Below are 72,089 nucleotides of genomic sequence, written 5' to 3'. Positions count from 1 at the left end.
TGATTCTTATTTGCATGATCATCATAGCTTCTTAATTTATCCGATCTATTGAATTTCCTTGGCCAAGTAGTATGATCTTTCTTCAGTGGTAGATGTGTGTTGTAGTGGGTTCAACCTGGCGAATTTATATATCCCACTGATATAAGGGGACATTATGTGTCTTTGTGTTGCTGCCACTAAGGATAAAATGATGGGGTTTACTCATATCGATTGAGTTTACTTTGTCTACATCATGTCATCGTTCCCCAAGCATTACTCTATTTTACTTAATACTCTAGATGCATGCTCGATAGCAGGCGATGGGTGGAGTAATAGTAGTAAGCGCACGCTGGAGTCAGTCTATTTGCTTATGGACGTGTTGCCTATATATACATGATCATTGTTGTGAAAATCGCATAACTATTCGCTCTTCTATCAATTTCCCAAGAGTAATTTGTTTACCCACCATATGTTGCTTTCATGAGAGATGCCACTAGAGAACACTATGGGCCCCAGGTCTATTCACCTATATATTTAGAAAACTTATAATTTCCTCGTTGTTACTATTTGTCTTTTATTTTATTTTAAAATTCACAACTATACACAATTATCTACACACCTCATTCGCTTGCAAATACCGAGATCAAGGGATTGACAACCCTCTTGCCCGCGTTGGGTACAAGTTGTTTTCTCTTTTTTGTGCAGTCGCTGAAGACGGTTGAGGATTAATATTCCTATTGGTTCGATAAACCTTGGTTTATTGATCAAGATAAATACTTACCCACATTGTGATGCGATAACCCATTCCTCTTCACAGAAAACTCAATGCGGATCACAAGCATCAAGGATCAATTCCAGAAGAGCAAATGCACACACGTGCAGCACGGCGCAGTAAAGGACATCAAGCCATTCGCAAAAGACCTTATGAAAACCTTTCCTCTATAAATTTATTTTTATCGTATGAATAATAGTTGCTTCGGCTAATTAGATTGTACGGCTAAATGCCACGAGTTCATAAGGAAATAAAGACCAAATCATACGGTCCTATGGCATTCATTTATATTGTACAACCTTTTTCCCTCCTTTTTCTATCCTTTCTGCTTTTCAATACAAATACAAGCTAACTCGATACATATTTTAGACGTGGTAAGCTAATCGGCCGGGGGCTCGATTATAAAGCTCGCCCTAAGCATCACCCCGACACCATCTTTTACCCTATGTGTTCAACGTCTTGGATACTGAATTATATGCATTGGTTTTGAATTATGTATTGGGTAGTTGGGTTTCCCTTCTCCTATGCTTACCCTTTTACATTCCGCATGTTCGGTTAAAGGGGTAAAGGGAGAACCACTACGATTGTACTTCTAGCTCGCGTGGTTAAGTACCTTAGTGGAGAAAGCTGAAAACTGACTGTCATGATAAGCGATAACAGATCTGTGATCCGATGACAAGTGTTAAACTAAGAATCGATGGAGGTTCACCGTGTTATACAGAGGGTTTGAAGTTAAACAAATCAAGTGATAATGGGTTTTTTACCTTCGGTATATCCGAACAACAGAAAATGCAAGCGGGGCAGTAACTAGTCCCCGCACTCAAGCTCCTATGCTTAAGTGAAAGCGCTAAAGCCGCATAGTCAGATCGTCTGGTTACCTTCTGCACTACCCCCTCCGGGTACCAACACGTTGGCTAAGGGTAAAAGTGTGGAAGCCGAAAACACCCTTGATAGCATCTACCAAGGGGTTGGAGCCGGCGACTATAAACTTTCAAGTTAAAACGACCAGAGAGGAGTCAAAATTAAGAAAAGCAAGGCATAACATATCATGCAAAGTAAAACCAATGTTCCACAAAAAAGGTTAAACATCAAATATAGGATGGTATCTTCATTCAAGAATTACATCCTTTGAGCATTTGGTTTCTATCGCCCGAGCACCCTCCATGACGTTGGGAAAATACTACTCCGGAAGCCTATGCTCCTTTCTGGTTAGTGGAGGTCTCATGACCATCTTGGTGGCCTTCAGCTTCTGTAAATGCACCATAGTCTTCATGAATGTCATCCGAGCTCGATCAATGCAGACGGAGCACTTCAGGACATCAAGATGGGGCAAAGCAGCGATCAGTTTCTGCACCAGGCCGAAGTAGCTACTCAGTAGCGGCTTTGTAGGTCATAGCCTAATACAAAGATCCTTCATGGCTGGCTCCGCCATCGAATGTAGATCCATCAGTTATTTTAGATGATTGGAGACAATGAGAGGTTGCTCAAGGGCTTGCAATTTCTCCCTACATAGCCTCAGTTGGTCATCCCCTTACTAGGACGCGTAGTGCCTTGAAGCATCTATTGCATTCCTCGGGAGATCCGGAAAAACACATGGAGAATGCCATACTCGGGTAAGCAACGCGAACTTTTTCCCGCCAGAGCGGAATCGCAGTAAATATCGCTTACCATCTGCAATGCATTTGATTTGATGCATCTCCTTCTCATGGCGCATCTCCTTCTCAAGACCTTGCACCGCCATTCGTTCCTCCTTGAGTGCGGCCGCAAAAGAGGATGGCTCGGAAGCTTGCTCCTAGTTTTTCTGCTCATGGGATTCACATTTCGTGAAGGAGTCCTTGAGATCGTGCTGCACCTCGGCAACCGTATCCTCGTGCTTGTCACCGACCGACCTCGTTGTTAACAGTTCGGCAGCTGGTTGTTCGGTTGCCACCTTTTATTTGGCAGCCTCTTGCCGCGCCTTGTTTAGCTCGGCCTTGAGCTTCTTGACCTGCGTGGTGGCGACTACATGTGGGGACCCCGACTGATAACTCGTAATCACCAAATGCGCATGTACAGTCATCCCAGAGATCAATGCTCATTGAACACACAGAAGTTGAATAACAAGAGTCTTACATCCATGCATAACATCTCATACAAATAAAGACCACTGAGATCAAGTCTTACATAGATAGGGCCTTGAAGGAAAACACTAACATAACTACCGGCGGAAGTCTTGAACGAAAGCGTGAAGCCATGTCATCTGCCTTAACCCTACAGGCATTCTGAATCGGAAGCATCCTAGTTCATATGTTCGTCACCAACGAACTCTTCATCATACTCTTGTTCTTCCATGCCTGGCCAATTAAATAACCAGTGGAAAGCCAATGGGTACTTTAAATGTACTCGCAAGCAACCCATGTTCTGGAACAAGGTAATAACAATGCATGATATAGCACTAATAGCTAAGTTGTAGAAGGCTAATTTTAAGTGCGATGACATGGTCAATATCTTATGAAGGTAAGCATCATGAGGTGAGTGATATCCGTATGAACAGGTGACAGATATGAATATAAACAGGGGTAGAACATCTCATGTTCCGTCATCATGTCAAGTCATTTGACTTAGCTCAAATCTCATCTTTCTCACATCCACACACATAGTTTTGTAACAATGGATGTAGCCCAAGAGCGGTCATCCAACTGTCCTTGACCGTGGACACGGATATTTTCGAATAATTTTACACTCTGCACAGGTTGCACACTTTACCCACAAGATTCAGAAAACTTCACTGTTAATCCATGACTCGTGGTACTTTCCATACCCGAGGTAAGTACCCGAGCAATGCCTTTCCCATGACAATACTAACCAAGAGTTCTCACAGCCCTAGCTTAGTCATTGCTTGTCATTGCATTATGCATCATGTTAATTTTCCTTGAATTTGAAATGGAGATGATCAAACCGTAGCACTTCATTTGATTAAAACAATTCCAATAATTGTGATTTTCAATGAACCAAAAGTGGCCTTCAAAAATGTTCATCCTCTTTGATAAATTTTGGTACCAACATACCATGGGTGATCTACTCTTTATCAACCCATTTGGAATTTTAGTTAAACCAGCAAAGTTGCTGAAAATGACAAATAACACACTATAAATATTTTAGTTGTTCCAAAAATGCTGAAATTTTCCGTGGGACTTTAAAATATTCAGCTTATACCCACATAAATTATTTTAGGGTTTTTGGCTTTAGGATTTTGCCTAAACAAAATTTAAAACAGAGGCATAAATTAGAAAACAAAAACAGGCAGGAAATAAATAAATAAAAAAGCTTACCTAACTTACCTGGCCCAACTCCCCTAGCCGACCCACCAGCCGATACGAGTCGTCCTCCTCCTCGCGCCACGAGGACGAGGGTGTGTGCCCGCGGCGTGCACGCATGCGCCCGGCCACCTCCAGCCTACCCGCTCGCCCTGGACATCGCCTAAGAGCGCCACGCGACCCCCGTACACATCTCGCTCTCCTCCCTATGCTCATCCCCTTCCATGTCTCTCTCTCTCTCTCATGCGCACTACGGAAAGCGTTCGTCACCGCCGCTCGCAGCCACCGCGTCCACCGGCCATATTCAGCCCTGCTAGCGAGTCCAGCAGATACGTCGTCGATCCCAACACCCCCATGACAAGGGAATCAAGCACGGATAGCTGGAATCGCCGCCTTCGAGCTCATCTTCCCCCTCTGCACCTGCCGGTCGCCAGCCCCGATTCGCCTCCCTCCGGTCATGCCTCAGCTCGCCGACCACCTCCTCGAGCTCGATGTGATCCCCCGGTTTTCTTCCGCCTACCACTGTGCTTGTTTTCTCTCGGTAGCCGCTAGCACCGTCGTGCCCGACAGCTCCATGCTGCTAGCCATGACGCCGATGTGGCCAGAGCCCCGCACAATGCGCACAAGCACCCCCACCGTGTTCCTTGCGTCCACACGAGGCTATAGAACGCATCAACGCTCCGAGCCATGCACCATAGCCTTGCGACGGCTGAGTCCGAGCTCCGACCGCTGCTGGCTCAGTCGCGATCGTCGACTACGCCGACCCCCCCCCCCCCCCCCCCCCCCGCGCTCCAACCAAGGCCAGCAATGGACGTGACATGCTCCCCTCGTACAAATGAGCCGTCCCACACGTCGAACGGTGAACTGTCGGGAAATCCCGACGTGGACACCACCGTGATGTGAGGTCACCGGGGGCTAAACACCAATGGCTAATGTGGCGCGGTTAGTTTGGGTGCTAATCAGGCTTAGTTAGTGTCATGTGTCGATGACATGTGGGCCCAGTAACTGACAGAATTACTTTAGTGTTAAAATAATGCTAATTAACTATGTTAACTAGATGGGTCACTAACCACACGGCCCCACTGGTCAGATTTGACTTGGACCGGTCGTGTTGACGAGCTAACATCACTATGACATAATGTTGATGCAATAATGCTTTTGTTGTTTTAAAAATAAATAGGAATGATTTAATAAATCTAGAAAATGTTTCAAATTTCTGAAAATCATAGAAAATAAACTATAACTTGGATGGAAATATATTATGTATGAAAAATAGTCAGAAAAATCCAATGAATCTATTTAAGGCATTTTCATGCATGTTAGAACAACTTATGTCCTTTGTTTAGGACAAATAGTTTAAATGACATTTAAATAACCACATATGGACTTTGCATTTGAACCTTGGTTCAAACCAACTTCATTTAATCTTGTTGCTAGATGCATTAGCGCAAACAACATCATATTGCCATGCCATGCTCATGCATCATATGTTGCATTTCCATGAATTAAGTGTTGTTCCTTTTCTGTTGTCAGTGTTTGTTCTCCCTCGGTAGATGTTGTTTTGATGTTGAGATTGATGTCACCAATGAAGACTCATTGTTATCTTCAGAAGTGTCAAGCAAGTTACCCTCCTTGAGCATACTCCTACAAACCCAATATCTCGCTCCTGCTCTCTTTTATTGCATTAGGACAATCACGATTCAATGGTTATATGTTCTCGATAGTAGAAACCATTCCTTTGCATGACCTATCTTTCTCACATTAAATAGTTGAAACCACTTAGCATGAGTAGCAACTGCTTGAGCCTTGTTGTTCTTACTCATACATGCTTGCTTACTGTGCGTGCTATGCCTAGAGTCGTCTTGGGTCTGATCCATCTGGGCGATGAATCGGAATGGTTGTGTTCATGTCCTACTATGTGAGAAACAAGTGTGTGAATCCGATTTGGTAAAGGTAGCGATGGCAGGCCATGTAGGAGTACATGGCGGGTTGTCTCATTTGGATCGTCCTTAAGAACTAAGTTATGTGTATGTTATCCAAGACAAGATACTACCATGCATTGGGTTCCGTAACTCGACCCCTCTCGGCTTATTAATCGCCTAGATCTTTGTCCACGAGTTGCAACTAGTTTCTGGTGTCCGTAGGAAAAGTGTTGGCAGTCGTGTTTAGCTCTGCTCGAGGGGTGGGCTTCAGTGCGGTATGTACACAGTGGCACGGTGTACCAAGTGGCATCCGGATGGTGGGCTTGTGGAACCCTGTGCACATCCATTGACGTCGTATAGGAAACTTCAGCCGGACTTCCTTGCGGGTTAGTCTCAAATAGGCGATAAACCTGGACTAGGGGCTTGTGTGGTTAACGGTCCTGGCCGACGCCCACGCGAGTGCTTCCGCTTGAAGGTTGCTGAGATGCATGACGTGCATATGGTGATAAGTGGTGAGAGTGTGTGTGAATAAGTATACCCCTGCAGGGTGAATTAATCTATTCGAATAGCCGCGTCCTCGGATATGGACTACTTGGAAACATTATGTGGTACATAGACAACTTGAAATGAATACTCTAAAATGTGCAAGTTGAGTGTGAGTGCTATGGATAGCCTTCTCGTAAGGAGACGGGACTGGATCCATAGTGGTGTATTGATGTGATGAATATGTGGACTCGTGTGTGCTACCAAATCTCAAATAAAGTACTTGTAGTCGTAGTACACATTAACCAAGAGTCAAAGTTGGCTTGCTGCAATAAACTGCACAACCCCCTTTGTTGATAATGATGCATATGTAGATAGTTTTGATGTAAGTCTTGCTGAGTACCTTTGTACTCACGGTTTCTTAATTATGTTTTTGCAAAGGAGACTTTAGTCTCACTATTGGTTTTCTACGTGAAGTTCGATGTTGACCGGATTAGCTTGGGAATCACAGACAGAGGTATGGCCCCTTTGCGAGGGTCCTTGTAGATTTTCAGGCTCCTCGAGCCACTTTTAGTACGTGTATGTACCCAGACATGTTGTGCTTCCGCTTGATGCTTGTATGACTTGAGTGTTGGGTCATGTGACCCGTGTTTGTAATATCACACTATGTTGACTCTTATGAGCCTTTAATATATACTTGAGTCATAGAGTTGTGTTGTTATGCCATGTTGTATCTACACATATCATGCATATTGTGTGTATGTTTTGAAATGCATTGTCTGTGTGGGATTCGACACCTAGTTGGGTGCCTTTAGTAGCCCTCTTTACAGGGAAATGCCTCTTTGTGCTTCCACCGAGCCATGATAGCTTTCTACTGCTCCGGACACATTGATTGATCGGCATGTATCCTTCTTTGCAGTTGTGTCTGTCCCTATGGGGAAATGTCGCACGGTGTAATGGAGTCCATGTAGCTTGCTATGACTCGTCTAAACGCAGTTGATGACCGACACCTGCATTGTTGGGTTACGTATGCATGTTCCTGTATGGATGTGCCACTTGGGTTTATAACTAGTCATGTCGACCCGGGTTCTGTGACATTTGAATGCTAGTGATATATTCATATACGTGATCCAAAATATGCAAACTGTCCCGGCCAAGGTAAGTTGGCAGCCGTGGGGATTACCGTGCGTGAGGCCATAAAGTGGTGAGATATGTTACATGCTAGATTCTTATGGCTTAGGATCGAGGTCCCGACAGCATTGGTATCAGAGCTTGATAGCCTGTAGGATTACCAAGCCAAACTGGTCGATGTTGAGTCTAGAAATTCTATAGTTATATAAGGGAATTAATTGTGGAAGGGAACGAAAGATTTTTTTTTTACTCCTTTCCTTCTGTCCTTCTTATTCCGATTCATCCTCTTCTTTATTCTATTGGGTTCAAGAACTAGGTTTTCCCATCTATCTATTAGGATGACGAGTTACTATGCTGGAGACTTATAGGAAAATTGTTGTCTTCAAGGATCTGTGTCTCCATAAGAATTCAGTGTTTTGTTGTCAGATTTCATGCAGGTTGCCTCATATTTCATGCCCGTACAGCCGTTATGTCGTCCGAGTTATCCAAGGTTTCTAAATAGTCTGATGTGTTTGCAAATCCTTTCATTCTGAGTTAATGTCTTTTGGGCCAAACAAAGCACACCAAATATTGTGTTGAGGTACTCCATTACCTTGACGTATGTGTTGAAGGTGTTAGGAAACCAGGCTATTCCAGTGAACCACCCAATAGTCTAGATGTGTTTTGTGTTCCCAATGTGATAATTCTGGCCATCTTTATCGAAAGCATCTTGTGATGCTACTTAGTCAGTAGGTATTCTACTACTGGGTTCTTGAACCTGAGAATCATTCTGCTCACTCATGTTGATAGTGTATGCTCGTTCCTTTAGGATGATTAGTAACCTTGTTATAGTCTTCAAGGTTCATGGTATCTCATCCTTCCAATACCACAAACCAGCTATGGTAGAAGTTCTTCGTGAACTAAAGATCACAACAAGATTGCTCTTGATGAATTCTCCATTCTATAGTTGTGACTCTGCTAATCCTACCTTTCTGCATGGGTTATCCACAAGAATTATGTTGAACTCGTTCGACATGCTAACCTATGCATCTACAACTCAAAAAAATCATGTGCTCTTGAGTTGCCCCTTCTCAATTGTATTCCGACCTTTATCTGTGAGTGGATAGTCAAGAGTAGTGGTGCATTTGTGTTCATCGATGCCTATTATTCTTATGGTATGTCTAGTCATTCTATTTTAGAATGCCTAGGGGAAACAAACTCGAGTACCTCATCCATCTCTTGGATTGGGTCAAAGTAGTTGTATTCCGCAGATCAAAATGCCAATCCAAATTTTGCTCTGTTCTACCTTAAAGTATTACCCTATTTATGTCAGGAACATCGTGAGAATTGCACAACCTCTTATGAACTCTTGATATAGTGATACTTCTCGTCATCATTGTTCATTCATCGGCCTCTGCGTTGGTTGTAACTGGAACGTAGACAAGTGAACGTGATGTGTGAAATCATAGCAACCCTGTTGCATGGAAGTTAATGGACAATAATTCCATTCTTAGTGTGTTGGTTATTGAATCACCGTTCTAGGATTGATCGTGCTATCTAGTCCATCTTTCATGGTGCACCCTTCGATCAATGAGTTAGGATAGCGTCAATTGTTCGCTCTTTTGATCATTTCGTCTTGCCCTGTAAAGCAAGATTGTTCTCAAGCTCAATAACATATTGATGGTTCATGATTTTCCAATATCTTCTTGGAAGTCACCAGGGGTTTCCCCTAACTGTTATGTTGAGTTCGTGATCAAGTTGGTTTACCATAAACTATCCCTTCTCTAAGAATATGTGTTGGATACCCTGAACTAGTTGTTTAACCTAAACAACAACTTGGAGAGTTGGAAGGTAAAAGCTTGCCCGACTTAGTTCATTCCAAAGGGATATCTCTATGGGGAGGTGGGTAAAGAAAGCTAATACCTTGTTCGGTTGATCCTTGTGATCAGTTGTTGAATCTATTGTCTTGTTCAATGTTTGACTTGAATATGGGTTATCATCAAATCAAAATTAGAACCAACGATGGTTTTAATGGTGTCTTACTCGTGGATGTTCCCTCGACCATACACCATTATATCTTTTGGTCTAACCAATGTTATCACCTTGCTCACCTAAGTTGTGGAATTCTAGCTAGATGGTTATCTCGATAAAATGTTGTTGAGTCCATTGGCAACATTCTCATTTCTTCCATGATTCATGTTGGACATTAAGCTAGTGTTGGAAACTTTTGTAGGTATTACCTTCGTGTTGACCATGAAGTGTATGCCTTGATGAAAGAAGTGACTTCCTCTAATTCATGTGCATTTAATGCAAGTTGCTATCATGAATTCGAGAAAAGTTGTTTTGCTTCCTCTGGAATCATCCCAGGTCAGTCATGCACGTGCAAAGTATTCTACGGTTTGATAGACTGGTCATATCCATTCCATATGTCTCTCCTAGAACACCAAGATACCGATTGATTTGTTCAAGTAAAAGAAGTTAAGTGTTAATCCTGAAGGGCCCAGACCGACTTGCACATGGCTTCATTCTCTGTAATGATGGTTCCTAACCCGACCTCGGTAGTATTTTGTTGTAAGACTTCTATGTGGTCAGACTTGTCTTGGACAGTGTGATCATGTGCATCTTGAAATTCAGCTCATGTTTTGGAGTTGGCTTCCGTAGTTCATATCCCAAGAATCTCACAATCTTATCTCGTCGATTTGTGTTGCAACCATTCTTTTCACACACGCTGAGTCTGGAATATTCTGGCACGAACTAGATCTGAATCCCGGGCAGATATGATGGTTGGAACGTTTCACGAGAGTTATAATATTGGTCTTTATGTAACCCGGTAAGGTGATGTTGTGGCTAACACGCCTAGCCGGAAGACCTATTGTTGTAATATGTTGTGTCAGCAGCATTACCACTTCCCCGTGAGGACTCTGTAGGACTTATTCTAGAAGTTGTTCCTTGTGGACTCTTTAAGATCCCGAAGTCTGACCTTTATTTGATGTTCTAGATACCATACGTTAACTATAATTGGGTTACACTATTACATCAAGGAGAACATAATAAGGAGAGTGCTAAATGTATATCGGTCGATCATCGAGATTTTGCTCCCTTGGCACAGCTAAGGTGAAATCTATGAAAGTGGTGTCTTCCTTTGCATCTGCAACCTCCATCATTATCCATCATGGTAGTATGATGTGTTGCCAGGATCCTTGGCATGGATGTTGGTAAAACTGTGAAGATTATGGAAATGCTCAAGTTCTTGAGAGCATATCATCAGTATGGATTGGAATGTGGCTTCCGTTGCCGAGTTGTTCTGTAACTCTAATTTCCTTTCCAATATGAGAATGCCATTCGTTCAGATTCCTTCATACGATTGTTGTGAATTGCCTTAGCCTCGTATGAAGAGTTTCAATGATATCTGGATCAAAAGTAATTCTTGTTGCCACTTAAGGGAATAACTTTGTGGGTCATCTCTCCTAAGATGTCTCGTTATGGTATGAAGGGCAACTTAACTCCTGCTACTTTGAAACCTCGTCGCCATCTATTTAACGTGGTATTGTTGCCTACCTATTGAACCTTTGTCCTCTGTTTCTTTCATTTTCCTGATATGTGTCTTGAGTCTCAGCTTGAGAGATGTTTTTATGTCTGAGTCCATGAGTTGTTCGATCTTCGAGAAGATTGATTCTTGTAGAGTTTTCCATTCCTTATTATTGTGTTGGGTGAAGCTTCGAAAGCAAAGATGTCAAGATCAACATGAAGCGATGAATCAACACCACCCTCACCCCTTCTTTAGGCGTGGGGATGACCTCGACCTTCTCCGGAGCACGATGAATGGTGTTTGCCGACAAGTAGTCGGTGCTCTTCAACTCCAAGATGTCGCTTTCGATGACACAGGAGGCCTCCCACTTGCCTTTCGAGCCCGAGCCGGCCATACCCGAATTGGAGAAGAGGTTCCACGGGATTGGGGGGAGGAGGAAGCTTGGAAACTGAAGCTCTGGGGATTGGGAGAGGTGACAGCGATTTGAGATCTGGGAAGCATGCGGAGGCTATGGTGGCTGTTTCCTTTCTATAAGCCGATGTAATACTAAGAGCCCCTTTACCGCGCCTCAAACCTCGCCATTTCCCGATAAAGCATGCAGTTATGCACGCGTGGGATAACCCAAATCATAAACCATATCCCGTCAGAAGCGGGACACGATGTTCGTATTGACAAAACGTGCCAATGAGAAAATTGTCTCGAACTGCGTTTTTGCAATTGGTCAGTGGTCGTGCCTGTAGCGACCTTTCACTAAAAAGTTGTCATGCAAAAATGCTATTCACAATCAAACGATTGGCCTTCAAGGCTGAGTCACATATACTATTCGGAAACAGGGAAGTCGTCGCTTATCGGATTATTATCGAGAGGTACAAGTGGAGGAAGGAAGTCGCCCCGCAAGCCGAAGACTATGGGCATGAGAAGCAACTTGAAATCAAGACTACGACATTGGAGGCCAGTTCGGGGGCTACTCACGGAGTTCGGGACTAAGGGCTCCTTGAGTCGCCGACCTATTTTTATGGGCCAAACTCATGGTCCGCCCTGTGGTTATCATTAAAGACCCAATTATCAGACAGTGATGTACCCAGAACGGATGCTTCCCAAGACTTGGTGTGCGCGGCAAGATGATGGTCGGCATGATTTCTCCTTGGTGTAACCGACATCACGTAACCCTAGTGCCCCTGGAATCTATATAAACCAGAGGGATTTTAGTCCGTAGGGCAAGTTAAGATCATTATTCCTAGGGTTTTAGACCACAACATACGATCTCGAGATAGATCAACTTTGTACTTGATACTCCATCATCAATATAAACAAGAGGAGGGCATAGGGTTTTACCTCCATCAAGAGGGCCCGAACCTGGGTAAACATTATCTCCTTCGTCTCTTGTTACCATCAATCCAACATCCACAGTTCGGGACCCCCTACCCGAAATCTACCGGTTTTGACACCGATATTGTCCCAACAAACACACCATCGATTACATCAAATAATCTCAAACAAGAATGACAACATGGTATTAAAGATCACAACTTACTATATAGGAGAGAGGGGCAAGGATCGGTTACGCACGGCTCATTATGTTGCATGAAGCAAACATGTGAGGCTCGATCTATACGCATGGGAAAAGAACAAGGTAGACAAGGGCTCCTATTAGTCATTAGAGTGACGTATCATTTAACTTTTTCTGTACTAGTGATGTGTGCCAAAGAGTATTTTTCTAAATAAATGGTTTAGCATTTCGAACGGATACGTGCAGGAAATTTTCATTTACTGAAACAAATTGTGCGGAGCTCGCCGATGATGGATCTAACCGAAGGCATCTACATCCATGGTAGTAGCGGTCATGTGTTTGAGGATGTGTCATCTTCCTTGTAAGTTATAACTATCTAATATTCCGTGTGTAAAGAAATATATGACTTTTTAGATCACTACAATACTATGTAGCAGCAACGCACTAGTGCTAGAATAGTGAAAGTCCAAGGAAGGTGTGGACATAAATCAGTTGTCCTACAGGCTACAATGGAATAATTTTCCTTAAAAGAAAATATAGTTTAATGGTTGGAGAGATTGTTATTTGTAGCTACAAGAAAACCCATGTGTTCGTTAAAACAACCACCAAAGACGCACCAAACAATATTGACACGACACGTGGCCAACAATCAGGTTCAACATAGGCGCTTGCACTGTTGAATGGACTAGAGCTTGCTGATGCACCAATATGACATTCCAATCAAATTCACTTTGATACATGCATGCAAAGGAGAGTTACCAAATTTTCGCATATAGACAATTATACTCAGGGGAGAGGCGTTTTGGCTCCCGGGCTCAGATGAGGCGCAACAAAAAAATTGTTAAAATACTAAATAAAATTTAAAACCCTGATTTTTTGTGGAGAAAGATACCTGAGTGTGTGATGTTCGGGCCAAATTTCAGAACATTTGAATGTGTAAGTAGGTCTCGGCAAAAAAGACAAATTTGGAGTCTAAAAAGTTTATTGTTTGTGCGTTATTCGGACCCAGGTTTTTTTTGGCTGACAACTACTCATATGTCAAAATGCTTTCAAATGTGGTACGCACCTCACGCACTCAAAACATATTCCATGCAATAAAAAAAGCAGAGTTGTTTGACTGGTATTGTTTACTAGATGTAGATAAGTCCAGGCTTAGAAATGGATATTCTTTGCTCGAGCTGAGATGATCATTGGAGTTTATTTTGTTCACTGCCCGAGGGAAGGCAATAGGCTAGCGCACCATCTTGCAAAATTTGTGTATGAGGCAAATACATAGCTTTTTGGGATGATGATCTCCTTAGTTTTAGTATGCTTTTTGTAATAACGGATGTAACTTTGTTGGCTAAGAAATAAATACCAAGGCTTTCCCTTGAAAAAAGAAGTTTCAAAATCAGATTAAATGAACTAAATTGTGGAACAAAGTCATCCAACCCGTCAGCAAATAATTTAACTAAGGTGTGCCAAAGAAATGAATCTTAGAAATCAAAGCTAAATAACTCACTTGGAAGGAGATTTCAAAGTCTTTCACTCTCGAAGAATTAGGTTGAATTGAGCATACACACAAAGACTACAATCCCCAAAAAAACAGAGTAGGAGCACCTTGGAAAATCTTAGCTCCACGAACATGTCAGAGCACATGGCAGCAGCCACTAGTAGTGGTAAGCTTGTGCAATGTTTGGGTACAATCACAACTCTGATTTTTGGGCCCAATCACCACTAATCTAAGAATATACAAGCACACCATCCAGATTACCAATAAAATCACAAGTGACTAAGAAAATTCATGATAGTTCACTTCGTCACATCAGCATGTGGATTGAATGTTGGTTCATGAAACTTCACAATTTAAGAATATACTCCCTCCGTTCCGAAATAGTTGTCGCTGGGCTCAAATTCCGACCAGGTGAAAACATGTAAAAGTACCAAACTACCCCCGATTTAAAAATCATGGGATCGTCGTCTTCCTCCCGTCCACCACGCCCCACCTGTCCGCCAAGCCCCTCCCTCCGCCAGGCCCCTCTCTCCGTTAGGCCCCTCCCTTTGTCAGGCTCCTCCCCTCTATCGGGCCCCTCCAGTCCCCAGCTCCCTCTGCCACGCTCCTCCCTTCCGTCGGGCCCCACCAGTCCCCAGCTCCCTCTACCAGGCTCCTCCCCTCCGTCAGGACCCTCCAGTGTGTAGCTCCCTCATCTCCCTCCGTCTTCCTCCGCTCCAATCGAGAGCCTGAGGTCCATCCCGCCGGCCACAGCTCCCCCGCCGCCCCCACCGGCCACATCTCCCTCGTCGGCCGCCATAGCTCCAATCAAGAGCCTCGAGTCCTTCTGGAATTGATCATGTTGCTCCTCCTCTCCTCTCAACCCCTTGCTACTCCGGTGCTTGATTTGGCTCGAATTGACCCTTTGTAGCTCGCCACATGAGGAGGAACCTTGTTGCTTGCCACCAGTAGTATCCCTTCTGCCACTGGAGTGAAAATTCCACGAGATTGGATCGATTTGAACTTACCTGCTCTGCTGGTCTGTTGTAGGTTGTGCTCCTCTGCTATAGATTGGAGTACATGTGTTATTCAGATAAGCAAATCATCAAGGAATACTCTCACAAATCACACTCTAATGTGTTCTGCAAATCCTGCTCCGCTAAGCAAATCACACTCACAAATCTGCTAAGAAAATCGGGAGATCAACAGTGAGAGTACCTTTTGTTGTCAGTGTCAATAGTAGGTGATTCCTCTCTGCTATGTTGATCAAGCAAGTTGATACTCTGAAGAAGACTGGAATAGGAGCAGCCACAAACTGGACCAAGAGCTGCCACATTTGTGAAATTGACAAATCGATAAGAGGGGTAATGTCAAATCAACAAGGGAAAGATCAGTACTTAAAATGGAATAGGAGCAACCAAAAATTGGAATAGAAACTGAAGATAACACTCTGAGGACTGTCAGATCACACTCACAGATTTCAGTAAGTTGTGGTGGTTCCTGTTTGCTTAGTACACTCACAAAGAGTACAAACTGGAACAATAGGTTGAGCAACCACAAACTGGAATAATAGGCAAGCAAATCAAGCAAGTTGATACTTTGTTCCTCTGAGCCTATTGTCTCTATTGTTTTTGTTGATACTCTCGAACAATAGGCAAGCAAAATGACAAAGCAAGATAAAGAGTAGGTGAGCTACCCCATTTTTCTTGCAAACATTGTAATGTACTCATGCTTGTAATTGTACTCTTGCAAACATTGTAGTGTACTCATGCTTGTAATCACTTAAGTGTTGTCAAAAGCACTTTGCTAAATTTGTATGCACATCGTTGCATAAAAAATCAGGTAAGTGCTGTCAAAAGCACTTTGCTGAATTAATATGCACATAGGTGCATAAAAATTCAGTTAAGTGATGTCAAAAGCACTTTGCTGAATTAATATGCACATAGGTGCATAAAAATTCAATTAAGTGTTGCCAAAAGCACTTTGCTAAATTAATATGCACATAGGTGCACAAAAACTGAGGTAAGTGCTGCCAAAAGCACTTTGTTGAATTAATGTGCACATAGGTGCATAAAAATTCAATTAAGTGTTGTCAAAAGCACTTTGGTGAATTAATATGCACATCGGTGCAAAAATATCCAGTTAAGTGTTGTCAAAAGCACTTGATATTTTCTCTTGTTTTTGTCAATCTCCTAGGTGCATATATATTCAGTTAAATGGATGAAATGGATCTTCGTCTTGTTATTTTTATTCATCTTAACTATTCATATCTTCAGAAGAACATGGATCTCCCAGAATTCAACTACACTCCACCTGTAGAAGATGGGGATGAAATGGATGAAGATGTAGGAAATGAAATGGAAGGAGATGTAGGATATGAAATGTAAGGAGATGAAATTGTGGAAGATGCAGGTAAAAAACATTTGGTCATTTCATCTTTTGAGGATTTCATCTTTGTTGTATTTCTTGATGCAAGTGTTCACCAAGTTACTAAAAAGAACAAAACCCTCAATGACCATTAAAAATTGTTGCTTATGTAGCATTGCATAGATTGTCTATGAGTAGAGGAGAAATTTTTAAGAGAACTCACACGCAAGACATTGCCAAAAAAATTGGAGTAGGTGTTTGGAATATACAAAGAATTTGGAGGAGAGTAATGTTTGAAATCAAACAAGGTCGGGAAGTAGATGTTTCCAACGAAAAAAAAGGAAATTGTGGAAGAAATCTTAAGGACATTAACCTTCTTAGAGGAGAAGTGACAACGGGACCAGAGGTACAATAGAGACAAAGTCAATAAAAGTCGATAGAAAAGTGATGAGAGAGTTCTTGATAGAGAAGGTCTTGCCAGTGATACAAGTTGTTTGGCCTGAAAGTGATGCTGGGCGGACCATCTATATACAGCAGGATAATGCTAAGCCTCATATTTTTCCTGATGACCCGGAATTTTTAGAAGTTGTTGCAAAAATTGGACTTGAGATCAGAATTATACAATAGCCTGTCAACTCGTTGCAATCCCTAACAGATTGTGTGAGCCCTGAAACACTACAAGACCTTATTAATGGAGTGTTGGAGGAATTTGAAGGCTATGAGGTTTACAAGGTGAACATAATTTTCCTAACTCTACAGACTTGCATGATTGAGATCTTGAATGCACGGGCCAATGGGTATAAATTACCCCATGTGGACAAGGAAAGATTAGAGAGGCTTGGGAAACTACTTCGAAGACTTTCATGCCCGCAAGAGGTTTATGCAAATGCCCTACACAACTTGGGGATAATGGAGAGGGTTCAGTGATGCTACTGATGCTTCTTGTGCTTCTAATGTGGCTCTGATGCTAGTGATGCTAGTGATGCTTCGGATGTGGCTGTGCGACTAGTGATGCTTCTGATGTGTCTCTGAGACTAGTGATGCTTCTGATGTGGATGTGAGACTTGTGATGAGGCTAGTGATGTGGCTCTGATGCTAGTGATGCTTCTAATGTGGGTGTGAGACTAGTGATGCTTCTGATGTAGCTCTGAGACTAGTGATGCTTGTGATGTGGCTCTGAGACTTGTGACGAGGCTAGTTATGTGGATGTGAGATTAGTGATGCTTCTGATGTGGCTTTGAGACTAGTGATGCTTTTTATGTGGCTCTCAGACTTGTGATGAGGTTAGTGATGTGGGTCTGATGCTAGTGATGCTTCTGATGTGGCTTTCATGCTTGATGTGTAACTCCATTTTGTAACTCCATTTGGCAATAATCCATATTTGAATATGTTTGCATAGGCTTGTGTGGACTCCAACATTTGTACGATTTTTTTACTCCAGTTTGAGTATATTTCAATTAGTGAACCAATTTCATTTAGATTCCAGTAAAGGAAAGTTTTCAATTAATTATGAATAACTCAAAAGGTTTCCTTTAGAAGAGAGAAGAAGAGAGGAGCGAGAATTCAGTTAATTTTAATTAATTGAAAAAGGATTCAGTTAATTTTTACTACTACACTACTCCTACACTGAAGTTTCAATTAACTGAACAAGTTTCAGTTACTGCTGCACTTGAACAAGTTTCAAGTTTTAGAAGAAGAAGAGAGAAGAGAGAAGAGAGAAACTACAGCAGGATTTAACCCAAGAAGATCTTGAGCCTTTTGCCAAATACTCCAGCAATCTTTTTGACAATCTAATTTCTACTCCTAGCAAATGTGCTCACTAAATGGAGCAAATGTGCTCAGATTAATTTACTAAATGTGCTCACTAAATGGAGCAAATGTGCTCAGATTCATTTACTAAATGTGCTCACTAAATGGAGCAGATGTGCTCACTAAATGGAGCAGATGTGCTCACTAAATGGAACAATGATAGCAGCAAACAGTACCATACTGTAATTTACTCCAATTCATATTGAACAGCACCATACTGTAATTTACTCCAAAGAATTGACTACTCCTAAATTCAGTCACCAGCTTCTACGATCACTTGAAGCTTCTACTCCTAATCTCTCTTGAAGTTAGACAAGATTAGCTTGAAGCTGACTACAGCACAGTAATTACAATAATGATTTGAACAATAATGATTTCAAGCAATTACAGCAATAATGCCTCAAGCGGATCTTTTCCCGGTCTATCCATGAAATTCGCGAAGAAAAAATCAACTCCTGCCCACTCATGGAAAAAAAACACAAGCGGCTGTGGGGACAACAAAGACCTGGCAACGAGGGCAAGGGAGAGGTGCGGCAACGCAAGGGAAAGGCGCGGACAACACGGTCAAGGGATGGATTCGGCTGAGCATGCAGCTAAGCGTGCAAGCGAGTGGGTGGACGAACAAGAGAGGTGTGAGGGTTGTTTAGGAAACAACCAAAATAATCGTTTGGGACGAATTTTGTCCTGAAATCCCCCAACAACAACTATTTTGGAACGGAGGGAGTACAAGCAGACCATCCATATCACCAATAAAATCAGTCAACTAAGAAAATTCATGATAGTTCACATCGTCACATCAGCATGTGGCTTGAATGCTGGAAACTAAATGCTGGTGCTTCTGCCCCTTGGGAGTTCTACAGACGCAGTGAGGCCTGCTGGCGCTTCCCATCGACAGCTTCCTTCAGCTTCCTCCCAAGCGCAAAGGCAAGAGGGGGTGGCACAGCGTTGCCAATCTGCCGGTGCTTGCTCTGGATGTTGCCCGCAAACTGGTAGCTGTCAGGAAAGCCCTGCAGACGTTGATAGGTTCAAATCGGATTATCTACCAGCGCTTACAATCTTCAACACATTTGAGCCTATTTGTCATCAGATGGAGATGGAAGTAACATCTTAAGCTTACCTGAGATCGGGCACATTCACGGACCGTGATAATCCTATCCTGGTCAGGGTGGAAGCACATGCCGACCTTACCCATCGGCTGAGGATCAGTCACAGATGTAGGGAAATTGCCCTCCCAATCTAACCTCCCATACAGCCCCTTCCACTGGTTGTGCCTTTTGGCGGTGTTAGGCAAGCACCAAGGTATCAGGTCCACCATTTGCCCAGAAGATAGCTTCACCTACACATGTGTGTTCCCGGAATTAACATCTCACAAACACCAAAAAGCATCAATAGAAACAGTCAATGCAGCTGCAGAGTAGGACAGTCAACTTTACCTTCTCATCTGGCAGGTCATGCCAGTCACAGCCAGGTCGCTTGGGAATGTGTTTGCATCTTATGAGATTTAGTTCATTCATCTCCTTAGATATGTGATCATTCAAAGCAATAGTGCTACCTCTGATCTTCTTCTGAAACCAAGAGGTAGGCTCACCTCCATACTGCATTAAGAAGAGAGGAATAAAATAAATATGGGAATCCAGCAGAAACATTAGAAAAACTGAATGGCCTTGGAATATTACCTCAAGTATGAGTTTACTTGCACCATTTTCCACTTTCGGCAAATCCCCAATTGTATCTCTAACAGTTATTGCACGGAAAGGCGCCCCAGCAGCAGTGCTTTTGGCAGCTGCATAGTATTTGCCATCAGGCAGTGTTATTTTCAGTTCAGGGCTAGCAAACACATGCATCGGTTCTGGCCAATCAGGAAGATTCTCTCCAGGAGCAGCAGCCCAAATGAATGCCCTTTTCCTGGACTGAGCAACGCCAAAAGTCCCTGCTTCTAAGATTCCAAAACGAACCTAAACAACAGGTAAACAACTTCAGTATACAGATTCAAAGAAGTGCTAACTAGGTAGTTTAAGTAGACAATGGCAAGAATTAGCACCTGGTAACCCATTTCCAGAAGAGATGCAACTGCCAGTCGGAAGGTCTGCCCTTTGTTGAACGAAACAAAATTCCTGACATTTTCTAAAAGAAAGAATCTGGGGCGAAAATACTCCGCAAAAGAGAGGAATGCTAAAATCATCTCACACTGAACTTTACTCCACGGGCTTTGGTTGAATCTGTTCATGCCAGAAAAGCCCTGACAACAGAAAAAGGGTATTACCTAAGTCACATTTCAAACAACAATTTGCTTACCAGTGCTTAGCAATATAATGTACCTGACAGGGAGGGCCACCATTTATGAATTCTACTTCACCAGGGACAGGAAGGTTCTTAATATTCTCTTCAGCAAGTTTAGCTGCTTGTTCAGCAGCTTCAGAAGTTGAGACACAGTCATCAGAATCCCCACATTTGTCCATGATTGCCCTGCATCATCATGAAGCAGTCATGATTGAACCACAGACATAAATAAATGCAACACAGCACATAACTTAAACAATTTCACCTACTTCAAGATCACATTGCAGTTATCCACAAACACAGCAGCTTCCGGATGATTTTGCCTAAATGCCTCACCAGCTGGTTCCTCATATTCAATTGCCCATTTTGTAAATGACACACCTGGAGAATTTAACAATGAGAATAAATATCAGTCAGAAGGCCAACATGTTCATGCTAAACCATAACACTGAAGGGAGTAATGCATACCAGCTTGCTGCAACCCTTCTGATAAACCTCCACAGCCAGCAAAAATGTCAAGAGTTGCAATACGGCTCTCTTTGGGCACCTCCATCCATTTGCCTGAATCAACTTCATTATTTTCACAGTTCTGCTTTCCCTTGTTCTTTTTCAAAGCACCAGCTGCCTTCCGAGCCACAGACATGAGCTTTACGTTTGAAGGCAACTGTCAATGCAGAACATACATTCAGTTAAATACCAAAACTAGAAGTTCTAAATCAAAATGTTATGCTTTATTAGCTACAAACCTGCTTGAGAGCTCCAGTTGCAGGATCATAGAAATGCTCACAGAAGAATACATGTTCAACCATTACTGGAAGGTCTGAATTTGAGATATCTATCTTCTTTCTGACCTCACATTTTCCCTCTATCATATCCACAGGCACATTAATTACATCTTCACTATAGTATACCTGAATAAAGCAAATAAAGGTTTAACAATATGTATTGAAGACTATTGAAGGAGAATGATCACAAAACTTTGGCATGTTATCAAGCATGGAACTAGTGATGGTGACATAAGCCAAATATATACAGAGGAAGAAGAGTATAACCTCTCTGATATCAGATGTATAAGCTTTAGCATTTGAAATGTCATCTGGTCTATAAAATCTTCGAACACTGACTTTTGTTGATGCAGTATCAACTTTTTTAGAACCAGCAGGTCCACAGACATCCAGCAGATGGCAAACTGCATAGGGCTTCAGGCCAATGTTTCTTCCTGCCTTGTAGGTGCCACGATCCTCGTCTTGGGAGAAAAACTCAGGCCTGATGTATAAGAAGTCATGGACACTATAGGTTACCTTTCTGTAAATGAAGCTGCTCTTGGAAAGTATTCTTAATTCATCACAGTCCGGTTCTCTGTGCTCACAAGAGCCACAGACACCATTACCAAGACCCAGTTTATCACGAGGTAGAGAGAAGAAAGCACCCTTCTCAGGCCAGTACAGGCTTCTACATAAATATTCCATCAGCAGGCCCTTCTTTTTCCTCTCTTCCACTTTGGCCCGCTCAACCTTCTCAGCTTCAGAATTCTCCTTTCTATACTTGTGACCCCAAGGCATTGATCGGAGATTGACAGACACCAACTCTTTGATGTCCTTTAGTTCAAACTCCAAACAGTCATTAGTTAAGAAAATGTCTCTTTCATTTGCAGCATTGCCAAGAACAGTTTCTGAACCTTTTTGCAGAATCCTTCCATGGACCATTTTTGCACCATCAGATTTCTGAAACATGTACTCAACAAAGCATATGACTATTTCTCCTGAATCATCCTCCAGTGTGACTGCCTCTCCCACATCTATTCTGAGTTCCCGTGCATACGCACATTTGTATAAAGCTTCTCCAGAAGTTGTTTTGCCAGCTGGTTCACCCTTCCATCTCATTTCTTTGCTAGTTTGTGATACCAATTTTCGAGACCGTGTTGATGGTGGAGTCTTTGCAACCTTGTCTTCCCCAATCTGTACCTCTTCCTCAGCATCCTCATCATCATTTTCTTCTTGTTCGTCATCAATTTCTTTTGCTTCATTTCCATCTACCTCCTTCAAATCTTCAGGGAAATGGTGTGCATAGTAATCACTCCATATTCTGTTAATCAATCTTGTAGTGGTTGCACGCATTGCTTTTCTTTTTGATGATGTTCCCATTGTTGCAATTGGGTTCAGATTCTCTCCCCTTGTTACTTGAGCCTTCTTCTTCATGAACAACTTTGTATGCCTTCTCTGCTCCATCTTCATCAACAGGCCAGTGGCAAAAGCACTGCGTCGAATTGTCTCATCAGGGAAATCTGCAAACTGCTGAAGTATGATCTGTCCATGTACCACAATGTATCTCTCAACCAGTACAATATTAGACGATATAAAAGCAGGATTCTCTTTGTCAAACTCTGCCACTTTCTTGATGACATCAACAAACGAAAGCTTTGAAGCACGGCTTTGCTCTTTTAGCAGGGTGATGATGCTAACAGCAAGCCTTGCTGTTTTCAGTACAGGATCACACCAAGGAGCATATTGCTTTATTGGCTGCCGTAGCTTGTACCTGAAATACATGTAATGCAAGTTCAAATGGAGTGCAGCCAGAAACAAATAAGACTGGCCCACAGTAATGAGAGGATTCAGTGAAAAGAATACTGAACAGGCAGTGTCGTGAAGAGTACTCCCTCTGCAAAGAAATATGAGTGTTTAGATCACTACTATAGTGATCTAAACGCTCTGATATTTGTTTACAAAGGGAGTACATAATAAAATAGCAATATAACTGACTTGGGTACTCACCAGGCCACATCAGTTCGAATGGTTATGCAAACCATTGAGCCACCAAATTCTATAACCCATTCCTTGATTGGGCTCAAATATATTGGAACTCCTGCATCCTGGTTATCAGCTTTACTTGATGAAGAAGACAACTTTGCAGACTCAGCTGTGGAGCAGCAACTGCCATCATCCTCTCTCATAAAACCAGATCCAAAGACAACTATATCATTTTCTGCGCCCGACTTCATAGGGATTAATTCCAGAGAAATAAGCCTGGAATCTGCATTGTATAGAGCCCAGTTATTGAGGATTCTTACTGGCACATCACCAGAGAACATGCCATCCTCACTATCAAATATGTATTCATCCATTTCCTGGCTAGACGGTTTATAGTATGCAGGCAGAGGATAGTCATTTGCAATTTCAGCTTCACTAATTTTGATGTAGACATTTTTCTGGGAAGTCATTCCACGGTTACCCCTCTGTTTCTTCATCATCTTCCATTCTTCTTCTTCATGCAATAATCTTGCTAATTTCTCATCATCATCCTCAGCTACCTCTTTACACTCAACATCCTTGATCTTCAGTCTCCCATTTGAGATGTTAAGTGGCATCTTGGTAAATTCTGCTCGAGATTTGCACTCATCTCTTAGAGCAAGAAGAACCGGCAATGTAACAAGCTTCTCATCATCATTGCCTGCTGTCTGATCCAAACCAATAAGCTGGTTGTATACAAACTCACCAGTTGCAATCATGAATTCTTTGCTCATTGTTCCAGTGTAACCTTGGATAGCATTAACAGAGCGAACAACACTAGCAAGCAATTCTTCCAGACTCATGTTAGGATTCCCACCAACTGATCTCATGAGCTTTCTGTAGACTTCAACACATACCTGTGCCTTCTCATAAAAGTGGTTGTAGTAAGACTTGTAGTTGCTTGCTGGTTTCACACATTCATAATCAGCAAGTTCTGTTGAGAGCCAAACCACTGCAGTACCTTCATCATAACCAGATATTGCCCAGTCCTCAATACGCCCAAATCCTTCACAGCGTACACCTCTTTCACGCTCCTTTTCTAGATCATCATCCATGGGCATGATGAGAGCTGTTATGAAAAAATCATCTATTTCAGACATTTCAAATGGCTGCAGATTCCCATCTGCATCATGCAAGATGAAATCAATCAACTTCCGGCAAGGCGGTGAATCCTCTGGCCCTAATTTTGTCAGGTTGATTGCATCTATTTCTTCCTCTTCCATCCGATTTTTCTTGATCTTGACAACAGAAGTTTTTTCTGATAAACGTACAGATTTCTCCTTAAAATCAGAACAGGCTGCTGCCCTCCTTGGCCTCTTGTGACTGGCAGAACCAGCACCCTTTTGAACACCATTTGTTGCATCCTGGGGCCCATCCACCAATTTTCCTTGTGCGATGGATCCTTCACCCTTCTTTTGTGGCTTTGCTCTGCACCTTTTTGTTCCTGAAAGGCCAACAATCAGAAAAAAATAACTAAATCAGGAACAAAAAGAAAGAAACTAAACGCTGAACAGTGAAAAAGTATCAATAATACAATGACTGTCCATAACTGGTAGGCATGAGAGGTGGCCAGCCTAGGCTTGGATGGCTGTCTTCCATGAGCTTGACTGGCAATAATGCCAGCACTCAGAAGAGACACAAAAAGACAGGTGTTAAGAGATGAGAAAATAGAGTTCATTCCTTGCTTAGCCTCAATGAAGCATGTAGAAACCTCTTTGGTATTCTTTTTAATGAAATGGCATTCAAGCCTTTTGTGTTTTTCTTGGAAAATATGTTATATAGATGGATCTCCTTCCTAACAAAAAGGAAAGTGCTAGGGGTGCTAACTGCCAATTGATATGAAGAAACAGAACAAATGGTCACTATACAAGTTATATACAGTTGCTGCCAGCTGTCATTAACTTGAAAATTAAGTCAAGGACAAAGCTCCGACAAGATCCATGGCAAAAAAAAAGGCAAAATTGTAGTATCAGTGGTGTCCAGACACTGCTATCAGATGGCACAAAAAAAAACTCATTTATACCTATATTTATATTATGTGTTATGACCAGCACTATTTATAGCCGGAGGAGGCCAATGGACCCGTTTAGTTAGGGGCTTAGCCCAAGTTATCTTATTTTTATTATGAATAAGGTTATATAAACAGCTGTAAGACACCCTTTTGAATTAAGCAATAAGACATATTCTATTGCCTGGCTCCCAAAGGAGCCAGAATCCCTAACCCTAGCCACCGCCTCTTCCATCGCCGCCGCCTCTCCACCGCGCCAGCTGCCGCGCCCTCACCCTCGCCAGCCTCCCTCCTATCACTACAGCCTCCGGCCAACACCCGGTAGGATCCTAGCTCCTACCAGTTACTTTTGTGTTTTCCTGGTGTAAATCCTGCGGTGAAAATTGCAGTTGCAACTTGTAGCTCTTGTACCCAACAGAAATAGATGAGTCACAAGGTGAAATCAGAGGCTCGCCTTAAAACAGAGACCCATGACACTCAAGTAGCCACAAGACCCTTTTTTATAAAACTTCAGAATTAGATCATAAAATTAATTAATAAAAAACACTCAAACACCATGAAAGAAAAACAATCAAACACCATGAAGCATAAGCCATATGCATATAGGCAATTAACAAAAAAGGGGAATTAGAAATATGCTGATGATCTACAGCATTGGAAGTAGTCTTGAGCCCAGTAACATATATAAAAAGTGCACATAAGTGGATCTTCATGCATGATGGCATGTTGAGGTTGAGTGGATCGTCATACACTGAATACAAGTGTGCGCCTACATGCATGCACAGGATATAAGTGTGCACCTACATACATGAATTGATCCCATGTCCCTGTTATTCATGCACTTAACATTCAAAATAGGTTCATCTAAAAATAAATTCCCACTAGAAAAGCAACTTCACAGAACGAGGCATTACTTTCACAACTGTTTTTTCTTCCAAGGAACACTAGCATGGACACAAGATAAGTGACCTCATTTACATCTTGAACTTAGTTTGACAGTAAAGGCACTGCTAAGTTGATAAAAGGAAGTACTCCCTCCAATCCAAATCAATTGACACAGCCTCTATACAACATTGCATAGAGGATGTATAGAGGCTGCATCAATAATTTGAATCGGAGGGAGTAACAACACATTGAAAAGACTACAACTAGATATGCAAGTCAGACACAATCATATTTTTGTAGTACTCCTTCCGGTCCTTTCTAGTCTGCATATAAGTTTTGCACAAAGTCAAAGTATCTCTGCTTTGACCAAACTTATACAAAAAAGCATCAACATTCACATTATCAAATTAATAGTGTTAGCTTCATTATGAAATGTAGTTCCATAGTATATATATATTTGATATTGTAGATGTTGATATTTTTTAATATAAATTTGGTCAAGCTTTGTAGTGTTTGACTTGACACAAATCTAATACGCGGAATAAAAAGGACCAGAGGGAGTACTATGATATACTACCTCCATCCCAAGTGTCTTTGATTTAGTACAACTTTGTACTAAAGTTGTACTAAATCAAAGATACTTACTTTGGGACAGAGGGAGTATGAGTCAAGCAAATCCATGCTCCAAGTGGTCATACCAATCTCCAAGTAAATCATGGGTATAAAGGATTTTATGCTGCAAACAGTATGCATGTATTATAAAAATATTGATGGTTTATACAAAATGTTGCATGGATGTTAGTATTAAAAATTATGTTTAAAAAATGGTTTCTTGTTTTATGTGTAATGTGTGAAGCTACATTGTCAACAACTCAACATTCATCAAAAAATGCCATCTCATTCTCATAACCAATCATACTAATGTCATGGACTCCCTCCTTTCCTAAATATAAGTCTTTTGAGAGATTCCACTACAGACTACATACAGATGTATATATACATACTTTAGAGCGTAGATTCACTTATTTCGCTCCATATGTAGTCTCTAGTGAAATCTCTAAAAAGACTTATATTTAGGAACGCAGGGAGTAAATGTCAGTACTACCTAAGGACCATGATCAGCAGCATGTGCACACAGGTGAGCGATGGGAAGAAAATCAACATGTGGATGCAAGTTAGACAACTTTTCTTCCCACCGATTAAGCTCATTACCTATTTTGCACATTAAACATGAACAGGAGCCTATTCCATCCTTCGTTCTACGATAATAAAATGCACTCATCTTCACATGTGTGCATTAGCATGTGATTGCTAACAAAACCCCTGGTTGAAGCAAGTTGCACCACATAGTAGATACCTAATATGCAAATACATCAACCAAACCTGGGAGGGCACAGAAAAAGAGGAAAAGGAAAGCATTGGCACCTAGCCACCACACACAATTCCTGGCATAATGTGCCTCAGCCTCTCAACACCACAGCTCCACAATTTCCCTCATCTGAATGACAACCAAACAATCCATCTACTTCATCTTCCTCCCCAGCCATTCAACTTTAACAACAAAGGGCAGACATGTGCATGTACCACAATGTATGTCTTCATTTTAGTGATCCCCTTGCCAACATAATAAGTGGAGTCAGCAATGGAGAGCAATAGCAATGGGTAGGTGGTTTGCTATCCCCCTCTTGATGTCTCTCCAGTCTGAGTTTAAGCTCCATATAAGACACATTTGACAAACTAGAAGACTGCCCAGAAACTCAATAAAGATACAGCTTAATATTTCATCCAAATCTAATACAAAAGTCAGCATCGATTAATTCATGACAACAAATCAACCTTGCTTATGCAAAGCAAGCCTATTGTTACAGTATATGTGGATTGTACTAGCCCTTTCCATCAGTTCAGACTTTTGTTTGCGTTGACTAGTGCATGAAGTTTAACATGATATCAGAGCTAAGGTCTTGAGTTCAAGTCCTGGTTTTCACAATTTATTAAAAATTGCTGGTAGCCCCCCTTTGTGTCCACGTAGAGACCTCTTGAGTCATGCGTGGGTTTCGCACGCCGTCGCTCTCTTCCAGTTGCATGTGTTGACTCATCATTCTCGTCACACATGAGAGGGGGTGTTACAGTATATGCGGATTGCACTAGTCCTTTCCATCAGTTCGGACTTTTGGTTGCGTTAGCTAGTGCATGAAGCTTAACACCTATAATGTTTGTATTAATAGAATTCAATAACTGACAGCAGCAGGCAGGGAAATATTCAGCTAGTGAGCACCAGAGAAATATTAGCATGTATGCCATGTCTAGGTCAGCATATAATTTGCTCCTTTGCACTGTTATATGTGAAGGCAAAGCAGAACACTTGTTTTAAAAGGGTAAAGCATTAGTTTCTAAAGAAACGTTATAACTTTCTTGGCAGTGCATAGTAGAATATACCAACATGAAACACATTAAACATAAAACAAGAGTCGGATAACATCTGAAATTCACATTCTCAAAGCAGATGCACACAGAAAATACCCTGATAGCAGTGAGTATATCATACTCCCTCCGTTCCTAAATATAAGTCTTTCTACAAGTTTCACTAGTGGACTACATATGGATGTATATAGACACATTTTAAACTATAGATTCACCCATTTTGTTCCGTATGTAGACCCCTAGTGAAATCTTTTAAAAGGCTTATATTTAGGAACGGAGGGAGTATTACACATTGCTGTAAGCATATATAACCATGCTATAGACTGGAAAGGTGGCTATTGGTAGTCATACAAAACAAGTAACACAATGTAGTTAGGAACAGTACCTGTGGTAACTGGAGAACATGGACTTTTCACCATATTTGATATATATCCCTGTAAAATTCGGAATTTGTCAGCCTCATCAACAATTAGCAAGAAAATAGACTTTGTCAAAATCACAAGACATGCTGTAACAGATCATAATCAGGTATATCAGAGTCAACCTCACAACATGTAAAAGATCAACTCCCAATTGGCACCAAAAGCAAAAGATAATGAATAAGAAACATACACACCAACAATCTGCTGAACTTGTATTCAGTTCCCTTAACTGATTTAGGCAACAAACTTAAATTTGCCTTTGGGAATGATAATCTATGAGTAGACCTCAACCTAGGAAATAACATAGCCATCATTAAACCCATGTTGAGTGCTAAGCTAAGAATAGGCAAGTGAAGAAAGGCACCAAAACTACCAGCACAGGTGGTTGCACCAAGCCACCAAATAAAGAAAAAAGCAAGGCTAGCAGCACTAGGTACCCCTTGAAGATTGTGCACTAATCCATAAAGATATATAGCTCTTCTCCACAAAGAAAGCAAGAAACTTCAGCAGACATGCTAAAAGCAAGTCTATATTCCATTGCAAGACCTTGTTAGCAACTACAAGTAAGCAAATTAACTGATTCAACAGCAAGGTGATGATTTTTTCCTAAAATTGCATGACTAGTCATATGACACATCAGAACTTAATTAACAGTGGTTTGTCACAGGAGCAGAGACATAAACAAAATGAACCCAGCTGAAGCCGTCTAGTTAATTCATTCATTGAAATAGGCATGGAGTTAATGACGCATACCAAGGATATTCAACAACAAAATCACCAGCTACAGGCAATCAAGGCAGATTAAGGCTACAGAGGATTTGTGGTGAACTTCAATGCCACCAGGCACAGTACTCCTGCAATGCAGCAAAATCAATATAAAAAAGCAGAAACTTTAAACACTGGTACGCGAATGTCTGCTACAACAGAAGTTAACAAATTTGGGGGAAGCACATAGCTATTGAAGCAAACAGTGGAATTTTTTTTGGCAGGAACCGCAATAATCAAGTCATGAACCACCACTGTTCGAGCAGGCCAACGGATTCCTGAAAATAGTTTCCAAACCCCCACACAGGACACATCAAACAAACTAACTATATGGATAGGCAGCCGCACAGGGGTTCCCTGGAGCTAAGCACAGCGAACAATCACAAATGAGCTACTTGGGCACCACAGACCCAGCAAGCTAACCCCCACGACGTACATCCGAAGAGAATGAGTGGGATACACGGGAACAAATACAGCGGAAAATGGCTGAAAAGGGGGCATGCACAGTAACAGTAGCGTAGCCAGCTCAATAATCCAAGGTGGTCCAATAGTAAAACTTTCATTTGTATTTAATGGCCCAAAAGGGGGCACGCACGGTGCCACGGTTACCAAGGGAACGGTCGCCATTGCGCTACCTCTCCTCTCCGTTGCGGCAACAAACCGACAATCTTTCCGAATCCCCTTCTAATAGATGGTGCACAAATCAAAGAAATCCCCACCGGAATACAGAACTACTCCCTCCGTTCTAAAATATAAGTCTTTTAAGAGATTTCACTAGGTGACTACATACAAAGCAAAATGAGTGAATCTACACTTTAAAATATGTCTATATACATCCCTATATAGTCCTCTAGTACAATCTCTAAAAAGAATTATATTTAGGAACGGAGGGAGTAGAACAGCAGGCAGGGCTAAAATGTTTCCACTAGAAAACCAGCACTGATAAATCTCACAGCGAACCGAAGGAATCCATCAGCCCCACCTGGATGCGGAGCCAGAGCAGCAGCGCAAACGAATCGCCAGTCAAACAGCACAACCAACGAATATAGGAGCACGCGGGCCCCTAAACCACACCCCGAACTAAGCAATCCGCACGCACGGTAAAAAGAGGACCGAGAATGAAGAAACAACGAAGCCGCGGGGTTACCTACGCGGCCTCCTCGCCGGCGACGGCGGAGGCGACCGGGGGGGAGTGGGGGGCGACACCGAAGGAGCGGATCCGAGCGGCGGCGCAGGCGGGCAGGCGGGAAAGGGGGGGAGGGGGGTTTGGGCCGCGTGGCGACGGGCGACGGGATTTATAGCGGAGGGGTAACGAACGCCAGCGAAAGAACTGCGAGGCGGCGTGCGTGAGGCGGGGCAAAGGGTGGGGAGGTTTTTTGAGGTTTCGGCCGCGCGGCGCACGCCGGACTGGGCGGGTTCGTTTGGCGGGAGGTACAGCGAAACCCGAAATTTTCCCCGTTTCCCCGCCCATGCGTTGTGCGAGATCGGTTGGAGGAATGAAGTGGTATGTAATAGGTCGAACTTGTTCCTCATTATGTTTAGTTGAAAAAACGAAATGGAATAAAGTGGTTTCAGGAACGACATATTTCCTTTTTATGTCGTTTCATGCGGTTCCTACAAGTCGAGCGGACCACGCGAAACCGCTCTCGCACGAAGCCTCTCGCACGAACTAGCGATTCTCCTTTCGCTCCTTCCTCCGCGCCATTGGCCGCTCATCTCTTGCCTCCACGCCATCGGCCGCTCCTCTTCTTCCTCCGCGTCGTCGGCCGCTCCTCTCCTTCCTCCGCGTCGCCGGCCGCTCCTCTCCTTCCTCTATGCCATATGTCGCTCCTCTCCTTCCTATGCACCGTCGCTCGCTTGTCTCTCTTCTGTGCCACCGACCGCTCGTCTCCTTCCTCTGCACCGTTGACCGCTGCTCTCCCTCTTCCGCGTCGTCGGCCGCTCCTCGCTTCCCCTGTGCCGCTGCTCTCTTCTCTCTCTTCTGCACCGATGGGTGGGGCTAGCAAAGGGGCGACAGATTCAGGGCACGCGGGCGGGAAGAGGAGCTCTCACGTCTAGCACTCGGCCGGCTGTCGGGGATCTGTTCCATTCCATTCCACCGTCCACACATTAAGATGTAATCGTTCCATTCCACCTCATTATTCATACAAAACATAGAGATGGAACCATTTCATTCCATTCCACTTCGTCCCCCAACTGAACACACGTTAAACCCCTCCTTTTGTTTTCCTCCTCTGTTTCGATGAGCCCGACGTGGTTGTCGTCGCATAGTCGGCGTCTACAGCATGTCTTCTTTGACTAAGAGCATCTCCACTCGTTCGGCCCCTTACAACCTTGAGTATCTGGGGTGTGCCAACGAAAAAATCAATGTGGGGGGCTCGAGTTCCCAGCCGCCCCCCTAAGGTCGCTCCTCGGCCGTCGATTATGGTCCATTTTGACGTAAATTGGGCCATTTTCGGCGTAAATTGGCCCTCGCTTTCGATGCAAAATTGGACCAACTTCGGCCCATATTCAGTCTGCTTGACACGAATTGAACAGATGCTTATCTTTTATCACATAGTTCATCACAGAAATCAATACAAATCAAAATAGTTTAACAAACCAACACACATCAAAATAGTTTAACAAATAAAAACTCGTAATTCATCACACATCGAGCGCTCGACGCCGGACGGCCGTCACCGACCCACTAGCGTTGCGGCCACCACTGTCGTCTCCCGCGACGCCCGCGAGCAAGAGGGCTCCCCGCGCCCCAGTGCGACAAGGCGGCCATTTCGCCACGTCCCCCGCGGCATTCTCCTCAGCTTGTGTCCACGTCGAAGACATGAACGCGCAAGACGCGCTCCTCATGGCGAACGAATTGCTCCGCCACGGCCCGGAGGACATAGGCTACGACGCGTGGGCGGACAACATCGTCGAGCTCGTCGCCATCGCCAGGAGGGCCCTGGTGCCTTTACGACCCGCTTCGGCCCCCGGCGCCACAAGCGGGGGGCTCAGCCAACGAGCCACCTCCACCGCGCACGGCGACAGGCTCGGCCCCCAGCCCGAGGGGGCCAAGCAGGGTCCACCTCGCGTCATACTCGTGCTCCTCCGGGTCCCAGTAACCGGCTTTGGGCTGCCGTCGGGCCCCTGCGACGGCGCGCCCGAAGGAGTAGGCGAGATGTTCTGCGCGCACTCACAACATGGAGGACTATCGGGCACCCGGGTCTTTCCGCGGTGAGTGCGCCATCCGGCGCCGGGACCATGTAGCCCGCGCTACCGGGCACGAAGGTGACCGCGACAGAAGCAAAAGGGACGACTATCGGATTTTGGGCTCTGCAAAACCCTAGGATTCGAACGCAGGGGCGTGTGCGGCGATCTCTCTGGGCTCGACCTTACCTAGCCCGCTACTCGATGGAAACGACCAAGGACTCACACGATGGTGAGGAGAACACAGAACACAATAGTTTACACAAGTTCGGGCAGCTGCGAAGCGTAAAATCCTACTCCTTCCTTTTGGTGGATTGCCTCTCTCGGAGGTTGATGCACGAACTAGCACAGTGCTCTCGAGCCACAGGAGGCCAAGTGGTTAGGTGTGTTGCTCTAGGGTTTTGATGATCCGATCTCTCTCTGGTATCCTACCTCTCTATTTATAGTAGAGGCCCGGGTCCTCTTCCCTTGTCGTTGGTGGGAAGGGATCCCAGAATGGCCAGCTTCGGTGGGGGACAAAGGAACATGCTTCCCCTGTCAAAAGTGGTCATCGCCTGCAAAGCAGCTACCAGCGTCGCAGAGGTGGGCACAAGGATGACGCTCGTCCTGCCGGCGGGGGACAATGGTCTTGTTGCACCGGAAGGGAAACCTTTAGGAGATGCCTTTGGAGTCTTGATTCGCTCCCACCTTCTTTGCACTAAAGGGGGAACCATCCTGTCCTGCCACCTTCTGATCGCCTGCCCTTCCATGGCGTCATCCTTGACTCCTGAGGCCCGATCTTGCCTTGAAATATCCGCCGCTCCGAAGGGGTCTTGAGGAGGGCCCCTGCGGGTATTGATGTCGCTCTTCCTCGCGAGGGCCTTGTTCAGGGTGGTGTTGTTCCTTGCCGATCTTGTGTTGACGAAGTGGGCCCTCCCTGGGCCGCAGGCAAGCAGGGTTGGGTACCCCCATTACAAGAATGCCGACAGTAGCCCCCGGGCCCAAGGCGCGCCTGGGTTGGCTTCTCGGCGAAGCCTCGAAGATGGCCCGAAACATCACGGGGCCCATTTTCCTGCGGGTCAAGCGACCCACGTGTCTCGCAGCTACGCGGCGACGATCTCACTCCTCGAGGCGCCCGGGCGGTGCCAGGCCGCGATGATGCGATTCCCAAGAGTCGCGCAGACCATCATATTGCTCATTGAATGTGACCACACCCAACGACCCTCGCGGATGTGACCGATTGGTGACAGGTGAGGCGACGTGGGCGGCGGCGCTTCTGTCGGCCCACCTCGCGGCCCTCGTGAGTCGTGCGATGCCCACACTCCCGCGACGGTTGGTGGCTAGGGCTCGCCTATAAATTTGCCCAGCCCCTTCGGGGGAAGGCACCGCAACCTTGAGCTCCTTCTCTGCTTCACCCATCCGCCGCGAGGAGACTTCCTCCTCTCCTTCGCTCTTCTTCTTCATGGCATCCCCCGGAGATGGCTCTGGCCAGGGAAAGCGTGTGGCGCCTCCTGCGCCTTCGTCCGCTGCCGAGGGCATTGGCGGAGGGCCTTTAGGGCCTTCGCGCTTCTGCTCCCGCTGGGTAATGGCTCACGAGTAAGTCCTTCGTTGTGTTTCCTTTGTTTGTTGCTTCGTCTGTTGTCCTTGGGTTGATATTCCTTCTTCTTCAACACGCCCTCCTCCAAGAAGCTGAAGCTCAGCGAGCTCCAAGAGGAGGTGGAAGAGCTTCACGCCCGGCTTGAGAGCTGAAAAGACCTCGATGACGCCTAGAGGGGGGGGTGAATAGGCTATTTAAAAACTTCTTCAGATTTGGCTTGAACCTGATGCGGAAATAAACTAAGAGGGTACTTGTCAAGCACAAATCCTAAATGCACTAGGCACTATGGACACAATGCAGTTACTAACAAGCACAAGTAAGTTACACAAACTTACTTGAGCTATATCACACGACAAGTAGGTGAAAAACACAAGATACTAGATCACACTATATCACACGATATATCAAGGGCTGCACGTATGTACGTGTGAATATATAGGGTATGCTTGAATGATTAATCTTGTACAAGAAATGGCCAACACAATATAATGAGCACAAGCAATATGCAATGTGTGTATGCTCAAATAACACAAGTAAACCACAAGTAAGGAGTTAGGGTTAAGGATAACCAAGGCCACTGAGACGAAGATGTATCCCGATGTTCACTTCCTTGGAGGGAAGCTAGTCACCGTTAGAGAGGTGGATGTTACCACGAAGGCACACCAACGCCACGAAGGCTCACCCTATTCTCCCTTTGAGATAACACCACGAAGGCGTTTCTCAACCACTAGTGGTAAGCCTTTGAGGTGGCTTCCAAACCCTCACAAACTTTTCCGGGGGAAATCACACGGATTGATTCCTCTCCGAAGAACTCCTACCGCCTAGGAGTCTCCAACCTCCAAGAGTAACAAGATCACGGTGAATGCTCAAAACTTGCTCAAATCACAAATAGCTTGGGTTGAGAGAAGGAGAGGGAGAAGATCTATCTTTTGAATGGAACAACTCTCAAAGGGGCTCACAAATGCTCTTGGGATCTAAGATTTGGAGTGAGCAAATGTGTGTGAGGTGGAAATGTGTTCTTATGAGGATAAGGTTGTGTTCGGCAACCCTCTCACGAAGTGGGAGGGGGGTATTTATAGTGGGGAGAGAAAAACAGCCGTTGGGGACACTTTAAGTCACACGGGGTCCGGGCGTCCGACAGTTGTGGGAAGTCCGGGCGTCCGCGAGGGGTCGGACGTCCGACAGGGGTCGGTCGTCCGAGGCCTGTAGATATGACTGAAACTATTTTGAATTAAACAGCGACCGGACGTCCGACAGGGATCGGTCGTCCGAGGCCTGAAGATACGACTGAACCTATGTTGAATTTATCAGCCACCGGACGTCCGGAGAGGACCGGAAATCCGAGTTATACATCTCAACTTCTACTGGTGGTAGGTTCCGGATTTCCGACGGGTGTCGGACGTCCGGCGCTCGGACGTCCGGAGAGAGCCGGATTTCCGAGATATAGAACTCATGTTCTTCTGGTGCAGGGCTCCGGATTTCCGAAGCCAGTCGGTCGTCCGAGCCTTGACCGGCCCTCGGACGTCCGGAGGGAGCCGGAAGTCCGAGTTATATGGCTCAAGTTTCTCTGGTGCATAGTTCCGAATTCCGAAGCTGGTCGGCTATCCGGGCCTCGGACGTCCGGAGAGAGCCGGAAGTCCGAGTTATATGGCTCTGATTTCTCTGGTATAGGATTCCGGATTTCCAAAGCTGTCGGTCATCCGGCCCTCGGACGTCCGGAGGAGGCCGGATGTCCGAGGCACTGGTTCTGTTTTCAGATAACAGCAGAGCAGTGGAGACGTGGTCTGAACAGAAAGTGAAGATGTAGTTTGAGCAAGTTCATCGCAAAACCTGTGATCCCCTCTTAATAGTGCGGGATCCCTAAGGACTCAAGAATCATAAAAGAGTACTGATGATCCATACTTGAGTGTATACTTTTATTCGCTGATCATCACTCCGCACAACTAACGTCAAAGGAACTGATACCTTTGAGTTAGCCCTTTCACCTGAGCTTGATGTTGTTGTTCCTTCTTGGCTCAAGTTGAAAGCAAGACATGATGAAGTCTTCAAGTAGCTTTCCCATACACAATGCGGAAAGCCTAGCTTATGTATTCATCTTCATTTGTCCACCATGTGAACATCCACAAGAATCAAGCATGAAGTTCTCAAGAATGTTTATCTTGATCTGGTCCTGTCCACCATGTGTACATCCACAAGAATCAAGCATGTAGTGCTCAGGAATGCTTATCTTGATCTTGTCCTTGTTAGCACATGAGGTTGTCCTTGTCAGCACATGATCATTGACAATAGTTTCAATGATATATTCGTGCTGATCCGCTTGAACTTGCACACCACAATCTTGATGACGATCACCACTTGACGTCATCCTTCATGGGTTGTATGAGATCTTCCTTTTGACGCAAGCCCAATGGAAGCACACCTAACCCCCACATAGGAGTCTCACAAAGACCATGGGTTAGTACACAAACACGTAATGGACAATGCTTACCATACCATGGGATCACTTGATCCCTCTCGGTACATCTTATACGCTTTGTGTGTTGATCATCTTGATTTACTCTTTGTCTGAGATCTTGATCAACCTAGTGTTTCTATGACCATTCTTTGGATAATACCTTGAATAACATCTTGGTCATCATATAAACTCCTTGAACCCAACAGATGGACTTCAAGAAGTGTCTATGTACAAGTCCTATAAATATAACTTAAAGCAACCATTAGTCCGTAGGAGTTGTCATCAATTACCAAAACCACATATGGAGATATATGCTCTAACAATCTCCCACATTTTGGTAATTGAAGACAACCACTTCAAGAGAGTTTATATAAGGAGATAAGCATAACCAAGCGCACACATACGAGGTAATAATGCATGTGTGCAAGATGTAAATGCTTACGCAATAAAAGCAAAACCCTCTAAACATATCCAAAGTAAACTCTCTAAACTTCTTCCCCATTGGCATCGATTGCCAAAATGGACGACAAGTTTAGAAAGCCAAAATAGTAGGTGGTCCTCCAAAAAGTGTGTACTTCTCAGAAAATGAGTGCAGAAAAATACACAAATACAATGATAAGTAGTTGGAGGAAAACAAACTATATTGAGGACCCAAAGATTGCAAATAAAAGGATCGTATGCCACAAAGACATACAAAGATGGAGGCAAGCAGTCAAAGAATTCCAGATGGAACAAACAATCATATGGTCCTTCGAACCACATGAATAAAAGATATTATGATAGAGGCAACATAGTGCTTTATCAAAAACTAGAGAAGCTCCCCATGATTTGTGCACTAATATGAGATTTTTGTATTTGACACAGTTGCACAAAATAGGATCGTTGCTCCCCCAGAATTAATAGACACACACAACGAGTGCAAGAAGATAGATGAGACAATAGGCATATCAATTGCACAAAACTAATGGTTGAGCAACATGTAAAGGAAGCAACTTAAGAATAAGCTCAACCAAAGTAATGTGTGTGAGTCATGGCAAAGCACTTGAGAAGACTTAAGATAAGGATGAGCATTGCTCATCAACATAGTCTTGATGAATATGAGATACAAAGTGCAAGACATATCATTCCCACACACATACTAGAAAATGGGTTCACAAGCTTACTAATAAACAAAATAAGAACCAACGCTTGTGACAACCCATTGTGAAGATAGGAAGTAAGAATCTTGTCAAGAGGAGGGATACTAATTGAAAATGGCAAAACCCTCATCAAGACAAGCATGAGGAAAAATAATCTTCACGGCCAAAGAGTGCACCAAGATGTAGGAAAATAAGATACGCACTCATAACAAATCCTTTCACGTTGCCACCAAAACCGAAAAAGGAAATGCAGCGGTGGACGTGAAAGAAAAGAGGATATCAATTAGAGATGTAACTTCTCTCATGTGACCAAGATTCTAAGTAGAAGACAATCATGATGATATATATATCCACAAAGAAGGATGTACACACGAAATGGTTACAAGAAGGAAGAACACTAGATATCCAAAAAGGGAAGTCATAAATATATCAATGAGATCTTTTGCTTGGAAGCATAGCACATGGCCTAATATTTTCTTATTGTATAATATGAACTTCCAACATACGAACATAAAAGACATCCCAACTAGCAGTAAGACATCATCGTTCGGATGCTTTGAGAAAGCAAACAAGTACTACGAGAACAAATCAAGAGATTCATGCCATGATGCAACCTGGAAAAGAAAAGACAGGTTGGGTCCTTTGCAAGAAAAGAATGCATGAAGTGGATACTTGTTACCGAGACAACATTGGATTGATGTAGTAGATAGTTGTTCTTTGATCATCCTAACTTGGCTCCAATAATCACATGGTCTCAACATCTTCCTTATAGGTGAGCCGAGCATCCAATGCATCTCCAGTTGTTCCTGGAACAACAAAACAAACAAAATGGTGCCCAAACTCATTGGGACCAAAGAGTTAGAAAACCAGCAATACATAGGACAAACTCCACACACATATGTGCATATAGATATGAATTTGAATTTCATGCACACTTTAGCCAATTTATGACAGGGTGGAGTTTCCCTTATATATTGGGTCAAAGGAGGAAAGCAAGGAAAAGAAGTTGTATATAGTAGCTAGATATGCATGCTCAAGACTCTCAAGAATCAACTCAACACAAAGTTGATAAGTCATCAAAAGACAAGATATCAAGTGACAATAAGATCCTAAAACAAAAGAACTATCACTTGAAAGATATCAATTAAAAGATACATCAAGGAATGAGATATCCATTGACACATGTCAAATAGAAGGCAACAAGAAACCATTTGAAGGAAAACAAACAGAGGTATCTAGTTTCTAAGAGAGAGCTAGGTTCCAACAAACAAAGCCCTCTACAAATTTTCATGATGGCACAAAGCATCATAAAGAGCAAGATTTGCCTCCCATCAACACACACTTGATGGGGATCAAATGATTTTATGATGGGTGAATAAAGAGAGTGTTTTTAAAGGGAATAGGATAGCTCCCCCAAGGGACGTGCATTATATAGAATTTGCATTTGAATACAAAACGCACACGATGGGATCATTACTTTCTCTATATCTATAACCACACTAGACATGTTAAAAATAGATTCATAAGAGGCAAGAAAGACAAACGAAACACAAAATCCAATGTAAAGATGATTATCAATTCCAATCATATGATGGGAATACCAATTGTCAAGGACAAGAAGTATTTTTGAAATGATACTCATTGGTAGATCACAAATATATCCAAGATCATCTTTACCCATAAAACGCAAGCAAATGACACTTGTAGAGCTAGCATGCCACCTAGGAACAAGATAGTTTACAATATCAACGCTAAGTGGCAATACGTCAAATGTACACATTTTCTAGGTTTGTAATATGCACATAGCATATTACTCCCCCATAATGTGATAAACCAATAATTAACAAGTGGCAAATTAAAACCAACAAGAGATACTTAATGGACCATATAGAATTTGAATTTCTCATGAGTAAGACATACCACATAGACACTAGATAATCTTGAAGCATCAAAACTAAGTGGTATTCCCCATGTATACACATTTATAGGATTGTGAGGTGTGCAAAGCACATCACTCCCCCACAATGGGATAATCCATTAATCTCTCACAAGAGCCAACAAAAATACACACAAGATGCAAATAGGCTCAATACAGGACTCACATGTACATGATGTGCAAAACAACATACACATACTCGATTACTCAAGATAAGCAAGTTTGGAAGCACAACATATACAAACGCATGCAAGGTACAAAACCACAACATGCAAAGGGGCAACAGTTTAAGTATAAGTTACCGTAAGGAGGCACATTGGATATAAGATAGGAACTCGATAATCCAAATGACTTGGCTTGAGATAATATGAATGACGAAGACCCCTTAATTCTTCATTATGTATCCAAGTCTCTAATGTCCTCCAAGGTCACCTATTGATCAAGTTTGAGCTTGTTGGTCCCCAACTACGTTGGGTCCTAAGAGGTTAATCACAATAGGCTTGGCAACCCAAATGGTTCTTTTCTTGACACCATTTTGAGTACCAACAAACTTGGCAAACACATTGCCAACCTTATCCTTCCCAAGGGAATATGTATCATCAATAGTGATTGGGTTGGATAAGTTACCTTTCGTGCAAGACGAAGCGACGTGACCCTTCTCCCGACATAAGTAGCAACATCTACCCTTTGTTTTCTTCCCAGTTGATTTCTCACCTTGGGGAGTGTTGGCTTGGGTCTTATTGGGAAGAGGCCTTCCTTCAACTTGTAGTTGAATATGTGATTGAGTTTGTGGCCGCTTCCCTTGTTGCTTGTGACTTTGAGACTTCGTCTTCAGAGGGCAAGATCTAACATGGTGCCCTTTAACTTTGCACTTGAAGCAAATGATATTGGCCGAATTCTTGAATTGTTCTAGGCCCCTCTTGCTCTTGTTTGAGTTTACTCCAAACTCATTTTTTGTCATTCGGAGATGTTTGCTCACGCAGGACGTTGTTGAGTGTGGGCATCCCTTCATGACACTGTTCCAAGTCTTTCTTCAAAGAAGCGACTTGGGCCTTGAGCTCTTTGATTTCCTCTGCACGGTTAGTATCAATGCAAGTACTAGAGGAAGTGTAGGCTTCAATGTTAGAGCAGCAAGGCAAGGAAAGTAATTCATCACATGAGGTAGCAACATTATGAGTAGATGGAATACGAGGACTAGCACATGGAAATATAGTACTTTGACTAGAAGTAGTGCCATTGTCCACATGAGGCTCGCTTGATGTTACCTTGGTGATGATAGCCTCATGAGCTAAATTTTGCACATTATGGGATGTTAGAAGATCGACATGAGAGCTTGTGAGCATTACATGGTTTTCTTCCAACTTCCCATAATTGCTAGTTAGTAAATCAAGTTGAGCACGTAGCTCAACATTCTCCTTCAATGTTGATACTTCAAAAGAGGTAGAGTTAGATGTACAAGTATCATCAGCAATATGAGAGGAGTAAGTAGCAAATAGAGACTTCTCATGAGTAGAATGAAGCTCCTCATAGATCTTAGAGGTTTTGATGAGCTCTCCCTTGACATTATTGCATTCAAGGAGAAGGACCTCAAAATCCCTTTTAAGTTTATCATGAGCAACTTCAATCTCTCCTTTTGAAGATCTTAAGTCTCTACATGCTTGATGACTCTTCTCAAGTTCATGTTCAAGTTGTTCACTTTTAGCTTGTTCATGATTAAGTGAATCATTACAGTTTTCAAAGTAAGCAAGAACATCTTGGAACCTTTGAAGAGAGTCATTTTTAGCTTTATGAAGAATTTTACTAATCACATAGATATTTTCAGTCAAGTCATCATCATCATCCTCATCGCAAATATCATCGTTATTGCACAGGGAAGATGATACCTCATTATTACCTCTTGCCATGAGGCACATGTGAACTGGAGGAGTTGATGATGATTCTTTTGGTGAATCAGATTCTTCATTAGTCAAAAGTACTTCATATTTCTTGATTTCCCCTAAATGGTTAGTCATAGAGCAACTAGGGAGAACCAAGATATTTTGATCAAGAGGACACGAGGAAGCAAGCATATCACCACAGACATTTGTCAAGGAATCTTTAAGTGAAATGCATGACCTATCAGCACAATAATTTACACTATGTGTGGTGCTAGATATGCTCGTGTCCATAGAGGCTATGCCATTTTCATCAACGTATATTTCTTCACTCACCATGTCATTACCTTGTGAGATTGAAGATGCTGAGGTGTACAAGCAATCGGATATGGGAGTAGTGGTGGACTCTAAGATCGAAAAGAGTGAAGAGCTCATGCACCGACTCCTTCATCATAATACCGTCTTCATCAAGATTGGACCCACCATATATATCTTCAAGTTTAGTCCAAACTTCATGAGCTGACTTGCAAGTCGAGATAGACTTGAACACTTCAGGACTTATGGTTCGATGAATGGCAAGAAAGGCCTCACAATCAAGATACATTTCATTAGTAGATGAAGATGCATCATCCCTTTTGTCGGCAATCCCTACAAGAACAATTCGTAAAGTATTTGGGCCCATGGCCCGAAAGTGATGAAGCATACGAATTCTCCATAGGGTATAATTTGTGCCATCAAAGTCAAAGATGCCATTGTGCACTAATCCAATAGTCGACATCGATAGTCTCTAGGTCGTGAAACCTAATTAAAGAGAGACCTAGCTCTGATACCAATTGAAAAGACCTCGATGACGCCTAGAGGGGGGTGAATAGGCTATTTAAAAACTTCTTCAGATTTGGCTTGAACCTGATGCGGAAATAAACTAAGAGGGTACTTGTCAAGCACAAGCGGGGGGCTCAGCCAACGAGCCACCTCCACCGCGCACGGCGACAGGCTCGGCCCCCAGCCCGAGGGGCCAAGTAGGGTCCACCTCGCGTCGTACTCGTGCTCCTCCGGGTCCCAGTAACCGGCTTTGGGCTGCCGTCGGGCCCCTGCGACGGCGCGCCCGAAGGAGTAGGCGAGATGTTCTGCGCGCACTCACGACATGGAGGACTATCGGGCACCCGGGTCTTTCCGCGGTGAGCGCGCCATCCGGTGCCGGGACCATGTAGCCCGCTCTACCGGGCGCGAAGGTGACCGCGACAGAAGCAAAAGGGACGACTATCGGATTCGGGCTCTGCAAAACCCTAGGATTCGAACGCAGGGGCGTGTGCGGCGATCTCTCTGGGCTCGACCTTACCTAGCCCGCTACTCGATGGAAACGACCAAGGACTCACACGATGGCGAGGAGAACACATAACACAATAGTTTACACAAGTTCGGGCCGCTGCGAAGCGTAAAATCCTACTCCTTCCTCTTGGTGGATTGCCTCTCTCGGAGGTTGATGGACGAACTAGCACAGTGCTCTCGAGCCACAGGAGGCCAAGTGGTTAGGTGTGTTGCTCTAGGGTTTTGATGATCCGATCTCTCTCTGGTATCCTACCTCTCTATTTATAGTAGAGGCCCGGGTCCTCTTCCCTTGTCGTTGGTGGGAAGGGATCCCAGAACGGCCAGCTTCAGTGGGGGACAAAGGAACATGCTTCCCCTGTCAAAAGTGGTCATCGCCTGCAAAGCAGCTACCAACGTCGCAGAGGTGGGCACAAGGATGACGCTCGTCCTGCCGGCGGGGGACAATGGTCTTGTTGCACCGGAAGGGAAACCTTTAGGAGATGCCTTTGGAGTCTTGATTCGCTCCCACCTTCTTTGCACTAAAGGGGGAACCATCCTGTCCTGCCACCTTCTGATCGCCTGCCCTTCCATGGCGTCATCCTTGACTCCTAAGGCCCGATCTTGCCTTGAAATATACGCCGCTCCGAAGGGGTCTTGAGGAGGGCCCCTGCGGGTATTGATGTCGCTCTTCCTCGTGAGGGCCTTGCTCAGGGTGGTGTTGTTCCTTGCCGATCTTGTGTTGACGAAGTGGGCCCGCCCTGGGCCGCAGGCAAGCAGGGCTGGGTACCCCCATTACAAGAATGCCGACAGTAGCCCCCGGGCCCAAGGCGCGCCTGGGTTGGCTTCTCGGCGAAGCCTCGAAGATGGCCCGAAACATCGCGGGGCCCATTTTCCTGCGGGTCAAGCGACCCACGTGTCTCGCAGCTACGCGGCGACGATCTCACTCCTCGAGGCGCCCGGGCGGTGCCAGGCCGCGATGATGCGATTCCCAAGAGTCGCGCAGACCATCATATTGCTCATTGAATGTGACCACACCCAACGACCCTCGCGGATGTGACCGATTGGTGACAGGTGAGGCGACGTGGGCGGCGGCGCTTCTGTCGGCCCACCTCGCGGCCCTCGTGAGTCGTGCGATGCCCACACTCCCGCGACGGTTGGTGGCTAGGGCTCGCCTATAAATTTTCCCAGCCCCCTTCGGGGGAAGGCACCGCAACCTTGAGCTCCTTCTCTGCTTCACCCATCCGCCGCGAGGAGACTTCCTCCTCTCCTTCGCTCTTCTTCTTCATGGCATCCCCCGGAGATGGCTCTGGCCAGGGAAAGCGTGTGGCGCCTCCTGCGCCTTCGTCCGCTGCCGAGGGCATTGGCGGAGGGCCTTTAGGGCCTTCGCGCTTCTGCTGCCGCTGGGTAATGGCTCACGAGTAAGTCCTTCGTTGTGTTTCCTTTGTTTGTTGCTTCGTCTGTTGTCCTTGGGTTGATATTCCTTCTTCTTCAACACGCCCTCCTCCAAGAAGCTGAAGCTCAGCGAGCTCCAAGAGGAGGTGGAAGAGCTTCACGCCCGGCTTGAGAGCTAAAAAGACCTCGATGACGCCTAGAGGGGGGGGGTGAATAGGCTATTTAAAAACTTCTTCAGATTTGGCTTGAACCTGATGCGGAAATAAACTAAGAGGGTACTTGTCAAGCACAAATCCTAAATGCACTAGGCACTGCAACGTGTATCAACAACACGATCTACTAAGATGGACACAACGCAGTTACTAACAAGCACAAGTAAGTTACACAAACTTACTTGAGCTATATCACACGACAAGTAGGTGAACAGCACAAGATACTAGATCACACTATATCACACGATATATCAAGGGCTGCACGTATGTACATGTGAATATATAGGGTATGCTTGAATGATTAGTCTTGTACAAGAAATGGCCAACACAATATAATGAGCACAAGCAATATGCAATGTATGTATGCTCAAATAACACAACTAAACCACAAGTAAGGAGTTAGGGTTAAGGATAACCAAGGTCACTGAGACAAAGATGTATCCCGATGTTCACTTCCTTGGAGGGAAGCTAGTCACCGTTAGAGAGGTGGATGTTACCACGAAGGCACACCAACGCTACGAAGGCTCACCCTATTCTCCCTTTGAGATAACACCACGAAGGCGTTTCTCAACCACTAGTGGTAAGCCTTTGAGGTGGCTTCCAAACCCTCACAATCTTTTCCGGGGGAAATCACACGGATTGATTCCTCTCCGAAGAACTCCTACCGCCTAGGAGTCTCCAACCTCCAAGAGTAACAAGATCACGGTGAATGCTCAAAACTTGCTCAAATCACAAATAGCTTGGGTTGAGAGAAGGAGAGGGAGAAGATCTATCTTTTGAATGGAACAACTCTCAAAGGGGCTCACAAATGCTCTTGGGATCTAAGATTTGGAGTGAGCAAATGTGTGTGAGGTGGAAATGTGTTCTTATGAGGATAAGGTTGTGTTCGGCAACCCTCTCACGAAGTGGGAGGGGGGTATTTATAGTGGGGAGAAAAAAACAGCCGTTGGGGACACTTTAAGTCACACAGGGTCCGGACGTCCGACAGTTGTCGGAAGTCCGGGCGTCCGCGAGGGGTCGGACGTCCGACAGGGGTCGGTCGTCCGAGGATTGTAGATATGACTGAAACTATTTTGAATTAAACAGCGACCGGACGTCCGACAGGGATCGGTCGTCCGAGGCCTGAAGATACGACTGAACCTATGTTGAATTTATCAGCCACCGGACGTCCGGAGAGGACCGGAAATCCGAGTTATACATCTCAACTTCTACTGGTGGTAGGTTCCGGATTTCCGACGGGTGTCGGACGTCCGGCGCTCGGACGTCCGGAGAGAGCCGGATTTCCGAGATATAGAACTCATGTTCTTCTGGTGCAGGGCTCCGGATTTCCGAAGCCAGTCGGTCGTCCGAGCCTTGACCGGCCCTCGGACGTCCGGAGGGAGCCGGAAGTCCGAGTTATATGGCTCAAGTTTCTCTGGTGCATAGTTCCGAATTCCGAAGCTGGTCGGCTATCCGGGCCTCGGACGTCCGGAGAGAGCCGGAAGTCCGAGTTATATGGCTCTGATTTCTCTGGTATAGGATTCCGGATTTCCAAAGCTGTCGGTCATCCGGCCCTCGGACGTCCGGAGGAGGCCGGATGTCCGAGGCACTGGTTCTGTTTTCAGATAACAGCAGAGCAGTGGAGACGTGGTCTGAACAGAAAGTGAAGATGTAGTTTGAGCAAGTTCATCGCAAAACCTGTGATCCCCTCTTAATAGTGCGGGATCCCTAAGGACTCAAGAATCATAAAAGAGTACTGATGATCCATACTTGAGTGTATACTTTTATTCGCTGATCATCACTCCGCACAACTAACGTCAAAGGAACTGATACCTTTGAGTTAGCCCTTTCACCTGAGCTTGATGTTGTTGTTCCTTCTTGGCTCAAGTTGAAAGCAAGACATGATGAAGTCTTCAAGTAGCTTTCCCATACACAATGCGGAAAGCCTAGCTTATGTATTCATCTTCATTTGTCCACCATGTGAACATCCACAAGAATCAAGCATGAAGTTCTCAAGAATGTTTATCTTGATCTGGTCCTGTCCACCATGTGTACATCCACAAGAATCAAGCATGTAGTGCTCAGGAATGCTTATCTTGATCTTGTCCTTGTTAGCACATGAGGTTGTCCTTGTCAGCACATGATCATTGACAATAGTTTCAATGATATATTCGTGCTGATCCGCTTGAACTTGCACACCACAATCTTGATGACGATCACCACTTGACGTCATCCTTCATGGGTTGTATGAGATCTTCCTTTTGACGCAAGCCCAATGGAAGCACACCTAACCCCCACATAGGAGTCTCACAAAGACCATGGGTTAGTACACAAACACGTAATGGACAATGCTTACCATACCATGGGATCACTTGATCCCTCTCGGTACATCTTATACGCTTTGTGTGTTGATCATCTTGATTTACTCTTTGTCTGAGATCTTGATCAACCTAGTGTTTCTATGACCATTCTTTGGATAATACCTTGAATAACATCTTGGTCATCATATAAACTCCTTGAACCCAACAGATGGACTTCAAGAAGTGTCTATGTACAAGTCCTATAAATATAACTTAAAGCAACCATTAGTCCGTAGGAGTTGTCATCAATTACCAAAACCACATATGGAGATATATGCTCTAACAATCTCCCACATTTTGGTAATTGAAGACAACCACTTCAAGAGAGTTTATATAAGGAGATAAGCATAACCAAGCGCACACATACGAGGTAATAATGCATGTGTGCAAGATGTAAATGCTTACGCAATAAAAGCAAAACCCTCTAAACATATCCAAAGTAAACTCTCTAAACTTCTTCCCCATTGGCATCGATTGCCAAAATGGACGACAAGTTTAGAAAGCCAAAATAGTAGGTGGTCCTCCAAAAAGTGTGTACTTCTCAGAAAATGAGTGCAGAAAAATACACAAATACAATGATAAGTAGTTGGAGGAAAACAAACTATATTGAGGACCCAAAGATTGCAAATAAAAGGATCGTATGCCACAAAGACATACAAAGATGGAGGCAAGCAGTCAAAGAATTCCAGATGGAACAAACAATCATATGGTCCTTCGAACCACATGAATAAAAGATATTATGATAGAGGCAACATAGTGCTTTATCAAAAACTAGAGAAGCTCCCCATGATTTGTGCACTAATATGAGATTTTTGTATTTGACACAGTTGCACAAAATAGGATCGTTGCTCCCCCAGAATTAATAGACACACACAACGAGTGCAAGAAGATAGATGAGACAATAGGCATATCAATTGCACAAAACTAATGGTTGAGCAACATGTAAAGGAAGCAACTTAAGAATAAGCTCAACCAAAGTAATGTGTGTGAGTCATGGCAAAGCACTTGAGAAGACTTAAGATAAGGATGAGCATTGCTCATCAACATAGTCTTGATGAATATGAGATACAAAGTGCAAGACATATCATTCCCACACACATACTAGAAAATGGGTTCACAAGCTTACTAATAAACAAAATAAGAACCAACGCTTGTGACAACCCATTGTGAAGATAGGAAGTAAGAATCTTGTCAAGAGGAGGGATACTAATTGAAAATGGCAAAACCCTCATCAAGACAAGCATGAGGAAAAATAATCTTCACGGCCAAAGAGTGCACCAAGATGTAGGAAAATAAGATACGCACTCAAAACAAATCCTTTCACGTTGCCACCAAAACCGAAAAAGGAAATGCAGCGGTGGAAGTGAAAGAAAAGAGGATATCAATTAGAGATGTAACTTCTCTCATGTGACCAAGATTCTAAGTAGAAGACAATCATGACGATATATATATCCACAAAGAAGGATGTACACACGAAATGGTTACAAGAAGGAAGAACACTAGATATCCAAAAAGGGAAGTCATAAATATATCAATGAGATCTTTTGCTTGGAAGCATAGCACATGGCCTAATATTTTCTTATTGTATAATATGAACTTCCAACATACGAACATAAAAGACATCCCAACTAGCAGTAAGACATCATCGTTCGGATGCTTTGAGAAAGCAAACAAGTACTACGAGAACAAATCAAGAGATTCATGCCATGATGCAACCTGGAAAAGAAAAGACAGGTTGGGTCCTTTGCAAGAAAAGAATGCATGAAGTGGATACTTGTTACCGAGACAACATTGGATTGATGTAGTAGATAGTTGTTCTTTGATCATCCTAACTTGGCTCCAATAATCACATGGTCTCAACATCTTCCTTATAGGTGAGCCGAGCATCCAATGCATCTCCAGTTGTTCTTGGAACAACAAAACAAACAAAATGGTGCCCAAACTCATTGGGACCAAAGAGTTAGAAAACCAGCAATACATAGGACAAACTCCACACACATATGTGCATATAGATATGAATTTGAATTTCATGCACACTTTAGCCAATTTATGACAGGGTGGAGTTTCCCTTATATATTGGGTCAAAGGAGGAAAGCAAGGAAAAGAAGTTGTATATAGTAGCTAGATATGCATGCTCAAGACTCTCAAGAATCAACTCAACACAAAGTTGATAAGTCATCAAAAGACAAGATATCAAGTGACAATAAGATCCTAAAACAAAAGAACTATCACTTGAAAGATGTCAATTAAAAGATACATCAAGGAATGAGATATCCATTGACACATGTCAAATAGAAGGCAACAAGAAACCATTTGAAGGAAAACAAACAGAGGTATCTAGTTTCTTAGAGAGAGCTAGGTTCCAACAAACAAAGCCCTCTACAAATTTTCATGATGGCACAAAGCATCATAAAGAGCAAGATTTGCCTCCCATCAACACACACTTGATGGGGATCAAATGATTTTATGATGGGTGAATAAAGAGAGTGTTTTTAAAGGGAATAGGATAGCTCCCCCAAGGGACGTGCATTATATAGAATTTGCATTTGAATACAAAACGCACACGATGGGATCATCACTTTCTCTATATCTATAACCACACTAGACATGTTAAAAATAGATTCATAAGAGGCAAGAAAGACAAACGAAACACAAAATCCAATGTAAAGATGATTATCAATTCCAATCATATGATGGGAATACCAATTGTCAAGGACAAGAAGTATTTTTGAAATGATACTCATTGGTAGATCACAAATATATCCAAGATCATCTTTACCCATAAAATGCAAGCAAATGACACTTGTAGAGCTAGCATGCCACCTAGGAACAAGATAGTTTACAATATCAACGCTAAGTGGCAATACGTCAAATGTACACATTTTCTAGGTTTGTAATATGCACATAGCATATTACTCCCCCATAATGTGATAAACCAATAACATTAACAAGTGGCAAATTAAAACCAACAAGAGATACTTAATGGACCATATAGAATTTGAATTTCTCATGAGTAAGACATACCACATAGACACTAGATAATCTTGAAGCATCAAAACTAAGTGGTATTCCCCATGTATACACATTTATAGGATTGTGAGGTGTGCAAAGCACATCACTCCCCCACAATGGGATAATCCATTAATCTCTCACAAGAGCCAACAAAAATACACACAAGATGCAAATAGGCTCAATACAGGACTCACATGTACATGATGTGCAAAACAACATACACATACTCGATTACTCAAGATAAGCAAGTTTGGAAGCACAACATATACAAACGCATGCAAGGTACAAAACCACAACATGCAAAGGGGCAACAGTTTAAGTATAAGTTACCGTAAGGAGGCACATTGGATATAAGATAGGAACTCGATAATCCAAATGACTTGGCTTGAGATAATATGAATGATGAAGACCCCTTAATTCTTCATTATGTATCCAAGTCTCTAATGTCCTCCAAGGTCACCTATTGATCAAGTTTGAGATTGTTGGTCCCCAACTACGTTGGGTCCTAAGAGGTTAATCACAATAGGCTTGGCAACCCAAATGGTTCTTTTCTTGACACCATTTTGAGTACCAACAAACTTGGCAAACACATTGCCAACCTTATCCTTCCCAAGGGAATATGTATCATCAATAGTGATTGGGTTGGATAAGTTACCTTTCGTGCAAGACAAAGCGACGTGACCCTTCTCCCGACATAAGTAGCAACATCTACCCTTTGTTTTCTTCCCAGTTGATTTCTCACCTTGGGGAGTGTTGGCTTGGGTCTTATTGGGAAGAGGCCTTCCTTCAACTTGTAGTTGAATATGTGATTGAGTTTGTGGCCGCTTCCCTTGTTGCTTGTGACTTTGAGACTTCGTCTTCAGAGGGCAAGATATAACATGGTGCCCTTTAACTTTGCACTTGAAGCAAATGATTTCGGCCGAATTCTTGACTTGTTCTAGGCCCCTCTTGTTCTTGTTTGAGTTTACTCCAAACTCATTTTTTGTCATTCGGAGATGTTTGCTCATGCAGGACGTTGTTGAGTGTGGGCATCCCTTCATGACACTGTTCCAAGTCTTTCTTCAAAGAAGCGACTTGGGCCTTGAGCTCTTTGATTTCCTCTGCACGGTTAGTATCAATGCAAGTACTAGAGGAAGTGTAGGCTTCAATGTTAGAGCAGCAAGGCAAGGAAAGTAATTCATCACATGAGGTAGCAACATTATGAGTAGACGGAATACGAGGACTAGCACATGGAAATATAGTACTTTGACTAGAAGTAGTGCCATTGTCCACATGAGGCTCGCTTGATGTTACCTTGGTGATGATAGCCTCATGAGCTAACTTTTGCACATTATGGGATGTTAGAAGATCGACATGAGAGCTTGTGAGCATTACATGGTTTTCTTCCAACTTCCCATAATTGCTAGTTAGTAAATCAAGTTGAGCACGTAGCTCAACATTCTCCTTCAATGTTGATACTTCAAAAGAGGTAGAGTTAGATGTACAAGTATCATCAGCAATATGAGAGGAGTAAGTAGCAAATAGAGACTTCTCATGAGTAGATTGAAGCTCCTCATAGATCTTAGAGGTTTTGATGAGCTCTCCCTTGACATTATTGCATTCAAGGAGAAGGACCTCAAAATCCCTTTTAAGTTTATCATGAGCAACTTCAATCTCTCCTTTTGAAGATCTTAAGTCTCTACATGCTTGATGACTCTTCTCAAGTTCATGTTCAAGTTGTTCACTTTTAGCTTGTTCATGATTAAGTGAATCATTACAGTTTTCAAAGCAAGCAAGAACATCTTGGAACCTTTGAAGAGAGTCATTTTTAGCTTTATGAAGAATTTTACTGATCACATAGATATTTTCAGTCAAGTCATCATCATCATCCTCATCGCAAATATCATCGTTATTGCACAGGGAAGATGATACCTCATTATTACCTCTTGCCATGAGGCACATGTGAACTGGAGGAGTTGATGATGATTCTTTTGGTGAATCAGATTCTTCATTAGTCAAAAGTACTTCATATTTCTTGATTTCCCCTAAATGGTCAGTCATAGAGCAACTAGGGAGAACCAAGATATTTTGATCAAGAGGACACGGGGAAGCAGGCATATCACCACAGACATTTGTCAAGGAATCTTTAGGTGAAATGCATGACCTATCAGCACAATAATTTACACTATGTGTGGTGCTAGATATGCTCGTGTCCATAGAGGCTATGCCATTTTCATCAACGTATATTTCTTCACTCACCATGTCATTACCTTGTGATATTGAAGATGCTGAGGTCTGCAAGCAATCGGATATGGGAGTAGTGGTGGACTCTTTAAGATCGAAAAGAGTGAAGAGCTCATGCACCGACTCCTTCATCATAATACCGTCTTCATCAAGATTGGACCCACCATATATATCTTCAAGTTTAGTCCAAACTTCATGAGCTGACTTGCAAGTCGAGATAGACTTGAACACTTCAGGACTTATGGTTCGATGAATGGCAAGAAAGGCCTCACAATCAAGATACATTTCATTAGTAGATGAAGATGCATCATCCCTTTTGTCGGCAATCCCTACAAGAACAATTCGTAAAGTATTTGGGCCCATGGCCCGAAAGTGATGAAGCATACGAATTCTCCATAGGGTATAATTTGTGCCATCAAAGTCAAAGATGCCATTGTGCACTAATCCAATAGTCGACATCGATACTCTCTAGGTCGTGAAACCTAATTAAAGAGATACCTAGCTCTGATACCAATTGAAAAGACCTCGATGAAGCCTAGAGGGGGGTGAATAGGCTATTTAAAAACTTCTTCAGATTTGGCTTGAACCTGATGCGGAAATAAACTAAGAGGGTACTTGTCAAGCACAAGTGGGGGGCTCAGCCAACGAGCCACCTCCACCGCGCACGACGACAGGCTCGGCCCCCAGCCCGAGGGGGCCAAGCAGGGTCCACCTCGCGTCGTACTCGTGCTCCTCCGGTTCCCAGTAACCGGCTTTGGGCTGCCGTCGGGCCCCTGCGACGGCGCCCCCGAAGGAGTAGGCGAGATGTTCTGCGCGCACTCACAACATGGAGGACTATCGGGCACCCGGGTCTTTCCGCGGTGAGCGCGCCATCCGGCGCCGGGACCATGTAGCCCGCGCTACCGGGCGCGAAGGTGACCGCGATAGAAGCAAAAGGGACGACTATCGGATTCGGGCTCTGCAAAACCCTAGGATTCGAACGCAGGGGCGTGTGCGGCGATCTCTCTGGGCTCGACCTTACCTAGCCCGCTACTCGATGGAAACGACCAAGGACTCACACGATGGTGAGGAGAACACAGAACACAATAGTTTACACAAGTTCGGGCCGCTGCGAAGCGTAAAATCCTACTCCTTCCTTTTGGTGGATTGCCTCTCTCGGAGGTTGATGCACGAACTAGCACAGTGCTCTCGAGCCACAGGAGGCCAAGTGGTTAGGTGTGTTGCTCTAGGGTTTTGATGATCCGATCTCTCTCTGGTATCCTACCTCTCTATTTATAGTAGAGGCCCAGGTCCTCTTCCCTTGTCGTTGGTGGGAAGGGATCACAGAACGGCCAGCTTCGGTGGGGGACAAAGGAACATGCTTCCCCTGTCAAAAGTGGTCATCGCCTGCAAAGCAGCTACCAGCGTTGCAGAGGTGGGCACAAGGATGACGCTCGTCCTGCCGGCAGGGGACAATGGTCTTGTTGCACCGGAAGGGAAACCTTTAGGAGATGCCTTTGGAGTCTTGATTCGCTCCCACCTTCTTTGCACTAAAGGGGGAACCATCCTGTCCTGCCACCTTCTGATGGCCTCCCCTTCCATGGCGTCATCCTTGACTCCTGAGGCCCGATCTTGCCTTGAAATATCCGCCGCTCCGAAGGGGTCTTGAGGAGGGCCCCTACGGGTATTGATGTCGCTCTTCCTCGCGAGGGCCTTGTTCAGGGTGCTGTTGTTCCTTGCCGATCTTGTGTTGACGAAGTGGGCCCTCCCTGGGCCGCAGGCAAGCAGGGCTGGGTACCCCCATTACAAGAATGCCGACAGTAGCCCCCGGGCCCAAGGCGCGCCTGGGTTGGCTTCTCAGCGAAGCCTCGAAGATGGCCCGAAACATCACGGGGCCCATTTTCCTGCGGGTCAAGCGACCCACGTGTCTCGCAGCTACGCGGCGACGATCTCACTCCTCGAGGCGCCCGGGCGGTGCCAGGCCGCGATGATGCGATTCCCAAGAGTCGCGCAGACCATCATATTGCTCATTGAATGTGACCACACCCAAGACCCTCGCGGATGTGACCGATTGGTGACAGGTGAGGCGACGTGGGCGGCAGCGCTTCTGTCGGCCCACCTCGCGGCCCTCGTGAGTCGTGCGATGCCCACACTCCTGCGACGGTTGGTGGCTAGGGCTCGCCTATAAATTTGCCCAGCCCCCTTCGGGGGAAGGCACCGCAACCTTGAGCTCCTTCTCTGCTTCACCCATCCGCCGCGAGGAGACTTCCTCCTCTCCTTCGCTCTTCTTCTTCATGGCATCCCCCGGAGATGGCTCTGGCCAGGGAAAGCGTGTGGCGCCTCCTGCGCCTTCGTCCGCCGCCGAGGGCATTGGCGGAGGGCCTTTAGGGCCTTCGCGCTTCTGCTCCCGCTGGGTAATGGCTCACGAGTAAGTCCTTCGTTGTGTTTCCTTTGTTTGCTGCTTCGTCTGTTGTCCTTGGGTTGATATTCCTTCTTCTTCAACACGCCCTCCTCCAAGAAGCTGAAGCTCAGCGAGCTCCAAGAGGAGGTGGAAGAGCTTCACGCCCGGCTTGAGAGCTGAAAAGACCTCGATGACGCCTAGAGGGGGGGTGAATAGGCTATTTAAAAACTTCTTCAGATTTGGCTTGAACCTGATGCGGAAATAAACTAAGAGGGTACTTGTCAAGCACAAATCCTAAATGCACTAGACACTGCAACGTGTATCAACAACACGATCTACTAAGATGGACACAATGCAGTTACTAACAAGCACAAGTAAGTTACACAAACTTACTTGAGCTATATCACACGACAAGTAGGTGAACAGCACAAGATACTAGATCACACTATATCACACGATATATCAAGGGCTGCACGTATGTACGTGTGAATATATAGGGTATGCTTGAATGATTAATCTTGTACAAGAAATGGCCAATACAATATAATGAGCACAAGCAATATGCAATGTATGTATGCTCAAATAACACAAGTAAACCACAAGTAAGGAGTTAGGGTTAAGGATAACCAAGGTCACTGAGACGAAGATGTGTCCCGATGTTCACTTCCTTGGAGGGAAGCTAGTCACCATTAGAGAGGTGGATGTTACCACGAAGGCACACCAACGCCACGAAGGCTCACCCTATTCTCCATTTGAGATAACACCACGAAGGCGTTTCTCAACCACTAGTGGTAAGCCTTTGAGGTGGCTTCCAAACCCTCACAAACTTTTCCGGGGGAAATCACACGGATTGATTCCTCTCCGAAGAACTCCTACCGCCTAGGAGTCTCCAACCTCCAAGAGTAACAAGATCACGGTGAATGCTCAAAACTTTCTCAAATCACAAATAGCTTGGGTTGAGAGAAGGAGAGGGAGAAGATCTATCTTTTGAATGGAACAACTCTCAAAGGGGCTCACAAATGCTCTTGGGATCTAAGATTTGGAGTGAGCAAATGTGTGAGGTGGAATTGTGTTCTTATGAGGATAAGGTTGTGTTCGGCAACCCTCTCACGAAGTGGGAGGGGGTATTTATAGTGGGGAGAGAAAAACAGCCGTTGGGGACACTTTAAGTCACACAGGGTCCGGACGTCCGACAGTTCTCGGAAGTCCGGGCGTCCGCGAGGGGTCGGACGTCCGACAGGGGTCGGTCGTCCGAGGCCTGTAGATATGACTGAAACTATTTTGAATTAAACAGCGACCGGACGTCCGACAGGGATCGGCCGTCCGAGGCCTGAAGATACGACTGAACCTATGTTGAATTTATCAGCCACCGGACGTCCGGAGAGGATCGGAAATCCGAGTTATACATCTCAACTTCTACTGGTGGTAGGTTCCGGATTTCCGACGGGTGTCGGACGTCCGGCGCTCGGACGTCCGGAGAGAGCCGGATTTCCGAGATATAGAACTCATGTTCTTCTGGTGCAGGGCTCCGGATTTCCGAAGCCAGTCGGTCGTCCGAGCCTTGACCGGCCCTCGGACGTCCGGAGGGAGCCGGAAGTCCGAGTTATATGGCTCAAGTTTCTCTGGTGCATAGTTCCGAATTCCGAAGCTGGTCGGCTATCCGGGCCTCGGACGTCCGGAGAGAGCCGGAAGTCCGAGTTATATGGCTCTGATTTCTCTGGTATAGGATTCCGGATTTCCAAAGCTGTCGGTCATCCGGCCCTCGGACGTCCGGAGGAGGCCGGATGTCCGAGGCACTGGTTCTGTTTTCAGATAACAGCAGAGCAGTGGAGACGTGGTCTGAACAGAAAGTGAAGATGTAGTTTGAGCAAGTTCATCGCAAAACCTGTGATCCCCTCTTAATAGTGCGGGATCCCTAAGGACTCAAGAATCATAAAAGAGTACTGATGATCCATACTTGAGTGTATACTTTTATTCGCTGATCATCACTCCGCACAACTAACGTCAAAGGAACTGATACCTTTGAGTTAGCCCTTTCACCTGAGCTTGATGTTGTTGTTCCTTCTTGGCTCAAGTTGAAAGCAAGACATGATGAAGTCTTCAAGTAGCTTTCCCATACACAATGCGGAAAGCCTAGCTTATGTATTCATCTTCATTTGTCCACCATGTGAACATCCACAAGAATCAAGCATGAAGTTCTCAAGAATGTTTATCTTGATCTGGTCCTGTCCACCATGTGTACATCCACAAGAATCAAGCATGTAGTGCTCAGGAATGCTTATCTTGATCTTGTCCTTGTTAGCACATGAGGTTGTCCTTGTCAGCACATGATCATTGACAATAGTTTCAATGATATATTCGTGCTGATCCGCTTGAACTTGCACACCACAATCTTGATGACGATCACCACTTGACGTCATCCTTCATGGGTTGTATGAGATCTTCCTTTTGACGCAAGCCCAATGGAAGCACACCTAACCCCCACATAGGAGTCTCACAAAGACCATGGGTTAGTACACAAACACGTACTGGACAATGCTTACCATACCATGGGATCACTTGATCCCTCTCGGTACATCTTGTACGCTTTGTGTGTTGATCATCTTGATTTACTCTTTGTCTGAGATCTTGATCAACCTAGTGTTTCTATGACCATTCTTTGGATAATACCTTGAATAACATCTTGGTCATCATATAAACTCCTTGAACCCAACAGATGGACTTCAAGAAGTGTCTATGTACAAGTTCTATAAATATAACTTAAAGCAACCATTAGTCCGTAGGAGTTGTCATCAATTACCAAAACCACATATGGAGATATATGCTCTAACAACAGCGTACATGCCGCCCTCGACGCCGCTGCAGCAACACGTTCGGGAGGCGGCGGACGCCGTGCAGGTTGCCCAGGACGAGGCGTCGTACGCCAGGCTGATGGCGTCCCAGCGCGCCCTACAATTTGTCGGCAACGCAGACAGGGCGGCCGCCGTGACGTGTCGGTTTGTGGGGAGGGCCTCGGCGCTGCCCAACGTGAGGAGCGACGCAGGTTACCTCGTCTTCTTCCAGGAGGTCATGGAGGCGCTAGAGGCTGGCGTCCACCGCGTGGAGGAGGACAACACGTCCAGCGCGCGCGAGCTTCTGGGCCTCGCCCTGACGCTCGTCTTCTCCAACTTGCGTCACCTTGCTTCGGAGCTCGACCTTCGGCGCGTCGTCTAACCGACGCCCGTTGAGCCACGTTCTCTTCTCCGGGATGAGGTCCACCCGTACGTGGATGCTCTGGTGGGGCGGTACGTCCAGGTGCCCGCCTTAAGCAAGGAGGGCGGTCCCGACGCTAGGCCAGCCGGCGCCATGGGTGACGCCGGCAACCCCTCCCCTTAGTGCCTCAAGCTCCCGTTTGCGTGCTCCTGTAATGGTGAATCAAGAACTCTGCCCTGCCGGACGTTAAGCTTTTGTTGCTATTACCTTTGGTGCTCTCCTCTTTTATTTTGCTCTTGAAGCGATGGCTTGCATGCTAGTGGTCGCTGTAGTCAGGCTGCAAAGCTTAGGGCCCGTCGCTGCAGCTACCGTAGCTTGGAGGTGACGAGGGAGGCACGACCTTCCGGGAGTTCTGCCCTCCTGAGGCACCTCTCGTGCCCCCGCGTGCTTGGGTGTTGGACTCGCTCCTTGCTGTCGCCGAATCCTTAGGCTCTGCATCCTTCATTAGTGCGCATACTTTGATTCATCGTTAGTTTATCGTAAAGCGGGAGGGTCCAGGTCAGGGCGTGTGAGGTGCTTAGCTTGTGGATTTGCGTCGGTCCCTCGCATAGTTCCTCTGGTGCAGCTCATGTTTCGCAAGCGGGATGAAGTGAAGACCCTTTCGGCACTCTATGTCCGCAGGTCCCGGTCCCGCACATTTCCTCGCCGCCGTGAGGTTCAACCCGTTACCAAGGCTATCCCTCACGGGGCAAAGCTCCGGCACCCTAGGGGTCGTGTGGCTTTGCGACCAGTAAGGCTCCTCAGGCGCGCTTCTCAGGAGCCCCCCTTGACACTCGAGCCGCTCTGCATCATCAGGCCCCGGACTTAATGGTCGGTAAGCCTCCTGAGGCGTGCCGGCCTTTTTTGGCGCCCGAGCGATTCCGCACCTTGTCCCTTTGGTCATTGCCCCGAGGGAGCCCTGAGACCTCCCGAGACTCTTTGTAGTGTATGAAGTTTTGGTTCGGACCCCCGAGCGGGGGTTGACCATTGAAAAACATTGTCGCTGAGGTGGTCAGTCCTTGCATTCATGCTCCTTGATTCCATGGGGTGGCGCGGAGTAGTTGTCTCCAAATATGTCCTACGGACAGGAGGTTTCGAAGCCAGTGAAATAAGAAATGCCAGAGAAAGTTTTTCATCCTTTTTATTTTTCAAACATCAGGCATTAAGACTGAAAAAACCAACTTAAGAAATCAGCGAGTTCAAACTCAGTGGAAAATAGTTCGAATCCAAGAGAAAGCAAGCAAGTGTCGCGTCCGGCATTTAAGCTGGCATAGTCATTGGCGGACTATGTGGGTTTCCTTGCAGCTGCGATCATGGTCATTGGCAGGCCATGCTGATTGCGTTCGTTTTTGTACCCAACATGAAGCTAAGGTCTTCCACTAGGCGTGGGGTGGACCCCTTCCGCGTCCTCGGGGGGCCCTGGCGTATACAACCTCGGCTCGTTATTACGTGAGAGTGTCACGGTGGGGGTGTATATGGGAGGTCGCGAGGATGCTTAGGCCTCGCGAGTGTCCCTTCCCCCGAGGCATTGGGGCCTGAGCTTCTAAAGTCATTGGGGGACTATGTTGTACCCAACGCGGAGGTAAGGTCTTCCACTAGGCGTGGGGTGGACCCCTTCTGCGTCCTCGGGGGGCCCTGGGCGTATACAGCCTTGGCTCGTTATTACGTGAGAGTGTCATGAGATGAAGTAGGTTCCGGAAGGATTGAAGAACGATGCAGAGGTGCGACGGGTTGATGCAGGTCTTGCGTGCTCATGCTCCTTCCCGGGAGGCCTATCAAGGGCTTTTTATGACTCTACATTAACAGGTCCCAGTCCCGCACATTTCCCTGTCGTCGTGAGGCGCCTCACGAGGCAAGGCCCCAACATCTCCCGATATCGACCGAGCCTGGACGGCACCAGGGTGGTCAAGTGGCTTTGTGACCGGTAAGGCTCCTGAGGCACGATGCTCAGGATCCCCCTTTAACGTTCGAGCAGCTCTACATCGTTAGGGTCTAGTCCTGCACATTTCCCGACCGCCGTTGCGTGTGATCGAGTTAATGAATGTAGCCACGGGGTCAGGCCCTGCCTCCATCGACAATGGCTTGATCAAGGACGTTGTCAAGGGCGGTATGTGGCCTTGCGACCGGTAAGGCCCCTAAAGCACCATGCTCCAGTGCCCCCTTTTTGACGTTCAAGCGGCTTTGTGTCGCTAGGACCCGGTCCCGCACATTCCCTGACCGCCGCTGCTTGCGACCGAATGGGCGATCTCAGCCACGAGGTCAGGCCCTGCCTCCCGTGATAACGACCAGATCACCAAGGACGATATCAAGGGCGGCAGGTGGCCTTGTGACCGGTAAGGCTCCTGGAGCCCCCTTGGACGCTCAAGCGACTCTGATTTTTTTCTTACCGATTGTGGCCCTAAGGAGCAGTGGGGCTCCCCTATCTCCACGTTGGGGCGATGCGTTGCGGTCGGTGCTGCCGAGCGAGGAAGGTGGATCGCCGAAGGACGCAAGCAAAGCAGCGTGTCAGGTTGCCAAATGGATGTAACGAAAATTGTAAAGGATGTGACTTGCAGAAGTATGCGACAAGTAGTTGGAGTTCCCACGGTCAGCAAACACTCCTTAAGGCAGTAAATCCAAAAAATTACCTCGTCGAATAGTTGAAGCCCCCTTTGCGCCCGAGGAACGCCTCACGAGGCCTGGCCCCCGACGCCCACGCCTGCATCTTGGTCGTCGCGGGTGATCCGTGCTGCTAGCGTCTCATCGCAGTATTTGACTCGTCCTCCTGAGGCCCGTGGGTTTGGCCTCATGTAGTCCTTCCGCGTGGAAGGTAGCTGGTGCCACGCACCGCGGCTTGAGGGCGCCCCCCTGCCCGGGCCCCTTGGGCCCGGCTCAAGGAGGATCCCCCGAACACTCCTCACTCCTGAGGAGGGTAGGCGCCCCGAGGAAACGCCTGAAACTCTTCCTCACCGGGAGGGTCAGGCAGCGCCGCATACTCTGGCACATACGGCTCCACGTAGGCGCTTGCCTGTCCCCCGTGTCCGGCCATCAGCGCGATGGTGGCGGTCCCTCTCGGCGACGGAGGGGGATCCCCCCGGCCATGCTGCTCGAAGATCTTCCTGCGGTAGGCCTCCGTGCAAAGTCGATTGTTCCTACTGCCATCGTCGGCTGGTCCCGGCGCCGCCCGGTGCTGAATTCCGCCTTGTTATCCTGTCGTATCTCCGCTGTTGTATTTCATTCGCGTCGTCGCCTCCGTCCTCTGCTGGCTGCGCTGGATGGAGCGCTCCTGTCGGGCTGCCCCAGGCTGTTGAGAGCCGACCTGGTCTCGGTGATGCGTGTCGGCATGCACGTGGGTCGTCCCGTCGTTGGCTTTGCGTCCGTGGTGGTTGTCGGCGTGGTGCTCTTTAGGGCCGGTCGCTGGGGTCTGAAGAAGGTGGAGGGCAGCACGAAGCGCATCTCTCTCGGCCCCGCCCAGAATGGGCAGGGCCCCGAAGCTTGCAGGCTCGGGGGCCGGCATGCGGTGAGAACCCCCGGCGCCCGGCGCGTGTGGCCTTGAAGATGTACCAGGCTGGATGGTCTTCTGGGCGATGGCGATTAGCTCCATGATGTGGTCCGCCCAGGCGTCGAAGCCCCCTGGTGTCGGTCGTTGGCGGAGCATGTCTCCTACCATCCACAATGCGTCATGCGCGCTGAGGTCTCCCAAGTTGATGCGACGCACTGCGGGTGCCCAGGCCGCCGCCCAGCCCCATGCGCCTCGGTGGCACGGGTGGATGTCACGATGGAGACAAAGTTGACGACCTGGTACGTGTCGCCTGGTCCCGCGATGGCGGTATGCGAGCCTCCAGCCGCTGTGACGTGACGGTAAGAGACCAGCTCGATGGGGCTTGGAGAAGCCGGTTGGTCGCCGACCATCGGTGCAGCGGTCCGGGAAGGAGGAAGCTGGAAGAAAGCCTTCACACGCCCCCTACCTGGCACGCCGAATGTCGGATTTCGGGCTCCGCAAAACCCTAGGATTCGAATGCAGGGGCGTGTGCAGCGATCTCTCTCGGCTCGACCTTACCTAGTGTAACGACCAAGATGCGGTCCTTTTCGATCTGGGGGTCGAGGCCCCCGAATAGGAAAGAAGCGCATCTAAGCGTTTCGCAAGCAAGTAACATAGCACAAATAATAATACAAGTAGACAATTCGGGATTCAACTGTCTTCTTATTAATAACTCAGAGTACATCACAAATACAATCAAGGTAGTTCCGCTACGGACTACAAAACATGGAAATGCTATGCTACCCTGCCTGCAGGCCCACGATCACGACCACGCCTCAGTCCTCTGGATAGTTCACGTAGAGGCGGTCTGTCTCCTCGTCGTAGTGCCACGCCAGCTGGGTGCAGTCGGGATCATCTGTCTCTGGGGTACCTGTACCTGCTGGGAGTTTCGGAGGAATCCGTGAGCCACGGGGACTCAGCAATCTAAGACCTTGGTGCCAGAAATAGTCATGTTATTAGGTAGGGTAAGGGTGAAGTGTATAAGGCTGCAACATCCTAAGCTTGATTAAGTGGCTAACTTACGCTAAGTAGAAGTGAAGGTGGTCTACACTAGCGGTCGGGACTACTTGATCACTAAGTGATCCTGAACACCTACCTACGGCATTCATAACCCCACCGTGTTCCCGGTCAAAGAGAGATCTTCGAAGGGACAGACACGGTTACACACACAGTTGGCAATTTTTTATTAGCTTATGTTTAAGTTCTCTAATACCGGATGTTAACAAAATATTCCAAGTTGCCACATAACCGCGGGCACGGTTTTCCGAAAGATTAAACCCTGCAGGGGTGCTCCAACTAGTCCATCACAAACAAACACAGGCCGCAAAGGCATCCTCTATCACGAATCTCGTGATCTCGTCGGATTCCTTAGAGGAAAACCTCAACTCTGGGGGAAACCAAAGCTTCACTGGGATTCCTATACGCAAGATATACCGCTAAGGTAAGACAAGGCTAGCAGGACCTCCCGTCGTGTCGACGACCCTGATAAGAGCCGCGTATCTCAGTCTCAGGACACGACGGATGAGCTAGACGTCGGGATGGCTAAACCTCTGGGTGACCAGTGGGGCCCCAGACATCGCTCAGGTGGGGCCAACACTCCTGAGGAGCACTGGCCCGGGTTGTTGATTAAATTCCTCGGGGTAGCTATTCCCTATGCAGATTATTATGTGATTAGCAGATTAAAACCAAAGTTGGGTCCTGCCGGACAAGCCTTAGCACTACGCGATTTATCAAGGGGGTCCCCATAACAACCCCGAACGTGTTAGGAGCGATCATTATGGAATCAAACACCGGTAACCGGTAACTAAGGCGGCAATAACGGAACAAAGCACCCGGCAAAAGGCTAGGCCTCCCGTCATTTACCAAGTATATAGGTACACTAATTAAATAACAGAATTTAAGGTAATGATATCAAGCTCATGTCATCACATGAGTTAAAGCACCTGCATCTAGCAATGCTAATATTAGTAGCTGAGCAAAGCCTACTTAGCCATACAAGTTATGCTGGGAAGGGATTAGTGTAATGGGTTCATGGCATTTAAAGAGGCAATTTAATTTAGTGGTAGGCAGCGAGCAATATGACATGGAAACGAAACTAGCATAACAAGTCTAGAGATGGAATCAAGGTCATATCATCTTGCATGTGATATCCTCAGCTTGGAATGGTTCTGGTTCGTCCTGCATGTACTCTCCTGACTCCACGTATTCGTTCTCCGATCCCGGTGCTACCCAACATAAGAATAACAACCAATGAACAGCATCACCACATGATGCAGCAATCACATGATGCATGAGATGAAAATTGAGCATGCACCACTATTTCTATCACTAGCACAAGCAAAATAAACTACTGCAAGTTTCTGGACAGAACTGTACACTAAGCTATTTTGACATGCATGAGAATGACATGAATAGATGCGGCTCGTGAAAACGATGCAAAACCATATAAAGAACATTGTAAACGGAGCTACGGATCAACGGGAATCAACGAAACAAGATATGAAGCTCTACGTGGAACATTCAACACCACACTCACAATTGGCACAAATCTGGTATTCCCAGGTTGCCAAGACATATAACAACCCAACATGAATGTATTGGAGCAAGGAAGAACACCAACATCAACTAAGCACACACATTGATCAAAAGACTATACTACATAATCTGCCACAATCTGCATCTTAGCTCTTTGGGAGCTACATGCAACATAGCTACAAGCCTCTAAACATGACAAATAACTTATGTGGCTGTTGCCAACCAAGAACACTACAAGCACCAGCAAGAATCACAGCAAAAGGAATTAAACTCTAGAAGATACAAGGCCACAAACTTTCCCAAAACCATCAGATCTCAGGGACTTAGTGAAAATTCCTGCACCTGAGTTTCTGTCTTTGTTCTGAAGATTTTTGACAGCAATCAAAACACAACCTACTGGACTCCAAATGATTTGAAATTTGACAGGGAGATTCACAAACATATCAGGTACAAAATCCTAGCACTGATCTAAGGCTAGTTCTCAACACAATGACCAGCACATCCTCATCTATAAGAGAAGAAAATGTTTCCAGAATCCCAGACTTAGTGAAATTCCAGATTTCACTAAACTGGAATTTTCAGCCACATGCCCACTTTGTCTAGGCATAGTTTGCACTTTGCACACTCATAACACCAAGTGATAAATGACACCACTATGGTGTAGAGCAAAACCCCTACTACTATCACACAAAAGCTCATGCCCTTGGGCTCCACCTATTCCATGGAATCAAAGATCAAACTTGCAACAAATCTGAATATGTCAACTCCATAAAGTTTCCCAATGGAAAAAGTAACTTCACCACTGGATTCCTTGGGAGTTTATACCCTAAGATCATATATAAAATGTGGGCACCTACTTGGGACAAGTGACCACAAGTTAAGGGGGAGAGAACTACTCCAAATCATGCCTAGGGAATGGGCATCATTTCATGTAGTTCCTACTAAGACATCAACTACAAAGGTTGAGCTCATGTGCACAATGACAAAGTGACATGGGTGTTTGAACCCCATGTTTGTGTCATGCACATCAACTTCATAACCACTACTACCAAGCTATCCACACAAACAACATACCATGCCCTCTCACATACGGTCATGTGAAGGTGCAAAGCTTGCTTGCAAAGGTGGAATACTTCTCACACACACATCTACTCCACATCATCCACAAGCACATCATGCTCTAGATCAACACACATACCTACACATGCTAAACTTAGCTTGCACCACATGGCAAACATACACACATAATAACCCCCCATAAGATGCACTTACACATGATACTCTGGTGCATCACACACAACAAAATGCTATGCTTGCAAGCTCAAGATTATCCTAGCATATGCACCTACATGCACTAGCAAAACAAAAGGATAAAAACACATATCATGTAACCCATACACACACATTCCATTCATACAGGTTTGTGCACAACACACACACACATTTCATCCTCCTGCCAATAATTCTATAGCAGACAAAAGGAACATAAACTGCCCCTTTAATACCTATTGGATTAGGCACAAAGGGTAGATTCAACATAAAGGGAAAACAGAAAAAGAAAGAAAGAAGAAAAATAAAAATAAAATAACAACATGGCTGCTGGGATCGAACTCAGCACCTCCTGGTTCTACCACACACACGCTACCACCCCCCTACTGTCGTCGTTTTGACAGAGGAAGGGACACATAACAGGTAAACCTCCTGCTGCGCTACTGATGTTCTGCCCAAATAAAAAAGGGGGGGGGTGCGCCGAGGGGAATCGAACCCTGCACCTCTCAAGAACAACCACGATACTCCAACCACTGCGCTACGAATCAAAGTCTGGCAGAGGGGAGGGCTTAACCGAGATAGGTTAGCACCTCAACTGAAATTACCCTGCACCTGCGCGTGCACTGATGCTCGCCGGCGACAGGGACGCTGGGTGCACTTCTCTGTTGCTGCTGCTGCTGCACGACAGGGAGGCCGTCGCCTGCTGCTGCTGCACGCCTTCTACACTGTCTGCACCTCTACTTCCACTACTACCGAGCACCCAACAGCACGTAGCTCTACCAACTCCTGCACCACAACACACACAACAAAACATAGCAGCGAAGCACCTGCACCTCTCTGCTGACAGAGATCATGGCGACATGGGAACGATGTGGTGCTGGTCTACCACGGCTCTACGTCGGCGAGGGGTCCGAACAGCCTCGGTGCTGCTGCTACGAGGGGAGAGGGAGCATCCCTCTGCGCAACACACCCACAACTTCATCCACACGCGCTGCACCACGCCCTGCTACCGAGCTACGAACAGAGAACGCGAGCACTACCAGGTTCGGCCGATCTACGGAGGGGAAGGAAGGAGGAGGAGTTGATCCTCACCTTGGAGAGGAAGAAGGAGGCCGATCTGCAGGAGGAGGCCGGCCGGAGAGGAAGAAGAAGCCGAAGTAGTTCCTGCTGATCTGCAGAACCGAAGAAGAGGAGGTAGGCCACCGGGTTCGCGGCGAAGACGAGCTCGTGCTCGTCGGTGTGGTCGCTCCCCGACCCTACCGACGACGGGAATGGAACGCGGGGTCGAACCCCGAGCTCCTGGACATGGCGGACTCGCCGGACGGCGATGTACGCGGGGTAGACGCGGCGAGCTTCTTCCTCTCTCTGTGCTGCTAGCCTACAGATCTTACCAGGGGAGAAAAGAAGAGATGGAGATGCGGATGGGGAGAGGTGGCGGCGGCGTCTGAGGGGAAGAGGAACCCTAGGAGAGGGGAGGCACGGACGCCCAGGTTAAATAGGAGGTCCCCTCGACGTTGGTGCACACGACGGCAACCCCCTCTCTCTCAGCTACTAACGGAAAGTGAGGGAAGGAGGGAGACGGCGTCAGGGAGGGAAGGAGGCCGCGGGGTGGGCTGCTGTTGCGAGGGAGAGGAGCTGGGCCTCTCTGAGTGGGAGGAAGCCCACCGGAGCAACAAATAGAGAAAACAAACGCTGGTACTATTATCTATTTAGAATATTTACACAGAAAGGAAAAGGCCCACAGGACTAACTACTGAATATTAAATCAAAACAAAAATGCCCCTGGACCTGAAAATTCATAAGCTATTTAAATAAAATGCAAAAGGAATTTTATGGGGCAATTAAATAAATACAAAACAACACTTATAATAACTGTTTTGTGATTTATTGCACCTTTAGAAGACCTAACAAACATCAAATCTTGCACAACATAATACCCACAATATTCAGTAAACAGAGGACATTTTAAAACCACGGAAAGAGCAAGTGAAATTTTGAGCTTGGGAATAAAAGAGAGAAAAGGTTAACAAGGGGGTTTGAAAATAATGCCAAGCACCACACTCCACTACTTCACACCACATCATCACATGTGCATCAACACATGAAATCACAAGATCACATAATCACACCTAGCAAGAGCACATGCAATCATAACATGACATAGAATCATAAGGTATGGCAAGGATGGTATGGCATGGATGCATGCATGCAAAACAAGAATACAAGGTGACACATGAAATCATACATGCATAGATAGCTCTGAAGACAATGTCAAGGTGGTCCCACATGGAAGGTTACAAAAAGGGAAAGCTTTACACTTGGCGCACTACACCTAGCCCGCTACTTGATGGAAACGGCGAAGGACTCACACGATGGTGAGGAGAACACACAACACAACAGTTTACCTAGGTTCGGGCCGCTGCGAAGCGTAAAACCCTACTCCTGCCTTTTGGTGGATTGCCTCTCTCGGAGGTTGATGGACGAACTAGTACAACACTCTCGAGCCTCACGAGGCCAAGTGGTTAGGTGTGTTGTGATACGTCCCAAACGTAACTATAATTTCTGCTTGTTCCATGATCTTTTCGGTGACATTGTTATATGTTGTGCTACACTTTATATCTTTTTACACATATTTGGACTAACCTACTAACTCAGTGCACCCAATGTTAGTTTTTGTCTGCTCATGTCTTTTTTGCAGGGTCTTTTACCCAATTTTCCGGAGTCCCAAAAATCCTGAGAAAAATATATAAAAATCAGCGCACCAGAAGCTTCACGAAACACGAAAGGGGGCCAGGGGGCACCCAGGCAACCTGTGGGCGCAACCCACCCCTAGGTCACGCCGGGAGGCCGCCTGGGTGGGTCCCACGCCCTCCGGTGCCCTTCTTTCGCCTATTTTACCCCTCGAAGAGGAAAACCCTATACGACATCCAGAATCGCGAATTTCTCCATTGTTCCGCCGCCACAACACTTTCGAGATCGGGAGCGTCACGAGACCTCTTCCCGGCACCCTGTTGGAGGGATGATTGACCTCCGAGAGTTTCTCCACCAGCATGGATGCTTCCCGAACGTGTCGTGAGTAGTCTTCCTTGGACCATGAGTCCATGACCAGTAGCTATGTGATGTCTTCTCTCCAATCTTGTGCTTCCATGATTAGCCCTTGTGAGCTGCCCTACATGATCAAGGCATCTATGTAATTTTCCTGCTATTGCTATGCTCGGTTTGTTGGGATCCGTTGGATTATGAGATTATGTTCAGATTGTTCTGAGTTATATATTTGATTATCCTTTTATATTATGTTCTTTAGTGATTCATGCATGTTCTTCGTTGTTTTGTATTGCTTTGGCCAAGTAGTAGATTGTAACTCCAAGAGGGAGCGTTATGCATGATTGTGGGTTCATGTCCCCTGACGTCTAGCTTGAGTGACAGAAACATGAGACTAGGGGGTGTGTTGTTGCCACCAGGGATAAAACAACGGTGCTTGTGACCACGGTTGCAAGGATTGTTTACCTTACGCATAGTTCGTTAATGCAGTTGTCCGTTGCTTTGAGTTTACACTTTGGGTGGGGCTCGCAACTTAATACTAGCGAGATGTTCTGGATAGATATCTCAAGGTGGATGATTAGTAAGTAGATGCTGATGAATAAACGGTCTACTTGTCTTGGCGTACTGCCCGTTACTATTAAGCCACTAACTTTCAAGTAGCATAATTAGCATTGTGATGTGTTCATAATTCTGTCAATTGCCCGGGTGTAATTTGTTCACCCAAGCATAGTTGTTTATCGTCTTTTGGGAGAGAGACATGACTAGTGAACATCATGTGACTCAGGTCCATATCACCACCATTGCTTACACCTCCATCATTTACTGCTCTCATTTACTTTTCCATTGCAATCACTATCACTTTTCCCGCTTGTGTTTTGATCCCTTGCAAACTACAAGGCTGGAGAGATTGACAACCTCTCTATACTCATTGGCAGCAAAGTTATTTGAGGGTGTGCAGGTCCACGTCTTCTGCTTGCGCCAGGGCAGGGGACACCTACTTGTTGATCCTCGGAGTCCTCCTGGTTCGATAAACCTTACAGTCTCCGCGTAAGGGAAAACTTGCTACCGACTACATCTCAACCTTCCACTTGGGGTAACCAACGAGGAGCGAGAAGTATATACATCATCTCATCACCAAGCAAGTTTTCTAGCGTCGTTGTCGGGGACTCCAGTCTTCAAGATAGGGGAGTTGCATGCTATCTTTTACTTTTGCTTTTTAGTCTTGTTAGTTTGTTTTTTAGTTTTTGCTTTAGTCTTATATCAAAAACCACAAAAAATTAGCTATTTTGCTTTGTTTAGACAGTATGCCTAAGTCCTTTGCCTCTAGTGTCGCACGCGAAGGAGAGATTCTCACCTTCAAACAAAGGGTTGGAGAAAGTTTGAAAGATGCTTGGTATAGAATTAAAAATTCTCAAGATAGAGACACCAAGAAGCAATCCACCACTATTTTGCTTAGAATTGTTTATGTTGGTATTACTTCTTGGCATAGGTTTGTTCTAGACATAGCAATAGGAGATAATTTCTTGGAAGCTCCCGTTGGGGAGGCTCTTAACGTTATGGAAAATATTGTCGGAAACCCACCTAGTACTGACATAAAGGATGATATTATTTTAGCTCACATTATGAGTAAACTTGAGAAAATAGAGCTACAAATGCCAAGCATGTGTAAAATAAATGAAATAGATTGTAGGATTCAAGGGAACTTAAATAGACTTGATAGCTCCAAGCACAAAATTTACAAAATTTTGGAGACCCTTAAATCCCATGATATGGATCCTTCTAGGATTGATAAGATAGAGGATATTTTTTAAACTTTAGGACCTACCCTATCCTCCATCAAGACTAAAAATGTAGAAGCCCCCGCAAGGAAGGGACCTAGGTTCGTTAACGTACCCAAGGTTCCTCAACCCAAAACGAGTAGACCTATTGCTAGGGGTGTTGAAACTGTGAAGTCCTTGGAAGAGATACCTCTCTTAAATAGAATTAGAAATGAAATTCCAATTGGTATTACTACATTTAATTTTGTTCCTAGAACTGTTGCCACTAAGCCTCTCTTTGAGAGTCCTCTTAAGACTAGTTGTACTACTAAAGAGCTTTTTGATGATCTTTGTGATGGTTCAATTGATACAACTTGATCTTTTTGCATCATGCCTAGCTCAAAGACATAAAAGAAAGCGCTTGTTGGGAGGCAACCCAAATTTTTTTACTTTCAGTTTTAGTGGTCTTGATGCTTGTTACTACTGTACCAACATCATTGTATCTTTATTTTTTTAGCTTTGTGCCAAGTTTTAGCCTCCGATTGCAAGAAAGTTCAAACGTTGTGACATGTTGTCCACAAACATATTCTGTCTGCTTGACGGAAAAAATCGCCAAAAATCACCAGATCATCTTTTTGATCTGAATTTTTTTGAAAGAATGCTCTATATAATTTTATTTCTAGCATCCGTTCTGAGTTTTTTGATTTGAGTTGCAGAAGTACCCCGAAAAAATTATTTACTACCCGTTGTTCTGTTTTTCATAGATTCTGCCATGTCTTGCGTTTTCATCATTTTGCAAATCTTAAGCTTGCTTTTCCTTTGCAAAAGCTTTTGGCAATCATGATAAATAGGTGATTTTCATGAAAATCAATATTTCCGGTAGGTAATGAATTATTTTATCATGGTCACTAACCACTCTAATCAACTTATGATGAGTTTCGTATGAAGGGAGTTTTCAAGTATGTGATGGAAGATGATGAAAGAAGATCTAGGAGTGTCAAGCACTCAAGCTTGGGGATGCCCCCATGCACCCCCAAGAAATATTCAAGGAGACTCAAGCGTCTAAGCTTGGGGATGCCGTAGTGCATCCCCTTCTCTATCAACAATCATCAGTTCGTCCATCTCCATGCTATATTTTTATCAGTTCATATGTTATGTGCTATACTTGGAGTGTTCTGCTCTTTACTTTTTAGTTTGTTTTAGTTTTTCTTTCTGGTCATAACAATTCGTAACCTAGCCTACCTTGTTTGGGAGAGAAACACGCTCCATTCCACTCTAGAACACAACATAGGTTTTCATCCTTATCTTTTATGTGTGTTCTTTATCTTTACATAGCTACTGTCATGCTTAGCTCTTAGTTTTCATGCTATATCTTTTTAAGAGCTTTTATTTAGGTTGCTTTTGGAACTCTCTTGTGTTATCATGCTTATCTTGTTTAGAGAGTTGTCTCGTTGCACTGAGTTGTGTGTCTTGCATGAGTAGGTAAATGAGGTTGCTATTCAAGTATAGTAGTAACTTGCAATAGTTTTCAGGTATTGATTTGAGTAATATTTGGACTACTCGTGCCAAGAGCTTGATCATATTAGTGATAGGTGTCATATTTTGGGAAAGCCGTGTGTTTTTCAAAAACTAAAAATTAGTTGAGAACTCTAGCTACTAAATTGATCGCCAACCTCTGGAGGGGTTGGAATATATAGAGTACCCTCACGTTACCATGAGTCGAGGATGCGCAAGGATAACCAAACCCCAAACACTCCTCCTCGGGGTACTTGTCTCTTTGTGAATTTCCTAAATAGATAGAGAGTTACCTATAATAAGTGTATGAGTTCTTCGGACTAATGTGAGTATTCGATTGTTGGCACGTCCACCATCCATATTTTGCTAG

At 45.2% G+C, this 72,089-nt stretch overlaps 1 protein-coding gene across 1 annotated transcript; it reads right to left on the bottom strand.

Annotated features, from left to right (window-relative positions):
* Positions 1 to 18,972: 18,972 nt before the first annotated feature.
* On the bottom strand, positions 18,973 to 31,064 carry LOC123426213 (DNA (cytosine-5)-methyltransferase 1B). Its single transcript, XM_045110001.1, has 14 exons — positions 30,963 to 31,064; positions 29,804 to 29,904; positions 29,014 to 29,062; positions 23,300 to 24,758; positions 21,581 to 23,063; positions 21,275 to 21,439; positions 20,997 to 21,192; positions 20,798 to 20,909; positions 20,567 to 20,714; positions 20,290 to 20,487; positions 19,925 to 20,203; positions 19,682 to 19,843; positions 19,366 to 19,584; positions 18,973 to 19,255 (listed from the first exon to the last, which is right to left on the bottom strand). The coding sequence occupies exons 3-14, from the start codon at positions 29,045 to 29,047 to the stop codon at positions 19,103 to 19,105; spliced, it is 4,608 nt and encodes a 1,535-aa protein (XP_044965936.1). The 5' UTR covers positions 29,048 to 29,062; positions 29,804 to 29,904; positions 30,963 to 31,064; the 3' UTR covers positions 18,973 to 19,102.
* Positions 31,065 to 72,089: the final 41,025 nt, after the last annotated feature.

This window comes from Hordeum vulgare, chromosome 2H, assembly GCF_904849725.1.
Source record: "Hordeum vulgare subsp. vulgare chromosome 2H, MorexV3_pseudomolecules_assembly, whole genome shotgun sequence".
Taxonomy (NCBI): Eukaryota; Viridiplantae; Streptophyta; class Magnoliopsida; order Poales; family Poaceae; genus Hordeum; species Hordeum vulgare.
Note: the sequence above shows the minus strand (reverse complement) of the source record. Positions and strands in the feature narration are given on the sequence as shown.

Bases quoted from the DNA above. Each gene is read 5' to 3' on its own strand.
- LOC123426213 (XM_045110001.1), bottom strand. From the start codon at position 29,047: ATGGTGAAAAGTCCATGTTCTCCAGTTACCACAG. The intron at 19,844-19,924 runs GTAATATTCCAA...TTCTTAATGCAG, and splicing joins CAAGTAAACTCATACTTGAG to TATGGAGGTGAGCCTACCTC. The intron at 19,585-19,681 runs GTAAAGTTGACT...ACACATGTGTAG, and splicing joins ATGACCTGCCAGATGAGAAG to GTGAAGCTATCTTCTGGGCA.